The following is a 72089-nucleotide window of genomic DNA, read 5'->3' as shown; positions in this document are numbered from 1 at the left end:
CATAAGGAATTGCAGGTCCAAAGGGCTAAGAGTGTCCTCACTGAGCACATACAGTTTTGGTTCTGATCTCAGCTTCCCATTGTGTATGTGCCTGCAGGAAGAGTGTGGTGGTGAGTTCTAGATTCAGACATCAAGTCTAATTCAGAGGCTAGAAAAGAACTTCCCCTTTTACTCCAATAAAAAAGTTCCAAGGAAGAACTCCAGTTGGGGCCAGTTATTCCTCCCCCCTCCCTCCCTTTTGCCAATCATGACTGCAGGGATGGATGCTATGATTGGCTCAGTTTGGGTTTGCCCACCTCTGTGACTGTGACTTTGGTCTCTCCCGCCTGGTAGGGGTGGGTCTGAAGCAGATGGGTACCACGTAGACACAATCAGTAGCCACCACAGTCTTTTTCACTCCTAGTAAAGTGTATATAAAGTCTATATAAAGACCTGAACATTGGAGCACATCTTCCATTGTTCCAAGGAACTCAATGACTCAACAATTAGTCTTCATCCAATGTCAAAGACTGACACCAAGTTTATGAGATTCCTAGGGCTGCCTTAACACACACTACAATTTGTTGGCTGAAAACAACAGAATTGTACTGTTTCACAGTTTTGGAGGTCAGAAGTCAAGATGTCAGCAAGTTGCCTCCAACGGGGAATCTGTTCCATGCCTCTCTCTTGCCTTCTCCCGGTGGCTGGCACTCTTGGTGTTCTTGGCTTGAGACTGAAAGTCTCAGTCTCTGTCTCTGTCTTCACGTGGCCTTTTCCTCTGTGTCCCTGTCTCTCAAATATCCTTCCTCTCTGTCTTGGAAGCATGCTTGTTATTGGATTTAGGGCTCATCCCAATCCAGAATGATCTGCTCTTGAGATCCTTAAAGACACCTGCAAAGACCATATTTCCAAATAAGGTCACATTCATAGGTAGAGTTAGAACGTGGACACATCTTTTTGGGGACATTATTCAACCCAGTCCACTGAATGATATGATTATATCCCCAGAAAGCCAAGGTAGCTTTTTCTTCTCTGAGCGACCTGGTTCTCCAAATTCATAACCTATACCCATAGAGCATGAATCATTCATGACAAACACACTTTCTAAAAGTAAAGCTTTTGAACAGATGTGTGGATGGAGAAAATGAGCCCCAATTAAGCTCTCCTTTGTGACAAACCTCTCAGAAAAGCATTAACTCTAATCTTCAGTGAAAAGCATTGTAAAATCAAGATCGGATGGGAAGATGGTGTTTGAAATGGCCTGGGTTTCCTTTAATGGAATGAAGAGAGGTAGAATTTACTGTGATTATGATATGCTTTTAGCCACACAGGAGTCAGGGTCAGAGAATTAAGTGAAACCAAGAAAACTGTGGCCAACTGTGGTTTTGTCTTTGGGAGACTGAATTATCAAAAGGCAGGGAGATGGAAATGCTCTCTCCATTCACGATGAGAAATTTGTGTGAACTGGGCTCTCTCTGATCTTCAGAATAGTTTTCACTTTTCCATCTGCATTTTCAGTTTTATTCTTTTGTTGTTAGAGGATTGAGAAAAGGGTGAGAAATCATGCTTTGTTTAGTGCTGGTGATGAGAACTCTTTTTGGTGAGGTGAAGAAATTAGCACATAAGTTTATTTAAAAAGCAATAATAATGTTCTCCAGATCTTCAGGGCTTCTGCTACCTTGAGTCAGGGCTTGGCTCAAAGGTGGCTTCCTCACAGAGCTCTTCCCTCTGTCTGAAACATCCTCCCCACCACCCTCCACCCATGCCCTCCTACCGCCTAGTAACACTGTGGCTCTCAGTTTCCTGCTTTATTTTTATTTAAGGCCCTGGTGATGTATTATTGAAGATATATTAGGTATACGGATTTGGCTGACGTCGGTTTCCTTTCTAGATCATAAGGTCCAGGAAGGAACTCTTATCATCTTGTACACTCAGGACCTAGAACAGTGCCTGACACACAATGAGCCTTCAGTCCACATTGCTTGAATGGATGAACGAATACATGTGTGGATGCCATTGCTGTGTGCTGTGTGTACTGACTTGTTTAGTTCTCTGGTGAGAAGCACAGTGGTCTGGAAATTAAAGAGGCAGTATAAGCCACGTGTGAGAACAGCAACACTTGCTCTGCCTGGGTACACCCGGGCACTGGGCCTTTGTTTCCTTATCTGCAGTATGGCGTGACAGTGACACCTGCCTTGTAGGGTTGTTATTATGACAATTAGAGGACATTGCATTGGATGGGAACAGAACTTGGCACGTTGTAGGCACTCAATAAATATAAGCTGCTGTGGTGTCCTTTTCCAGATGAACGAGGTAACGTGAGCAAGAATAACAGTGTTGCTGGGCGGCAGAGGCAGAATCAGAACCCACATCCGACTTCCTCTAGAGGCTGAGTCAGGTCTTGGCCACGATGTTAATTTTCTCCATGTGTTTGAGGTAGATTTCAAAGACATGAGGCAGATATCACTGAAGTACTCTAGCAGCTGGAAGGATGGAGCATTCAATACCACAAATGGCACAGCTCCCAGCTGGTCACTACAAGGACACTGGTCAATATAGAGAAACAATATTGACCAACATGGGAAAATACTTCATGGCTGTGCAAATCAGAACCAGATGGCTTTCATTTTGACTTCTTCGACGTGGCAACACAACAGGAACAGGCCAATCTAGGCCAGTTTACCAACAAGCATGTTTCACAAGAACCACTCCAAAAGATGCGAGAACAGTTCAGTTCAAGCCGTGGTACTGCGCGACAAGAGGCAGAGGTCAACTGGATGACTTACAGCATGGCCAACACCACTCAGCCACAACTGTGGTAACCCCAGATTCCTGCCTTGCCTTTCGCACAACACCAGGGGAGCTGCCAAAGTCCTTCTTGATTATCTGCTTCTCAGTCCGTTTATCAGCAGAATCCAAGGCGAATCCTGAATACAGGCACACCGTTCTGTCTCCTCACCCTTACCTCACTCTCCTAGCTGTGTTTTGTCTCACCAACAATTATTTTATTTTTTTATTAGAACACAAACCAGTCACCTAGTTTTGAAATCTTGCTAGCCATGTGCTGGACAAAAGAGATGAGCTTTTGCATTTTTTCCACGGACAATGTATAATGCAATTGTGATTCGGAACTAAGCGTTCTGAGCCTCATACTGGTGCTGCACTATTAAATATCCTGGTCATCAGGCCTGAAGATGTTTGGAATATTGCCACCAAGGTCTTGAAATCCAAGCCAAGAGACTGGATCTTTTTCCTCCATTGACCTTCCTTTCTTAATGTGTGACTTCTAGAAATAATATCTATTGAAGATCATTGACCAGCTACTTTAGCTTTACCAGGAAGGGACAAGAATATTTTTCTTACATATTTATTTAGTTAATCACCAACAGTTCTGAAAATATCAAACTGAAAAATATACCACTTTGCTCTCATTGGTGACACAATTAAATAACTATCCTTCTACAAAGTAGTAATAAGAAGTCAATGTGTTTGTTTCCCGAGTGCTGATTTCCTGATATTCTGCACAAACCTTAATGGATTACCAAGCTGGTTTATTTTGATTTGATTTCTCTCTTTCTTTGGGGTTTCCAGAGAATACTCACATAGGTCTTTCTTTCTCCCTTTCTTTCTTTCTTTCTTTCTTTCTTTCTTTCTTTCTTTCTTTCTTTCTTTTCTTTCTGAAGTTTGTGCACTATAAAAAGAATCACTCATTCCTTTCTATCCTGGTTGTTCAGGATTAGTATCACACTCTAAAATACAGTGAAATTCCATGTCAATAAAACATCATTTTACATTTTCTCCTAGCTTATACCACTTTTCCACACGTATTGTATGTCCTATGTTACGCATATTTTAAATTACTACAATTTGCACTGTATTTAGAAAAATTTGTTTCAAATTAATCCAGTAAATTATCTATTACTCTGCTAGTACTGTATTAATATGTGCTGTGCCTTAAGAATATAGCAGACAGAAGTTCTCATGTAAATTCCTATACCTTCAAGAGATACAGAGCCCTCTTCCAGAAAGAACATAATCAGGGCCTCCTACACCAAGTGTTAAGTGCTTAACATCTTTAAAGAGACCTCCTGGGCTTCTGACCAAACCAATGGTGAGCACTGAGCTAGGAGAAACTTCTCTGTAAGAAAGCCTTGTGGTTGCCAGGAATGAGAAAATCTATTGACTATTGCATTCTGCTCTTTTGATATGTTTTGTTATTGTTGAAAGCAAAGTGCAGGAAGCTGCCATTTATTAATTTCCTTCAATCTCCTTCCCAGGGTCTGTAGCATGTTCTCACTGGCCAAGAGATTGCTGATTCAAGCAAATCTTTTGTGGGCTGGATTATGTGAGAAAGAAGGTGTCCATTTTTGAGTCCCTGGAAGGAAAAAGAGACTCAATTTTTAAGGGAATTAAGAGGAGACAAAGTGAAAAATAATTTCTCTCAAAAAAAAAATAAATAAAAGGTTTGCTATATCCACATTACTTCAGAATTTTAAGACAACTTTCCAGATTGTTTATTAAGAATTAACTCTCTGAGTGCCTGGGTGGGTCAGTCAGTTAAGTGTCCAACTCTGATTTCATCTCAGATCATGATCTCAGAAGTCGTAAGTTTGAGCCCTGAGTGGGGCTCTGCACTCAGTGTGGAGTCTGCTTAGGATTCTCTCTCTCCCTCTGCCCCTTCCCCTGCTCTCTATCTCTTTCACTCTCTCTCTTTCTCTAAAATAAATAAAGTCTTAAAAAAAGTATTAACTCTCTCCAACCAATATAAAATTGCTGTGATAAGAACTAAGGCATTTCCTATCTAAGATATTTACCTTTTAATAGCTGAATCTGGGTGACCTCAAAACTTTCAAGACCATAGATTATGTCTCTCTAGTGCAGTGTTTCTCAATCTTGGTATAATTGGCTTTTGGGACTGGAAGATTCTTTGTTGAGGGGGAATGTCCTGTGCACTGTAAGGATGTATAACACATCCCTGGTTTCTACCATTAGATGCCAATAGCATTTCTGCCTCTTCATTTGTGACAGTAAAATGTCTCTTAAACATTTCCAGTGTCTCCTGGGTGGGGGTGGGGTAGCAATAAGCACCCCAATTGAGAACCACTGCTCTAAGTGCAAGAAAGCAAGAGTCATAATCTACAACTTACATCCTAATTCCCATGGGCTGGCTGTAGTTATCCGGAGGACTAAGTTGAGAAGATTCAGAGGGCTCATCTAATATCTTGGTCACTTAGCAAGGTCTTCCATGGGGAGAGATGCCATGTTAGGGTTCTCTGGAGAAACAGAGCCAGTAGGATTTCTGTCTATATATCTACATTATATCTATGTCGATCTATAGCTATCATCTAGAAATATAGAGAAAGAAAGAGAGAGATTAATTTTAAGAGATTGGCTCACGTGATTATGGGAGCTAGCAAGTCCAAAATCTGCAGGGTGGGCTAGCAGGCTGGGGACCCAGGGAAGAGTTGGGGTTAAGTCCAGATGCCATCTGTCTTTGGCAGGATTCCTTCTTGATCAGGGAGGTCAGTCTTTGTTCTATTAAGGCCTTCAACTGATTGGATGAATAATGTTTGACCAAATATCTGGGTACCATGGGCCTAGCCCAGCTGACACATAAAATTTACCATCACAGGTGCTCGCTGCTCTTTATAGGGAAAGCACTTTAGACTGGACCTTTGATTATATCATGCCTCACCTGCGTATGCGGTCAACACCAGCTATATCCAGTGGGTGGGTCCAGGAGGACAGGCATCAGCCTGCACAACCCAGGGGTAGCACGCAGTGCTTTTGCTGCTCTAGTCAGATCAGCATGTCTGACCTGACAAAGGGAAGAAGTCCGAAGACGGCAATAAACTGTAACACACACATTAGAAGAGAAGAGAAGGAATACCAGCTAAAAAGATGAAAGTAAATGTATCCTAGGCTGGGCATTGGGAATAGAATTTTAAAATGGAAAGATTAGGGGCACCTGGGTGACTCGGTTGGTCAAACAGCTGACTCTTGATTTCAGCTCAGGTCGTGATCTCAGGGTCATGAGATCGAGCCCCACGTTGGGTTCCGCGCTCAGTGGGTCATACGCTTGAGGTTCATTCTCTCTCCATCTCTCTCTGCCCCTCCCCGTACTCGTGCTCTCACTCTCTCTCTAAAGTAAATAAATAAATCTTAAAAAAAACTGAAAAAAATAAAAAAAAAAACAAAATGGAAAGAGTAAATATGCTGCAACAGATAAATCTCACTGACAGGAGCTTGAGTGAAAGAAGCCAGGAACAAAAGCTATATACCAGAATATTCCATTTCTATCAAATAATAATAAAAAGCAGGCAGAATCCATCTATGATGTTAGAATGCAGGATGGCAGCTGCCCACATAGGTTTTGGGGTTTCTGTGTACTCTCCTGTTGAGCTCAGTGCTGGATACACAAGTGGGTTCTGCTTGGAAAATTCATCAAGCTATATTTATTCTGTATACACTTATCTGAAGGTATATTATATATGAATAAAAATCTAAATGTAAAAGGCACAAGTAACAAGGAAATGCAGGTGGGAAGGAGAGGAGAGAGGATGGAGGCAGAAACAATGATTATGCTGTCAAATCACAGGCGCCACACAGTTTTATCTGCTCTACAATATTTTAATACTAATTATGCTAGTATTATAGACTTACTATTTTTAATTACGGAAGTAAAGAGACCTTTAAAAAGACTGACAATACCCATTTTTGACAACCAATTAGGTAACAGGACCTCAGGACCCAGGAGGTCCTGAACAACGAAAGCTGTGGCTTTCAAAGCCATTAGCACACCAAACGCCCGTTCTAGGATAGGTGAATAAATGTCCCACAGAATTCCAGAAGAACTCAGTTAAGCTAGATAGATTTCCTTTCAGGTGGAAAAGTGGGAATACTTCAACACAAACAGAGGCACTATGCTAGCAAGAATAAAAAGTGTGCTGGGCTCTTCAACAGTCTTCAGAACGACCATGTTGACTCCCTCCTGGGGCTGACCAGATGACCTCAAAGGTCTTTCCTGCTCATCATGTTTGATAATTTCTGTATTCATCACATTGTGTGAAATATCCGCTCAAATCATTACTATAATACACTTTTATGAGTTAGTACTTTTCTTCCATTCTTAGCTTCTCCTTTAACAAGGGAAACCGAGACCTCAATGCTCATAAGCAAATCACTGTTTTGTTTGGTCTGAAGTCAGATGGGAGGCCTCCAAGGATAACTCCCTTTTAGCATTTTCCAATTAGAAAGTGCTGCACACTGCACTAAGAAACCATGTTCTTTCCCACTTTCCATTTACTTTTATTGCCATTATTTATCTGAGAGGATCATATTTCAAGAAAGACTTTTTCCCTAACCAAAGGGAAAAAATACATTTCTTTATAAAGGAGAGGAAAAAAAAAGTCCAGCGAACCCAGACCCAGTAGAATGTCTATCATTTTCAAGGCATGACATTTTTTAAGGAGTTTTGAAAAAGAGGATATTAAGAACAGTGGTAGCTTATAAAAGCAGCTTGCTGGATAAAGAGCTATTTGGAAAGGCTTTTTAAAAGTGCATTATTTACCCAGTGGAGCTGTCAGGTTACCATGTTTACTCAAGGGAAGGAAGATTTTCTTTCTTTCTTTTTTTTTTTTTAATCTGGCCTACGCTTTTCTTAAAACAGGCTATTGACCGGAATCAATGCAGAGTGGCCTAAAAGACACAGAACGGCCAGGCCTCGCTGGTACCTAAATAGTCAGCACAAGGTCATGCCTTCCCTCGGTATTGGAAGCTATTTTTGAGTGGCTTATATGGAATGTGAATTGCTAGAGGCCCAAAGTATAGATAAGACACATTTAGGGATGAGAAAACCACTCCAAAAAGCCCCCTGAACTCATCAGGTTTGCCCCCAACACTTAAAGAAACATAAACACATTTTGCATGTCCAGTGTGATACACTTTTATTAATAAAGCTATTTATAATTGCATTTTTTATGTCTGTGACTGATGGTTCATATGATTTAAGCAAAATTGAATGAGAAATATAATTGATTTGTCCTCTTCTTTCTCAGCTGGGCAGATTGATGCTATAGTCTGTGATTTGCTCTTTTGTCAGAAGTGTCCAGAAACGGTTCCAGAGGACTCAGTGCAAATCTGGGCCCTATTCCTTAATGGAAGCAGCAGTTAGTTCCTAGTGCAGGATAAGCTCAAGCATGGATAGGCTGCTATAACTAACATGCCCCCAGTCTCAGTGGCTTCACACCACAGAGATTTACTTCTTACTCAAGCCAAGTGCGCCATGACTTTGGGAAGCTCCTCCTGGTAGCAACCTGGCAGTCCAGACTGCCTCCTTCCTGGGGCTTGACCATGTCAACTCAAGGCTTTTTTCACAGCTAGCACAGCAAGGCCAGCAGCGAGACCTAGCACTCTGCTGGTAACCGCTTGAGCAGAACTAGCTACATGAGTCCAACCAAATGGAAGTGTCCGGAAAGTGGAATTGCCCTGTGCCTGGAAGGGCAGGAGGGCCAGATAGAGAAGCCCCAGACATTTTGTCACAGTGGGAAAAAGGAAGCAATCTAATTATTCACCTTTTGGATAGGAAATTGCATGTGGGTGCGTGTGTGTGTGTGTGTGTGTGTGTGTGTGTGTTTGGGGGGTGTTGTGTGACAATGGTAGTTATTCTTCTTTTCTGAAAATGAATTTTAAGTGACTTTTTTTTTTTTAATATTTTACTTATTTATTTGACACAGAGAGAGACAGCCAGCGAGAGAGGGAACACAAGCAGGGGGAGTGGGAGAGGAAGAAGCACCTCCCAGCAGACTTGATCTCAGGACCCTGGGATCACACCCTGAGCCAAAGGCAGATGCTTAATGGCTGCGCCACCCAGGCACCCCGAATTTTAAGTGGTCTTGAGCCTAGATAATGTATACATGGTTGACCATGAGAAAGTGTGGGTTATGCTACCAGAACATAGAAAGTTGTCAATTTAGTTGATTATATTCTTATTATTTCAGTTGATTCATTGAATAGGAGGTTTGTAAAGATATTTAAAGCTAAAACTTTTTAAATGAAAAAAAAACACTTTATATAGGTAGAGAAAAACAACATCTGATAAGGCTTTTCTATACAATTCTACAACTGGTTCTCAACCAAGGACGACTTGCTCCCCAGGGAACTTTTGTCAATGTCTAAAGACAGTTTTTGCTTTCACAGCTGTTGGGGGGAGGCATTACTGACATCTAGGGGGTGCAGGCCAAGGATTGTGCTAACCATCTTACGATTCACAGGAGAACCCTAACAACAGAGAATAATCTGACCCAAAACATCAAGTGTTAAGATCGAGGACCCTTAACCTTAGGCTCCAGGTTGCGACTTTAGTGGTCTCATTATAAACATGTTCTTCCTGATTCAAGTTTTTCCATTTACAGCAGATAACATATTTTCATATCTTGTATATTTAAAGATTAATAAGTAAGAAATTGCATGGGGTAATTGGGTAAAGAAAGACATTGTGGCACTTGGGTGGCTCAGTTGGCCAAGAATCTGTCTTCGGCTCAGATCATGATCCCGGGGTCCTGGGATTGAGCCCCATGTTGGGCTCCCTGCTCAGCAGGCAGTCTGCTTCTCCCTCTCCCTCTGCCCCTCCCCCTGCTCGTGCTCTCTTTCTCTCTCTCTCTCTCCTCTCTCTACCGCAAATAAATAAATAAAATCTTAAAAAAAATAATAAAAGAAATTACAGCCATTGAATGACTATGGGTCACGGAGGCAGAATTCCCATACACCTAAAACATCACAAACACTGAGAGGTACTTCGTAATGTCACTTATTCATTCAACAGACTTGCAGACGTTCCCTGAGCACCTGTCATGCTGCAGGCACCATGGTAAGCACCAGCTGTGTGGAGATGAGCAAGGCAGAGAAATCACACCCAGGGACCAAGCCTGAAGCGAATGCATAAACGTGTGTATCCTGTGCGCACACACACACACATACATGAAAACCAACAGATACTGTTTGAATCAAAGAACGGGTAAACAGATAGATCTCAGTCTGAGGAGGTAAGGAGCAATGTTTCAGGCACGGAGACATGCGCAGGGCAGGGAGGAGAGGCAGATCATAAGGAATGGCACCACTTGCAGGTGGAATGGACTCAGACTGCTGCTTCACGGAAGAGGGGGGAAGTAAGGACGAAGGGAATGACTCAAAAGTGTGAGGTTCAGAGAGGAGGGAAGAGAACACAGAGAGCTAAGAGGATCACACAGGCTCTGACAAGCGGGGTGACCTGTCCGGAGTTAGATCATAGGTCCCAGGAGCTCAAGTAAACTGTGACTGGCTTCAGGCTGGGGGCTCCCTGATGTCCCTCTACCCTCCCCACTCCACTAAGTGCACAGCAGGAATTTGAGTCTAGCTTTGTAACACGCAAGGATGTGGCTCACGCCGAGGAAAAGGTATTCATTTAAATCTACTTTAATTCGAGAGCAAAATCTTTCATAAAAATGTTAGGAAGTTGTTTGCGAAACTTAACTAGACACAGTATTTTGCTGTCACAGCCTCACGAATGGGCAAAGCAAGACCGTCACATTTTGTTTTGATTTTCTGGGATAAAATTCACATTATATAAGTTCACCCTATTAAAGTATCCGGTTCGGCGGTGTTTAGGAGATGTTCAAAGTTGTGCAACCATCACAACTGTCTAACTCCAAAATCTTTTTATTGCAGAAAGAAACCCCATACCTGTTAGCAGTCACACTCCATTCTCCCCTCCCCTCAGCCCCTGAAAACTGTTTAAAATCTATTTTCTGTCTCTTCAGATTTGCCTCCTTTGGACATTTCATGTAAATGCAATCATGCAATGTGTGGTCCTCTGTGACTGGCTTCTTTTACTTGGCATAATGTTTTCAAGTTCATCCATACCGTAGCGTGGGTCACTGTTCCATTCCTTTTGTTGTCAAATACTATTCCTGTCTGTATGTGTATCACTGTTACGGACTGGTTGTTTCCCCCCAAATTCATGTGCTGAAGTTCTAACTCCCCGGCTACCTTAGAATATAGTCATATTTGGAGATAAGGTCTTTAGGGAGATAATTGAGTTAAAAGGAGTTTTTTATGTTGAGCCTGAATCCAATATGAATGGTGTCCTGATAAGAAGAGGAAATTTGGACACAGACATGTGCACACACAGAGGAAAGACCACGTGGGGACACAGGGAGAAAATGGTCATTCTGCAGGCCAAGGAGAAAGGCCTCAGAAAAAAATCATATCTGCCAACACCTTGGTCTTGGCCTCCAGGATTGTGAGAAAATAAATTTCTGTTGTTTTTCCACAGAAAATAAATTTCTGTGGAATTTTGTTATGACAGCCCTAGCAAACTCATTGAACGACCACATTTTGTTAATCCATTCATCGACTGATGGACATTTGGGGATCAAATGCTTTTTTAAGGCACATTCCATCTGGCTCTGACATGCCAGATCCATTTCAGTGTGTCTTCAGGGCTCTGGAAGCTCCATCGAGCCCATCTGTGGGAGCTCGTAGGGTGTAAGTCAGCATGGCGGACTGGTTTCTCGTCTTGGTTTCTCCAAGATGGAGACTCACAGGCACACATACTATACTGTGATTTTAGGGCCCTGGAAATGCTCATTTGCGCAAAAGTATTTCTCTCACTGCTTTGGCAAGGTGCTACTTACATGCTTGTCTAGCTGTATTGACTCCGGAGGAAGGTTCTGGTAAAGAGTAACACCTGAGATGTGCATGGGTTTGTATAAAGTCTCCATGAAAATATATGCTCTCACCTGCAACAGGACTGTGCTGTGTGGACACCTGGTCTCTCCCCAGCACAGATTACAGTCAAGTCCATTACCATATGGGAAAGCTGGCCACGCTCTGCCAACTGGGATAATACAGAGGATTAACTGATCTTGGCGGAGGTTATGATCCACGGAGGCAGAGACTCAGGCTCAAGGCAACTGAAAGGGTACAGAAGGCTCTGTGTGGACTAGGGCAGCCAGGGCAGCCCAGACTAGTGAGGAATGCAGAGCAAGAAAGAGCAAAATACCGCACAATTACCTATAGCTTTATAACCTGCTTTTGCACATTTACTGACTTCATCTCCACACGTGCAAGAATATAGCTATGTATGAACGTAAGTAGTGAAGTGCATTATGCCTGCTCTCAATTTCAAGAGAGAGAGAGGATGAACAGGCATTACTGCAGATTGTAAAGGAATGTTCCCCTCTGCCCTTGACCTGAGGCAAAAACCAAATTCCCCGAGCTTCACCATGGATGATGACAGCTGCCTATTTTCTTCATGTGGTTCATTTTCTCCTATTAGGAAACCCTCGGGGCGGCTGAGTGAGGGAGAAAGTGGAAAGTAGGAGACGTTCTTTGCCTATTGGCATACAGTCGGGGCTGAGGGTCATGAGGAGGGTGAAAGGTGATGGGCAACAGGTAAAGAGACGCATCGCACCGTTGACGCTTTCTGTGTGAGGGTGCAAATCATACATGTATAGCTGATATTACGCTTCTACCCCAGCCAACCTTTTATGAGATCTTGGATACTCAGGGCTGTTTGTGTAATTGCTTCTTGTAAATGAGCTCCTACCCTGCAACGCTTTACAGTAAACCACTTTCCTTTGCCATCTGGTATCCAGTTGTTTTAACCGGGTTTCCAGGATTTGCATCAGTCATTTCCAAGAACCTTTTTAACCTTCACGAAATGGAATAATTGAAGTCTATCCTTTCAACTTCACATTCGCTTGAGAAAGCCTCTGAAATCAAGGAATGGAGAAGGCTGAAGGACGGGCTGAGATGATCACCAAAGGGCTCAGCTCTTCTCCCTCTGAGATGGTCAGAAATGCTGCCTTTGAGATGAGGGCAACCCAAGGCTGGATGGGTTCTCACCTCTGCTGCGGGCTCATCCAGACAAAAAAGCTCTCTCGTGATGGGGAGACGGAGAGGTTAGTGAGCTGGGAAAAGGAGCGCGCTTCCCTTGACCCCATCTAGAAATCCTCTCTTGGTAGCAATTGGTGTGTCTCTGCCCCTGCTTCTCCATCACTCACCCTTTCCCCTCCTGCTTCAACTGAGCTCCCTGCCTTGCCCAGACGGAGAGAGAAACGAAGAGAAATCCGAACGTGTGCACCTTGCTACTTCTCTTCGGCAATTCCTGTTCCACTGAATAGTGCAGGGGCGGGAGCCTGGAGCCCTGAGTAAGATGGGGGCGGGTTACCCACATTCTCCAAGCAGCCAGAATAGAAAACCTTCTGTTGCAGGTAAGTCTATAGTTCAAAGCATTTTCTATTCCGCTACCTGCTCACCTCGTATCGTCCCCATTTCTAGTCCCAATCACAGTAGATGCAGAGAAGCCTCCAGAGGCCAAGTAAAGGGAAGCTTTAATTACAAAGAAACTTCCCACCTTTCCTGAGAAAGACTTTCCAACCTGCCTGTTACTTACATCGTAATCCCACAACGACCGGCTAGCCCCTTGAACAGTAGCACGAGTTCGTTTCTGACTCCAACGAACCACATTTTGCTTGGGTCATTCTGAGTATTTTCTGATTAATAATTCTCGTGGCCCCCAAATAACTGAATCTGGAAGCTTTTTTTTTTTAATGTATCAAAATGTTTTGAGAGTTTCAAATGCTTTCCTAAGGAAAAGTTCCCACTCTCATTTCTCTTCCTGTCTTTCACATTCTGGCTTCTGATTGTTGAGAACTCAGGGTTTTGGGGGAAAGCATGGAATACGTTCATGAGAAAGAGCTCAATCTATGGAATCTGAATAAAACTGGATGCTTACAGCCCATCTCAAGGAGGGTACGCACCCAAAAGAGACAAATATGCAACCCCACAGGAGAAGTGACCAGTAATGCAGTTCTTGCTCTGTCCTTGTTTGGGAAATAGGGGATTATCGTCATATCATCCAACCAATCTTCCTGGACATGCACACGCTCTTCTCTCTAAAGCCCCGCTCTCCATAACGTTGGCTTCCCTTACTGTCCGCTCCCTGTACGGGTTCCCTGACCTCTACCCTCTCTGCCTCTTCAGTAGTTCTCCCACCTCCCTACCCCCCTCGACAGAACTTGGCGAGATCTGCAGCAGTCCCCTCCCCACTTCCCACGACAGAGGTCTGGTGGCGGGTCCAGCAGACCCAGGATCCTACTCCTTAGAAGGCTGGGGTAGGATTAGTGATGTGGGTACTTGCAGCGGAATATTCTCCAGTTCAGTGGAGGCAAGCAGCCCCTGCCCACTTGGAGGAGGATGCAGCTCAGTGAGCTGTTTTCAGGACCTCAGGGCAGTTTACAGGTTCCTTATAGTCATCTCCTTACAGATTCGAGACTTCAGTTCAGAGCTGCCCTGTATGTAAGTTGCTCAGTACCTGATGGGCCCCTTGTTAACTGCATGGTATTAGGTGAGGGAAGAGGACAGGCTTCCTAGAAAATCTACGTTTTCCCTTTCCTTCTTCATTGTATCCATTTTCCTGGCTTCTTTAAGCCACATGAGAAAATATATCTTTGCACCCAAAAAGAAATCTCGGGATGCAAAATATTGATAGGTTTGAGCAAGAGTTTTTATTGTGTTGTTTTCTGTTAATGAAATTAAGCAATGCTTCATTTGCAATGTTTCCTAATAGCGTCCCCTAAACCGGCAAGCAGAGACTGCGTTTTTAAGTTTGGACACCTGGCTACCCAGGGGCGGGGCCCTCCTGCGCGTTAAACCCTGCAGGATTTTATGCTAAGGAAACTGTGGGGTTCAGGGAGAAAGCAGGTCCTATCATCAAAGCCAACATGCAGAAGATCCACACGGGAAGAGCGGGTCCCCTTAGGGAGTCTGCGCTTCAAGCCAACGTTCTCTGCTTTGGGTATTGAATTTCACCCAGATGAGCTTCTGAACCCTAGGACTCCTCGGAGATGTTGACGGCGAAGTTCTGGAGGAAGGGGTTGTGGCCGTCATCGGCTCTCCAAGGAGGCTCTCCAAGAACTCCTGCACTGAAGAGCTTCGTTCGTTCTCAGTTTGACGTGTGCGCTCAGAGATGGCATCCGAGAGCAACAGGATCAGCAGCGCGGACGGCAAAGCCTGGTTTAGAGCAACTGTTCTGTCGAAGGCGTGTCGGGATTCCAGTATATTCATCCGGCACCTTTACCGGGAGGGATGTCTTTCTTCGGTCAGGCACCAAATGTGCTCCAGCCACTGGCTTTATAGGAGGAAACGGCTTCTGTGGGGGAGCTTGGCGGCTCGCCTGCTGGGCACCTTCCCGTGTTTGCCTGGGTGTGAGTCCCCTTTAAGGAGGGACTGGATCCATCATGAATCGCAGCCTGTGCTCAGCCCATGTCCAGTGTAAGCAGAGCAGGCCTGGCTTTTGACTGCGTGGTGTTCCAAGTCCACGTTTTGCTGAGAAATATTAAGTGTAACCAAATATTACAGGGAACACACTGTTCCTGCTCTATTTCCAGGGCATCTGATCAATGGGAAAAATGAGACGTAGAAATAAACAGAAAGGACAGAGCATGGAGCAGGCAACCGGGCTCAAAGGAAAACTGAGTAAAGCGGAGGAAATGATTTTCAGAGTAAATACAGATAAGTGGGGCGATGCTATACAGAGAAGAAACGTCTGTCTGTCCTGCTCTGGGTCCAGGTTAAGCCAGGGAGTGTTGTGGGGCCGTGCAGCGCATTTTCCTCTAGGACTGAGCATTTTCCTCAGTAAGCCCAGCTGTCAGAGGCGATGCCAGGAACCGGCGAGACGCAATGCAGTTGGGCAAGGAGGTCGAACGCCCAGGAGAAAGCAACCCAGTAGCATGGGAGCTGACGGACTGCGGCCAGCAGGCCAGGCAGCCTTGGGGCCCTGGCTTCGTGGGGGCAGTGGATCCTATCTTTGAGGCACATGTGGAGAAGATCCACCAAGAGAATTGGGAGCCCTTGGGGACTCTGTCCTTTAAGCCAGCGGTGTCCCCCTCGGGAGCCTCCCCTACATCAGCTCCTGGCACACGGGGACAGTACGTGATACAGGCTGCTCGCGAAGTCCCAGTGCCTGCTCTGTAGACCTTCGTGGTTCTCCTTTGTTGTGAGGCCATCTGTTCCTTGCGGGGTGTGCAGCAACGCCCTGGCCTCTCATCACGAGATGCCCGGAGCACCTCCCCACAAACTCTGACAAACCAAACATATCTTCAGATGTTGCCAGAGAGCTTCTGGGGGACACAAGCCCTCCATGGGTGAGCACCATGCAAGCCGCCAGACCTAGAAAGTCTTTGTAGCCTGTCTGGGATTGCACAAGAAATCGATGCCAAGCCAGACCTGGAACCTGTACACTCAGACCTTTGAAGGCATCCCAGGCTTTGCCATGAGTGGATCGTCTGTCCGAGCAGAACAGCGCAGAGAGCTCCATCCTGGGTTCGAGCTTGGGCTCCTTGCTTGACTTACTATCTATGTGAGCCTGGCCACCTTCCCCTATTTTTTTCCCGTGTCTTTATCTGTAGAACAGCTTTGAGGAGAACAATGTACCTCAAATGGGGTCGGGCATGGCCAACAAGATCAACCAAGCCAAGTGTGCAGGTTCTCGCAACGGCTGGTCTGCGCCTTCTCTACCTTCCACTGTGTGTTCTAGCTAATAAACTGCTTTGAGTGTCCTTTGCTTCGGTGGTCCCCTCTCCTTGGAATCCCCTTCCACCAACTTCTTCATGTGACCCACTCCTTCCTGTGCATTGAGCCACAGTTTAAATGTCATCCCCACAAAGCAGGTTACGGGTACCCCTGCTGTGACCCCAGAGCAGCCCCCAGAGCCCTGGGTTGACCATATTCAATGTGTTGAAATGTCTGTGTTTGTGTCTGTCTTTCTAACCAGACCTTCTATGAGCAAGTAGGTCAGGGAGCCTGTATAATGAATGTATACAGCCCCATGGCACTGGGGGAAGGGGTTGCACTTTGCTAGGCAGACATGGGAATGGTGGGGAGCCTGCTGGCTGGAGACAGCCTTGTGAAGAGAACTGGTTGAGCTGTGGGAGAGCAAGGAAAATGGAAGTCAACTGGAAGGCATGAGCGCCATGCTACCCCCCTACAGGGGCCTCCATGACACTTTTGTACTCAGTTTACCAGCCAACGGGAGGCTCTCCTATGGCTTTGGGAGGGTGCGGTTGTGGTGGCTCGATCAAAACTCAGCCATGAGCAGATTCACCTCGCAGCGGTGTGCGGTATAAATTGGATTAGACAAGGTCTGGAGGCAAGGAAAGATTAGTTAACAACTTAAGTAACTGCAGGAGAGAGGTAACGGGGGCCAAAAGTCTAAACACAGCTGTAAAGCATCTTCAGATTAGTAAGTGTTACTTTTAAGAGAAGGGTAACAAATGATGGGCCACTGATTGTTTCCGGAGATGAAAGAGAGGAGGAGCCCTCAGAAGCCCTGTGAGTATTTTGGTGTGTGAGAAGATGGTTCTGCCAGTGAGGATTATTGCATGGGGAAGGGGAATGTCAAAGAAACTTCTGGAGTTCTCGGGAGATCTTTACATGATCGATATGGCCCTTCCCAGCGAGGGGTGGTTCGGTGCCCTGACGGAAGTTGGAATGAAGCCAGTGGGGAGGGGGGGATGCGAAAGCTGGTAGAGATCAGACCTAAGCTCCTGTGTCTTTATTCTGGGAACTGGAACGACTTCTCACAGTTTGAATTAGAAATCTCAGATAATGTCTCTGATCAGTTAGGTCTTATCTTTAGGGAGAATTATCGAAGGTAGCAACCTCTACAACGGGTGGGGGGTAGTAATTGAGGGCTGAGTGGAGAACAAACAATACCAGAGCTAAAGCGCCTTGAAGATTTCGGAGAGAAGAGGGTGTAAACACCTGCTTGCGTAGGTCCCCGCAGCTCTGAGACTTGTACTCATCCTGGAGGTAAGGGCCCATCTCGCCTCCTTCTGGACCCCATTTAGAAAGTCTAGCTCAGGCTGTAAGTGGGGTGTCCTTAGTCCTAGCCACATTTTCATCTTTGAGTCTCGTATGAATATTTGTAAAATCAAAGAATGAATTCAAAGTCACCTTACCTGGTCCGGTGTCGGAAGCCTGGGCCCAAGCCTGGGATCAGAGCCTGCTGCGGGTAGCTCGCTGCTGCTCAGAAGGGACAGAGAGGCCTCCACCCCAGACATGGCCTCTGACATTCACATCAAATAAGGAGAGCTGGTGAGTAGCTAACAAGAGAACACAAAAGCCGGTCTCAACTCCAAAGTCAGCGCTTACTGTGCTCTCCTCCCCGAGTGCAGCTGTGGTCTGGCCAACTAGGAGCCTTGTGTGATCTCCGCGGAGTCTGGCAGGAGAAAGCAAATGAGCCGCTGGCCTGGGCTGGGCCCTTTGCCCTCACCTGGGCTTTCAGAAAGGGAGCTGGTGTCCTGAATTATTCATGCCTGCCTAAGTAAAGGGCTGCAGAAAATAGGAGGAACCCCCTCCCCTCCCATCAGCACAAGGAACAGAGGAGGAGGGAAGTACTTCTTGCAGGGATGGTAGCGAATTTAAACAGAGTGCTCATACAAGAGTTGGGTCAAGGGCAGGCCTCACACAGAGCCTCCTCTCCAGCTTACTGCATAGAGACCTCATTCTGTTTCCGAAATTAAGACTGTGATAACGAACTGCAAGGTACCACAAATTAAGACACTCTGAGCTAACACCAAAACAGACACAGTGCTAATGTTTGCAAATGAAACACCTACAAAAAAGCCATTTAAGAGACAAAAGAAAGAAGGAAAGAAACAGCCCATGTTTTCCGTATCTGGCCTGATTCAATGAGCGAAGGAAGGGGGTTCTCTGCCAGGATCCCTGCCAAATAGAAGAAGGGTGTAGGACATGGGAAGGATGAAAGAAGGGGTAGAGAGAAGGAATGGTATGACTCCAGTGATGGCTGGCGACAGGTCAGATGGGAAACGCTTGATTGTGTTTGCCCTTACGGTTGCTGCCAGGGGGCCATGGGCCAGGGTAGGCAGTGAAAACGTGGTGCTCCCATCACAGGCATGGTGAGGCCACTTCTCAGTGGGGTCCCTAACTACAGATTGAGCTGCCACCAAGGGGCTTCTCCCTGCCACCAAGGGGCTACTCAGAAGGTCCCATGCTCCTATGAATCTTTGTGCGTTGAACCGACGTGTCCAGAGAGCCTACTGCGTGCTGGGCTCAAGCCGTCCTGCCTGTGCTAGATGAATAAACCGTGTTTAAGGAGTTCACAGTTGAATCATAGGAGCAATTGAGAATATATGACTGTTGGCTTAAGCACCTCCATTTACTTTGAGTAACGGGAGTTAATTGAACACATTTCGCGCTTCCCCACAGCCCTTACCAAGCCTTTGGAGGTTTGAGAACATTGTTGCTGCCAAATGCAGCCCACCAGGGACAGATACTATGTGTAAAAGAATAGTTTTGCATCCTCTGCATAGAGTTGTTTAGGAAATGACATTGAAAGAAGGGAGCTTATGAAATAAAAATAAGATGTTAAATGCCGAGAAAGATCTACTCGGCAAGGACACGATAGTCTGTTCCTTTGACAGATACTACAGCACACTCACATCTAAGATACTGGGTGAGGTGCTAACTCTTGAAATAAGGTACAGGAAAGTGTGGAAGGGGTACCCAGCTCATCCAGTACTTTCTCAGGCAGCATGGAAGATCAAACTAAAAATCAGAATACAACACAGCGTGCTGAACACTGCATGTGCAAGTGGTCCAGATAATTTGTGCTGGAACTTTTCCAAGCCATAAAGGGTAAATCCACAGAGGGGAAAGATGAGTCTGAGGTCCTGAAAGGTCGTTGAAATTTCCAAAGCAGAAATGGAAGGGAAGCGCATCCCGGGCTGAGGAGGGAAGGTGAGGGTGGGGTGGGAAGCAGAGCAGGGAGGAGTCTGCACAGCCTTGGGAATGTTTAGTCCCATCTGGCTGTCCCTCAGCAGGTGTGTCCTCTTCTCTCTGGGCTGCTGCTCCCAGGGTGGTCCAACCACCACCTTCCTATCTTCCTGCTGGATGGCCCTGGAGGTTCTTTGCTGCTGCCTGCTCACCCCCGGAACCCAGTCTCCATGGAGTGGCCGGAGTGGTCTTATCTGAGCATAACTTAGATCATGTCATGCACCCTTAAAAAAGAGGCCCGCATACTTCTCACAATCCTAACTTCCCCCTCTCTCCTGTCTGCTGATTCCGCCCTTGTCTCAGTGGGTTTCTTTCTGCTCTTTGCACTGACCACGTTCGTGCCCCCGTGAAAAGTTGCAGACTCAATTTGCCAGGAATGGCCTTCCCCTGACCCTTTGAATATGGGTTTCTTCTCATTTATCCACCCACCTACTACTTACTGAGTGCTCTTCTGTACCACCACTGGGGCAGATAATGGGGATACGGATTCAGGGAAGTTTCTGGAATGCCACCTCCTCAGAGGAAGCTTTGGCCCCTCTCCATGGAGAGGTGCATCCTTGCTCTTCCCACGCTGTTTGTTTCCTTCATGATATTTCTCACCAGCTGTAATTATTGGGTGCCTTTATTTGTTTGCATGATTGTTGTCTTCCCTGGTAGAAAGTGAGCCCCGTAAAGACAGGCATAATGTCTTATTTTTTGTCCTCAGCCCTAGCAGAGCACTGGGCACATCGAAGGCCCTCAATAAATATATGTTTAATGAATGGATGAGTAATGAGACATGAAGTCTGGGGAGGTTGATGAGGACCCTATTTTGGAGAGGGAAACCTTAGGGAAACCTCAACTATAGTCATTTATACACTCAGCTCCCTCTACATGCTTACGGACACAGACGAGAATAAGGTGGAGAAGAGACCTGGTATCCTGGGGCTTACATTTTAGACCAGTGTTGTCCGGTAGAACTTTCTGGTGATGATAGAAGTGCTCTGTATCTGCTCTGTCCAGTATGGTAGCCTGCATATCACCATCGAACACTTGAACTGTGGTTGGTGAGACTAAGGACCTGAACCTTCTGTTCCATTTCGTTTTATTAATTTAAATTTAAACTGCCATGTGCAGCTAGCTAGTGGCTGCCATATTGCACAGCAGAATTCTAAGTGACCACACAGCTGCCTGACAAGGTGTACTTCTGAGTCTTTCATTTAAAAAAATAGCCGAAGTCTTAGTTTTACTAAGTCTTACTTTGTCTTATTACTGGCTCTTATTAATCTTATTAACAGTGTCAGTGATAGGGCAGTGTAAGTAATTGATTCAAGTCTTTTGGACAAATGGTAACTCTTTTAGGCTTTGCTTCTGACACTTCCCCTCTCCCCTGACCCCGTTAGCCAGCCCAATCCTCCTCTCGGGTGGCATCTGGGCACAGAAGGTAGCCTCCGTGTCCTCATGGCCACACTGAGGTGAGGGCCTCGCACCTGGATATGGGTTTTTCTTTTCTTCTCTGGCTCCTCCTGACTTTTCGAACATGTCCTGATCCTACCCGGTCAGGAGATGGCCTGCTGACACTAGTCACTGAGGTCCACAGCTGCCAATGTCCAAGCATAGGCAAGACATATGACCGTTCTTGGAATCCCCTGGAAGTCACTGGCACTGCAGACCTGCTGCTCCTCAGCCCAGCACCCTGCTCTTGCCTTGCACTGTCCGCCTGACAGACTCACCCACAGGGAGCCATTGCCTTAACATGGCGGCCTCTCCTGAAACCCTCCCTGGGAACATAACGTACGTAATACAAGAACCAAGGAGGCTGGGCGCTCTGTCTCAGGTCTTAAACTTAAATTTTGGTGCTTCTCCTGCTTACTATCCTATGTTTAATCCTGCACAGGGTGATGGCACCGGCCTCTAGCTGACACAGGTTGGTTCATGCCCTGAGCAAGTTCCCGCTTACAACATGGTGGGTTCTAAGCACCATATATTCCTGCAAAAGTCTGAATTCTCAGGCTTCCACATCAGAGCGTCATCTCTCTCCTCTTCTCCTTTTGAGAAATGCTTCAGTGTTTGAACTGCTTGGCCAAGGTTAGGATACCTGCAGGGACCAATTCACATAGGACTCGGCAACTCTCAAGGGAAGGGCAGGCCTCACTTCTTGTGGAAGACCCACAGAGGCCATGTAGCCCATTCCCGATGGACGGGCCTCCCTGGCTGTGCTGGGGTGACCTTCCCTCTCTGTGTAGTTCCATGACTGCTCTGCAGGCACTGGCTGGACTTCCATGTGAGTTTTGGCTATGGGGGGCAACTAAGGTCCTAAAAAGACAATTTTCTAATAAGATTTGTTAACTGGTTTGTTTATGACCATCCACTGATTACCCTTGCAGGCCCTTGGCCCTGCCGGAATTTGCTTCCTAAAGCCCAAGAACTCCAAAGAGAGCAGGAATGGGTTTTCTATAACACGTTCCACAGACCCCAGTAACTGAAGGAAGAATGGATCAGGAGTGGGCCAGACAGCCAAAGGCACACAGGGTTAGCTTCTGCAGGATCTCACATCGCTAAATGACCAGAGGCCAAGAGCATCGCACAGAGAGATGGAAGAGGCTGGGGCCCATAGCAGCAATCCCAGGAGGAGGGGGACTGGATCCGGGCATTTGGGGGGTGGGTACTCCATAACAAAGCTGAGCAGAGGGCCTCATCAACACATGTCCTGTCATCATAGAATCATGACCTCAGACTGCGAAGCACCCTAGGTTCCATCTAATCTACCCTGTCACCCTTCTCAGACGCTTGCTTCTGTGAGTCATCCGGGTAGATAAGATAACAAAATACCCTCCTAGAGAGTCGGCGGCAGATGCTGCCAATATGGCTGCTTCTGCTGAATTTCAAAATGTTGGGGGGTAGGCCACAGGAGAATTGTCGTTGCAAAGGCACTCCAATGGCATTCCAATGCTCTTCTTGATGTCTTTTCTTCTTTCAGTCCATCACCCCTTCCTCAGCACTGGGCAGTGAGTGTTTGCTCCTAACTGCATCCCAGGCAAAGGGCCACGGGCAGGCCTTCAGTCTGAAGCCCAAGACCCCAGCCATGCCTCATGTTGCCACATCTGCTCCCTCCCCGGAGCACTCTCACCACTGGGATGCAGCCAGAGCTCTAGGCTCCAGGAGAGAGAGCATAAGTGAGCTGGACCAGCTCTGATTCTCGGATATTCCTACTCACTGAGGCACTGCTGCTGCTGCTTACCATGCCCCCAGCTGGGCTTCTTTGGAAGGCCAGAAGAAGCAGAACTGGGGCTCTGCTTAGCCCAGACGTGATCCCTCCAATTCAACTTTTAGCAGCACAATCTCATGCAGAGGACACAAACAAACCAACAGCTATTTGTTCTTACACCATGCTAGCAACATTATGTAGCAAGAGTGGAGTGCACCTTCCTTAATTCTCTGGAACGCTTTGGAAGGAGTAGACTTCTACAGTGACTGTCAGGTTCTCAAGTCATCGAAATCAGGAACCGTACCCAGCCTTGCCCACACCCGCAGTGTCTGAGCCTCAGGTCTGTCATCTGTAAAAGCAGCATCGATACTATCTCCATCCTGGGGCTCAGGTCAGGACATGCACCCCTTGGTAGAGTGCTAAAAGGTGGGTGTTGTGACTAGTTTTGTTGGTAAGCTTGCCCCTGTTGGCACGCCAGGACTATCTGAAGGACGTAAAAGACATGGCCCAAGAATCCCCTTCTTTAGCACGCTTTATCACGAGGTTTTCAGAAAAGAAGCTGACAACAGTAAACACACAATGGACAACCCATACACAGAAATCTAGTTGCTGCCATTTCCTAAACCACTACACCCCCATTCCTGCGGCTGTCTTCTTCCACCTGCCCCTGTTTCCTGAAGTGGTGGAGCCATTTGGGTGCAGCTTTCTTTCTGGTTTCTGTGGCACGTGACACGTGTCCATGACTCTGACTTTCCCCCAGCCTCAGTCATGGCCAATACCTTTAGACCTTTGGAAATCCCTACTCCCTTTGGCCATGTCCTAGCTTCCTGATTTTATTCACATCTGCCCCTGGTCCTCCCAGCCTCAGTCTAAGAGAAGGCAGAGACCCTCAGTCACGTTTGGGAGACGCTATTCTTGTATATTCCCTCACTCAGTGTCACCTCCCTCCTCCTTGTCTCTTTCTGCATTTCAGAGAGGTACGCCTGGAGAAATGCCCTCAGAATCTCTCTTTCTCTCTCATCGGTTTGTGGTTCTTCCCTTTCTCTAGTGTTGCCCCCATCCTCCCTGCTTGTGATAAGCTAAGGATACCCTGCTGGATTCTATATTTCATGGCAACCATCTTATCCTTGCTATCATCCTCCGTTATCTGACCCCAGAAATTCAATGGAAATTACTCAATGAAAATGATAGTTAGTTTATGTGCCTGGAAAGGGAGTGCTGAGTGTGTTGAGAGTCAACAGCTCATACTCTTCTGAGAGATAAACAGCTTTTGCTGATTGGCCCCGGATGTGGCAAAGCAATTCAGCTGGAGAGCTGGAGGAGATTCCAACTGAGAGCTACAGTATAAAATAATTCAAACAGGGAGTTCCAGAGTAAACCCAGGGGATGTCCGCATGCCGAAGCTTAAAACATGGCAGAGTTGAGCATTAAGACGACGCTAGGGCATTGCAAACACTCTGCATGATTCCTGTTACCCAGAAGGAATGAGATGGGTGTCTAACAAACGGTTCTTGCTAAGTATCAAGGCCAGCAGGAAATTGCCAACATTTCAACCAGTCTGCCTCGTGCCTGAGTGAATTCAACAGTACATAGCTAAAATTTAATGAGAGATGATATAGTGATAAATTTTGCCTCGACTTAGAATTATTATGTCTTAATAACGAAGATCAAATTCCAAGGGACCAGACTTTCAAGTACAGTCTTAATTATTATAGATAACTAAGAAGAAGACTGTTTCGTTAAACATACATTTTTTTAAAAAATCGAGGGGCAAGTCATAAAAACAATGGACTAATCACAAAATAAGACGTGAAGCATTGGTCCCACCAATACTTATCCCAGTGAGTTATGTAAGAGTTCTGTTTAATCCCACTACTGTTCCTAGTGACACACCTAACAGTGTCCCTTCTAGGAGAACTGACTGGTGTGTGCAAAGTACCTTTCCCCTTAGCCATAGATGATTGGACCAGGCGGTAAATTTGGTCCAGCTTGGGCCAATCAACCTCTCTGAGAGTTGGCTAGGGCAACCCAAGGCGGCTGGCTCTGGACTAGGTACAAGGAGAAGCAGAGACAGTCAGTCCGTGGACAAAAAGAAACGAAGGGTATACAGAAATGTGATTGCATGCACTCCCAGAGAGATGGAAGGAGTAACTTGTGTTGATAGCTTTATAGTTCATGGTTTCAGTCTCTTACAAAACCTAACTATACCTCCGTCCTGGGATTCTTGAGATACTTCCACGTGCTTCCAATTATATTGCCTGAATCTTTGCTAATTCAAGTGAGTTTTTGTTCCTTCCAGAAAAAAAATGAGGATGAAATGTCCCTTTAAGATTCCCCTTTAATGGCTGTATTAGTTAGGGTGTCACTTGCCGTTCTAAGAAACAATCCCTAACATCTCAGGGGATTTCACATATAATTCACATAATAAAAATATATTCTTTGCCCACAACAGACGTGGATGCTCAGTGAGTGGCCTTCCACTTGGTCACCCAGGGGCTCCTGCCCCTTCATCTTGTGGTTCACCATCTCTTAGGGGCTCCTCTAAGGATATTTGATCCTCGTTAGGATATTTGCTTCCAGCTGGCAGGCCAAGAAGGAGAGAGTTGTGCAGAATCGTGGAGAAGTTGTTATGGTCAGGCCCACAAAGAGCTTGTATCACTTTTGCCTGGAAGCCAGTCACAGGGTCACACTTAGCCACATGGGATGCAGAAAAAGGAATATTTTAGATATAATGAAAAGAATAATAATTTTAAAAATAACAACAACAATAATAATTATAATAGCTATTGGTTTTTGAGAATTTCCATTTGCTGGGCACTGTGTTTAGTAGTTTTTATCTTACTTTTATCATTGTAATAAAGGTTCAGAGCAGTTAAGCTACTGGCCCAAGCACACACCTTTATATGACTAGTAGTTGGAATCCAGAGCCCAAGGTCATTACCACTGAACAGGACCAAACTCAGAAGTTAACTGTATGTGCGAGGCAAGAAGCCCAGGCTAGTTCCCTTTAGAATAAGAGACCACATCCGAAGGGGGCCTTGCTGACAGCCAGAGCCAACCACCAGGCATGTGAATGAAGCCATATTGGGCCATCAGACTCCACCAAGCTGCTAGTTGACTGTTGCCACATGGCTGAGCCCAGGGGAGACAGGCAGAAGAGCTTACTGGCTGAGTCCTGCTCAAATGGCCAACTTACAGAATTGTGAGCCAATAAATGTTGTTTTCAGTCTTTAAATATATATATGTATAAATCATATGTATATGTTCATTATTTTATTATAGTAATTATTTTATTATATTTATAATACATAACTTATTACATATTGGTAACATATATTATACAGGATATATATACCATATATTAGTAATATTAAGTAATATATAATAAATTATTATACATAATGCTATGCATTATATATCTCACACTTCCTACGTTTTACAAACATTTATTGATGCTTCACTTCCTTAAAGCATTTAGTCCAAATGTTTTGACTTGGCATATAAAATCCTTTTCATTCAAGTCCCAAGGTACATTGCTCTCTGGGGGCAGCTGTCCAGATTGAGACCTCTTCTTCAATCAGGCAACAGGATATCTAACCCCACCCATATGCAAATGCAGATGCTTTGGCTAAACTTTTGTCACTAAAAGATCCAAGGTTTCAAAAATGAGTCATTTGACCATCTCTTAAATTTCAACAACTCTTGTATTCTGTAGGGGAGCTAATGCCTCTCCCCAAAAAAAAAAATATATACAACTCAAATAAACCCATAGTTGATCTCTAACTTAAAAACTGTGAGTGCAGGTAATGTTTTGAGACATATATGCATTTGTTCATTTTTAAGCTAAAGGCAGTAATTTTCTTTAATCTTTAAAAACAGATGAAAGGAGGGGCGTCTGGGTGGCTCAGTCAGTTAAGCATCTGCCTTCGGCTCAGGTCATGATCCCAGGGTCCTGGGATTGAGTCCTGCATCAGGCTCCCTGCTCGGCAGATAGTCAGTCTGCTTCTCCCTCTCTCTCTGCTCCTACCCCCACTAGTGCTCTCTCTCTCTTATTCTCTCACTCTCTCAAATAAATAAATTTTAAGATTTTATTTATTAATTTGACAGAGACAGAGACAGTGAGAGAGGGAATACAAGCAGGGGGAGTGAGAGAGGGAGAAGCAGGCGTCCTGCTAAGCAGGGAGCCCGATGCGGGGCTCGATCCCAGGACCCTGGAATCATGACCTGAGCTGAAGGCAGATGCTTAACGACTGAGCCACCTAGGCACCCCTCAAATAAATAAATAAAATCTTAAAAAGAAAAAGCAGATGAAAGGAAATGATAGAATCTAGGGCTGGTAGCACATTGTACCAACAGAAGGGAAAGAAGGGCTAGAAAAACAAGGGATGAGGGCCACGTAAAAGAGACAGAGGCATCAACCTGAATGAGTTTCGCGTGGCCAAAGCTGGAACAATTTGAGCAAAAAATGAATCACATGGAATTAGATTATAATCCAGAGTATAAAGTAAATATCCGTGAGTCCATACTTGTATAAATAAATAATTGAATAAGCAAATTTTATTTAAGATTTTAGTTATTTGGCAGAGAGAGAAAGAGAGAATGTGAGCAAGGGGAAGAGCAGAGGGAGAGGGATAAGCCGACTCAGTTCTGAGTGCAGAGCATTGCACAACACTGAGATCATGACCCCGGCGACAATCAAGAGTCCCATGCTCAACCGAGTGAACCATCCAGGTGCCCTGGTTAAGTAAATTTTTAAAAATTAGGAGGGGGAGACAGATCTTCCTTAAAGAATTCCAAATCCTTTACATACACATTCCCCCTCCAGGGGCTGGAATCTAATTGCCCCCTAATTGCTCCTGAGTGTGGACTAAGCTTAGTGAATTGTTTCTAAAAAGTAGATTATGGAAAGGTGGAGAGAAGGGACTTCATAGTGGAGAAATCTGCAAACCTCACTGTGGTCAGGGGATCAAAGTGAATATGACCATGGGAAGTCAGACTGACAGCAGGTATCTCAGACATGGTACAGTGAGAAGGGCCCTTCATCTCTGATATTCTTCCCAAAGACCCATGAAGCCAGTCTGACTGTAAGAAAAACATCAGACAAACCAAGCACTGGGAAGTCCTACAAAACACCTGACCAGTAGTCCTTAAAAGTGTCAAGGTCATGAACAATAAAGAATACTTGAGAAAGTAACAGACCAGAAGAGACTAAGGAAAGATGATGACCAAATGTAATGTGAGGAAGGATCCTGGAACAGAAAGAGGACATTGGGGGAAGACTGGTGAGATCTGACTAAAATGTAAGGTTCAGTTCATAGGAATGTACCAATGTTGGGTTCTTAATTGTACCAAATGTATGATGGTTTGTAAGATATTCACTGTGGGGGAAACTTGGGTGAGGGATATATATATATATAATTCTCTCTACTATCTTTGCAACTTTTCTGTAAATCTAAAACTATTCTAAAATAAAACATTTATTTATTTTTTACAAAAGCAGGCTCTCATGGTCATTAACAAGCAGAGTGGGCCCTTTAAATGCTGTGGGATAATCTAAATTGACATAGTTTAATGGTTTCTGATTCTGTTACTCTCTGCCTGTCATTGCATATGGTGAATGATGAATTATTCCGTTATTGGGCCATTTGTGCAATTGCATAACTTGAAATTATTTGCAATATCACTTTGAAAGCACTTATATTTGAGTGATCTGTGCTTGAAATTAATATTTATAGCTTCTGCAAATCTTCATGTTGCATATAAAAGGATTCTGCTGGATTTTTTTTTAGCTGGTTTGTTTCCTTCTAAATGAGACGGTAAATATTTCCAGCTTTCACCTAGCATGACCTGAGAATATGTACAGAAAAAAATGTAATTTAAAAGATAAATGAAACCTAACTGTATGTTCATGGATTATTTATTTTTTTAACACAATGGTCCATTTTATTTAAGAGTAAGATCATGATATATGATCTATGTGTTTTTTGATATTGATAAATACTTCGCTTTAATGGTTTGTAGAACAATGCATTGAAAATCCATGATAACATGATTATGAACACAGCACGTTGAATCTCTCTTTTCTGGCTGTTTTTAAAAACTTGGCCCCGTAAATTAAAGTTCACAGATCTTCAGCTTTACAGATAATTGTTAATGTGCTTATTAAGTAATCACATGAAGTGATGACAATGGTTTTCTTATCTTTAATACGGGACTTTGAAACAAAATATAAAGCCTCTACAGGGTTATTTCTTGGATTTGGGGATTCTTCAAGATCTGACTGGGTTGATAGGATGGGGAGTAATAATCAGTACTGCCTGAATATAATCATCTCCCAGATTTTCAGATCTAGAGAAACCTGTGTCAATTTACCAAGATAGAATGTTAAACTAAGCTTATTCCTGCTTTACTCTCAGTGTATTAGTCAGGTTGGCAAGAGAAACAGAACTAATAGCTGTGTGTGTATACAGAAAGGGATTTATTATAAGGAATTGGCCCATGTGATTATGAATGCTGGAGAGTGCAAGATCAGGAGAGGCCAGCAGCCTGGAGAGCCAGGAGAGCCAATGTTCCAGATTGAGTCCAAAGGCAGTTTGCTGTACAAACAGGAATAAACAATATTGCAGATAAGCTCCGAAGGCTGTGTGCTAGAGAATTCACTCTCGCTCTGGGGAAGCTGGTCTTGGTCTATTCAGGCCTTCACCTGATTTGATGGGCCCACCCACATTAAGAAGTTCAAACTTCTATCACTCTATCAATTTAAATGTTATAGTCTTCAAGATATCCTCACAAAAGGACCCACAATAACGCTTAATCAAATATCTGGGCACTCTGTGGCCCAGCCAAGTTGACACATAAAATGAACCATCTCACTCAGGATCCCTTTATAAATTTGGAGTAATAAGACAAAGGACTACTGTGTGCTCGGACCTGTACTGGATCAGCTCTGTTCCAAGAAATACTCACTTCAACATCCCGAGATAGGTTTATTATCTTATTTCATAGATGAGTAAACAGAAGCTCAGGGTTACTTGCCCATAACCACACACCTGAGAATTGGTTGAGCTCTGATTTGGACCCAGACTTATCTGTTTCCAAAGTCCACACTATTTCTTGTTGGATGAATTGCTCTCACTTGTGCTTCTTACTGGCCCATGTGTCTTAGATCCCAAAAAATGCCCAGAGTCTCAACCAGGATCCTTGGTTTCCTTTACCTCCTATGAACTGCCCAGCTTGGGAGTGAGTGGGGAAGTAGGACAATCTGCCAGAGAAATCCTGACCTTTACCCAGCCCAGGGGAGAGCACTAGTCTTTGATCAAGATCATTCTCTTCCCATAAAGAATGGCTTTACAATGATCTCAGTATCTCAGTTGTCAAGGCTTTTCCTTGTTGTTGTTACATATTTATTTTTATTTATGTTTCATTCAGTTCTATTGGACGTTAATTGTTATGGGTTCTCTATTAAATGCTGGGGATCCAAATTATCTTCAAATAATTCCTTACCTGTAAATGCACATGAATTGTATTTGTTAGAATGGAAAATCCAGCCATTGTAGCTTAAAAAAAACCCTGAACAAATTTTTAACCACCAGCATGTTAGTTAGGATGACCACTGCTAATGGCCACACAGAAAACCCCCAAATCCTACTGGCTTAATGCAAAAAGTTCACGTCCTGTCGTTCAAAGTCAACAGGGATCATTAATAGCTCATTAATAGATCATTAATAGACTTAGGGATCCAGGCTCCTGTCAGCTTGTATACCGGCATCTCCCCCCTGTGGCTTTGTGGTGGCAGAATAAGGGTCCCAAAAGATGTCTATACCCTAATCTCAGAAACTACACATATTACCTTATACAGCAAAATGGATTTGGTAGATGTGATTGAAGATACAGGCACTGAGATGAGATTACCTGGATTGTCTGGGTGGACCCGATCTAATCACATGAATCCTTAAGAGGATTTGTCTCCTAGCTGAATCAGAGGGAAATGTGACCACAGGAGAAGGGTAAGGAGACAGGTGTGGAAAGCACTTGACCTGCCATGGCTAGCTTTAAAGATGGAGGAAGGGATCACAAGCCAAGGAATGCAGGAGTCCTGTGGAAGCTGAAAAACTCAAGCAAACAGAGTCTCCCCTGGGACCTCCTGAAGGAATTCAGCCCTGTCAGCACCTTGATTTTGGCTCAGCGAGACCTATGTTGGACTTCTGAGCTCCTGAATTGTAAAATCAGTTTGTATTAAGAGACCAAGTTTGTGATAAATTGTTAGAGCGACAGTAGAAAGGTAATACAGCTTCTGTGTTTCTTTGGCAGGGAAATTAGGGATGGAGGAAGCAGATAGAATTTTCGGTTCCGCAGAACACAAGGGCTCACCTTTCTTTTTGCCAAACCTTGAAGAACTCAGCCACTTCAAGTGAAGGTGGGCTCCTGGGAAATATGGAGGGACCATGGATATTTGGAGAGCACCAACAGTTTTTGCCAAAAGCCCCTGACATCATTTTTGGCACACGACAGACACTCATTAATACCGAGTAGAAAAGTCAACAGCTATACAATGAACTGATCTCAATTGCCTAAAGGTGCCCAGAGGAGCTTATCTGGTTTAGAGACAGCATCACATAGCAGGTGGACAACTCCTCTTTGGAGTTGCGTTTCTTTCTTCTACCCCGGGTCTGGAGTAACTACGGAAGAAATGCATAATTCTCAAACATACTGTTTTCGTACCCCAAATATTTCCCACCCTCTTTAGCCAAATGCAAGCTATCCATTATTCAAACACTGTAATTTAGGTAAATGATGATTTTGAAGCGTGATTATTTGAAGCATCTGTGTATCTATGTTGCTAGTTAGACCTGGTCTGATAGAGAGCCGATAATTGGTTATACAATTGAATTTCCTTGAAATTGACTTTGCATTCAGTAAAATGGGAAAATGAAAATGTAATTGCCTTAATGGATTAGATTAAAGAAGTCCATTTGAAAGTTTCGGGGGGGGGTGGGTATAAAAATCCACTTTGGAGAAACATCTCCCAGCATCTCGGAGGTACTTGGTTAATACAACTCCTATAGCCTTTCATCCGCTGGAACTAAAGGTTCTAGATCGATTTATTCAAGCATCTACAAGTTGCAATTTGCTGTTATTCATTTCTTTTTAAAAAAGTTTTAGGTAAATTTTTATTTTTAAAATTTATTTATTTATTTATTTATTACTTATTTTCAGAGGTGGAATTTAGTGATTCATTAGTTTCATATAACACCCAGTGCTCATTACATCACGCGCCTTCCTTAATTCCCGTCACCCAGTTACCTTTTCCCCCCACCTACCCCCTTCCAGACACCCTCAGTTTCTTTCCCATAGTTAAGAGTCTCTTGTGGTTTGCTGTTATTCATTTCAAAAACATTGAGTGACAAAAAAGCAGTATATATTAGCAAGTTAAAATTAATTATTTCTTTTGTGTTTTAAATTGGTAAGCTTCACATTTTTCAGCTTTCTATCTCAAAAGTTTTATTACATCCTTTAATATTTCTCTTCACTTAACTCTATCAACTTTTTGTGTCTGTGCTGGAAGTTGGCCAATGCAATATCTGATTTGTGTTCATTTCGTAGAATCAGTTCCTGTTATATTTTGAAATATTGATTTGTTCACTGTTCCAAATTTAAAATCTGTAATGTACCAGTTTGTCTCTGGTGCTTAAACATGTCCTGGGATATTTGCTAAAGATAAAAATAAGATCCTGTCATTAAGTGAAATTTAGTAACAGATCAGGTTTTTTGGAACCCGAAGCTTAAATTGCTAAAGGCATCATTATTATTGCATAGTCTGGGCAGGAGCGTCTTGCCAACATCAGAATGGGCCTAAGAATGGAGGGTACCATCCTCTGAGCCACATTTAAAACTCTGTGTTTGAGTTCATTTATTCTCAGCAAAAGCCAACTTCCTGTTTTTAAAAAAAATGGAATTGAGAGACTCGGAAGTCTTATGAATATCAAGTACCTTGCTGACAAAACAGCGTTTTTGTAAAGTGAAAATGAATCATAAATGCGTGGATTTTTGTTAAGGATAAATGAAAATAAGAATCTAAGGGAAGAAATATTTTGTGAAAAGTTTCAGGGATTTAATCAAACGCTCGGAGATTCGTTTGATGAAGACCACAATTCACCCCTCCCATAATTTTATTCGGATTTTGCTTGTAATTGGAGTGGGTTGGCCTGGCCTGCAAGTTAATCCTCCAGTTTCAAAGTGATTAAAACCGTGCACCAGGGCAGATGCTTAAACAAAACCAGGCTCTGTTACAAGTAACCGTTATTCGCATGTGCACCATTAACTCCATGCGCATAATATGAAAAGTTTTGGCCACAGTTAAATACATTCCCATTGCTGCATTTTTCTCCCCAGAAGGGGAATTGCATTAAGTATACAGGGCATAACATTTATATGGACATGATTAAATCTATTTGCCTATTTAAAATACTGTTAAAAATAAACTAAAATAAAATACTGCTGATAACAGACATGTTGCTACCCTGAGCACGTTCTTGCCACTTCCTTTCTTCACTAATTCATCTGTTCCATCAATCCACAAAAATATAGGGAGCATTTGTTGTGTGCACAACCCCGGTCCACAAAATAATACTCACATGGTTCTAAAGGGAGCATTTTTTTCCCCCGTGTCTTCCTTGTGAGTCTTATGGCGGATTAAGATGGACAAAAATTCTCTAACCCGTCTCCTTGTTATGTTCCCCAAACCTCAAATCTGGGTGGGCTCCTGTGACTTGCTTGGCCAAAAGAGGGTGGGGAAAGTGTCATGGTGCAACTTCTCACGCAAGGTCAACAAAAGCCTTGGTCTTCCAGAAAACTCCCTTGGTCTTCCAGAAAGCTCATAGAATCCTGAGTCACCGTACAAGAAGTCCCAGTTGTACACAGATGGAGGTGCCATACCTGCTGTGAGGAAGCCAAGCCACAAGGAGAGGCTGTGGACTTGTCACATTTTGAGAGGCCAAGGAACACCAAGGAACCAGGTGTGTGAGTGAAGAAGCTGTCCTCGGAGGCTCCTCTTGCTCCAGTCAACCTACAGCTGATGCCACTAGAGCAGAGACAGATCACCAAGTCAAGACCTTCCAGAATTCTTGACTCCCAAAATTGTGAAGAAAATAAAAGTGTTGTTTTAAGCTGCTAAACCATGGGATAATTCATGGCACAGCGATAGACAGAGGAAACAAGGCTATGAAAGCAGATTACTAAAATATTAAGGACTTGCTAGCAAGAAGGAAATCATTTTCCTCAGAATTTTTTTAAAAAGTCAGGAAGAGCTATAGTACATTTATTTTCTGAGTGCAAGCAGCTGGAACGTTTTATACCATGAGGCCATCCTTCAAAACTCTGGATCTTCTATGAAGTCAGTTTTTCATTACGGATAAATCTAGAAATCCCCCCACCTTGTTTTTCTTCTAAACACTTGATCCATACTTATTAGATTCCAGGTACTACGTCAGTGCCTGGAGACTCATCAGTGGAAAAAAAATCCCAGTTCCTGCCTTGAAGGAACCAGCAGATGAAGAAAGAAGACAAATATTCAAAATGGGCGTTGTGGTCCAACACAGTGAGAGCAAGTGTAATGGCGTACAGAGGATGTTAGGGGCCCCAGAGGAAAGAACAGGAGGGTGTATAGATGAAGATGTAGGTCAAGGTACAGATGTAAATGTAGGTACAGCTACATCCGGGGCTCTTTTAATATGAAACAATAATACATGTCCAAATTGTATATTTTCATATTGTATACACATACTCAAGTATGTGAGCGCGTATACGGATGTTCTGGCAATCATTCCCTCAAAAACGTCTCTTTGACGTTACATGTTATTATTTAAATATACTAATGTTTAATTCTTAGTTATTCTTTTACGTTTTTAGATTGTAACATAATAGTGAATGTTTAATAATGAGGATGCCAATCATGTGCTTTTAAAAAATGTCTCAACTCAATACATATTTTCTGATAAAATGATGCGCAGAGCTTTTTTTCTGTAAGAAACTCTACCATATACCTTACTCCCAACCCACTGCATTTGCTCATGATTTTCTTTTCAGATTTAGAAAGGAATGGTAGATTTGTCAAGAAGGAAGAAGTAGGGGCGCCTGGGTGGCTCAGTCGTTAAGTGTCTGCCTTCTGCTCAGGGCGTGATCCCAGGGTCCTGGGATGGAGTCCCGCATTGGGCTCCCTGCTCCGCTATGAGCCTGCTTCTTCCTCTCCCACTCCCCCTGCTTGTGTTCCCTCTCTCACTGGCTGTCTCTCTCTCTGTCAAATAAATAAATAAATAAAATCTCTAAAAAAAAAAAAAAGGGAGAAGTAATCACCTTCCACACTTGAGAAAAAACCCAGCATTCTTCTTCCATATTTTCGCTTTCAACTTGACTCTTGGAAAAGTTGAAAAGCATGACCCAGGAAAGCTACAATAGCTGCAGAGTATTCATAGAAACATAATAAAGACCGAGTCCTCTGCCCTTCCCACCCCATCTCTAGTATTTCCATATGTCAACTGTTCAATGGGTTGACCTCACTGCAGACTTTATTGCATATGGATTTAAGAAATATGTCTAATGAAATTTTCCTTTCTAACAGTATGTGGGAAGATTTCTAAATGATGTGAATGTTAAATTTCATTTGTTTGTAGTGCGTATTTTATTGTGCCAAAGACCGGAGATATGTTAAAACTGGGATTCATAAATGCTTTTCCAGCTGGTGAAATTGTAAGTTTCCAGAATCTTCTTCTAGTGCTTTCCCCCACAGCATTGTTCTTGTGAATAGACACACACACACACACACACACACACACACACAGATGTACAATTTTTTAAACGTGTAGGATAATTAAACCAAGTGGGAGCAAAGGGTTCAGAAATAGACAACAGGCAACCCAGAAAGAAGTTGAGATTTGGGTGAGGAAAGGAATTATGGAAGAGAAATGGCAGGGCTTGTCCCATTACCTGACCAAGTGCCTGAGCTTATTCTAGGGACTGACTCACGAGGAGTCACATGAAGGAGACAAACTCAAAAACTGAAGGAGACTGTGTTGTGTTCACCTCCCTATGGAATTTTTATGGCTCTTTAGGAATCCCTTCTGCGGCTACACTGGAAGATCTTCTGGACCCATCACTAAGTGATGGCAGTTAGTCATTCATTCCACAAGCATTTATTGAGAACCACCTGCTCAATGGGCAAAGTAGTGGAAGGTGAAGATCCTATCTCTCCCCCCACTGGTGAGATACCAGTGGCTAGCCTGGGCCACGTTCTCCAGTTCCAGGCATCTGAAAGCAGTCAGTGGACAAGTCAACTTGTCCCCAGTCCCCCTCTGAGGCCATTGCAATGCCCCAAATAGTATTGAAAAGGAGGCACATTGTATGGGTCAAGAGGATGACTAGGTTATCAGGGAAGGGTATGAAAAATAAATTCTATAATAAAAAAAAAAAAAAGAAGGCGCATCTTGGCTGATGGGTTAATATTTGCGGGCGATTATCATCGCTTAACTTGTCCACAGGGCTGCTTCCTTCACTTCTTTTTAACTACCTGGTTGTTGACATTTCCATTCTTTTTTCCCCTGGACTTGGCCCCCACTTGGTTGAGGAGTCTTGACTTTTCAGTCTAGTTTTGTTTTCCAAAGTCAGCCAGGAGGTAGAGACATTATTTATTCTTTCTTTTTCTCTCTTTGGTGAAGGCAAAAAGGAACTGAGAGTTGCCTTTTTGCCTGTCAATGAAATGTACTGACATTGTAGGAATAGTTATGGGAAATATTTTCCGGCAGGTCTTTTTTTTTTTCCTTATATCCTAATCCTGTTCTCTGCTCAGACATGGGGATTAGGAAAACAAACACTGCAAGTTCTGAGAAAATTGGGGGAGGATGTGTTCTCAGAACCTGCCTGGGTGGCTTTTACCAGGAGAGCATGGCAAGAAGACTCTCGTTCTTGGAGTCCAAAGTGACGGCGACAACCAAATCAGCAAGATTTGTATAATATTGTGTGGCCACTTAAAATAGTTAACTGGAAGACTTGAACTACAAATCTGCTTTTTACTTACTTAAATTACCTGATGAATAAATAGTTGGCAATTTTGCCTCTTTTGACGACACATAGATATATGGTCCCTGCATGAATTAAATATGATGATGAATTGTGCTAAATGTGTTTTTTATTGTTTTTAATTCAATAAAACTAAACTCCCTGGAATTTGTTATAGCTTGACCACCTTTCTCAAAATTGCTTATAATTCTTATTTACACAAGAATGAAATATTTGGCAATTGGAACAATAGCTCTTTCACAACCACATTGTTTCTTTTTTTTCCCCGTCCAGTTGCAGACATGGGAGAGATGTGAGTTTAAAAATATCAGTGGGCTTTGGCATGCATGCTTTGGTTGGCAGAGCAATTCCCCAGCTGCTACTATCCGGCAATTTGCTGTCATTTTCCATGCGTCTCTTGACGTTGGGATTAAAAGCTTGGTCATTCAGCACCATGGCCCTTCTTAACTTACGTGGCATCCCACAGACTGAAGATGTGGCTTCCCGTCACCTCCAGACGCTGCCATGGTGGGCCATACACATGCAACATTGCCCTGTGGAGAGGGAAGTTTTGGAGAGAACTTTCACGGGGACATGGGTCCTAGGAGGGGTGAGTTGAGGACCAGTGTGAGATATTTGTTGCGGGAAAGAAAACATCATCCCCCATTAGCATAACTCCTAGCTACTCCTACATAGAACATAAGAGTTAGGGGAAACTCAGAAAAGAACACAAGTAATGAATCATGGAACATTACATCAAAAACTAAGGATGTGCTTTATAGTGACTAACATAACGTAATAAAAATTACTATAAAAAATAAAAATAATTAAAAAAAGAATAACAAACTTTTATTTGAAAGGGTGTGAGTTTGTGTGTATGTGTGTGTGTGTGTGTGTGTGTGTGTGTAACAAAGAGGAGTATAACTGTGGTCATTGCCACCTGGAAGGGTTAATACGTAATAAATCACTCCTAAACTGAGTGTCTTAAAACAACAATGCTTATTATCTCAGAGTTTCCGTAACTTAGGAATCTGGGAGTGGCTTAGTTGGGTGCCTTTGGCTCAGGGTGTCCCGCCAGGCTATAATCAAGGCATCAGCTGGGTCTGCAGTCACCTGAAGGCTCAGCTAGGGGAGAATGCACTTACAAGCTCACTCACATGGTTGGTGGCAGGCCACCTTCAGTTCCTTCTCCATCTGGCATCTCACAAGATGGCAGTTGGCTTCCGTCAGAACGAGCCAGAAAGGGAGCACAAGATGCAAGCCACAGTCTTTTTGTAACCTACTCTCAGAGTGAACCCCTATCACTTTGGCTGTGTTCCATTCAGAAGAAGCAAGTCTCTAAGTCCAGCCCAGACCAAACAGAGAGAATTAGAGAAGATTGTGAGTGCCAGAAGGCAGAGCCGCTGGGGAGCCAATTCGGAAGCTGTCTTCCACATGAGTCAGTTTTCAAAAATTCATATATCATTACCTCCGAGATTGGTATAGTGTTTTTATCTTGCATTTATGGCCATTTATCAAAAAGTAATGAGAGATATAAAGGGAGAGAAAGCAAGAGGCTGGAAACTTACATCGTGACAAATCCCTGCAACAGGTGCTTGTATGATACCTAATCTCCACAAGAAGATTGAGAGGCGGGTCCCTATTACCACCATTTTCAAATAAGGAAACTGAGGCTCACAAAAACAGAATTTAGACATAGGGTTTTGTGGCACGATCCTATATTCCTACAAATATACATTAGAAACAAAACTATGATTTTCCCATTATATTTTTTTATCAGTTTCTATTCAATTTGATACTAGAATCGAGCATTAAAAAACTGATTTCATTTATTTTTTCAATTGTTAAAATAATACATGTTTACTTTGTAAAGTTACGAAACCATGGAGAATTAGAAGTATGGGGAAGGGCACACCATGTCATATCAAGTAAATGTGAGCGAACACTCTAGCATTGTCAGAGCAAGTTTCAGCCAGTAGCAGCAAGGCCAAAGTCGATCTCCATGGTTACAGAATCCACAGAAACAGGAATGCGGCAGATCTTACAAAGCTCAAGGGACCAGCCAGGTCTTGCTGATTGAGGAAGATTCTATTTAATAAATTTCTAGGTAGCATGGAGCAGTAGCACTGGTGAAGAAGATGTCAAGGTGATGGCCAATGGCTAAAGGTCAATGGCTCATTTTTTATAATTTGTTTGTTCCTACAATTTTTTGTGGAAAGTTTTGTATTAAAGGTTTGCAGCCTTGAACTGACAAGTTCGTAATTATATCAGTTGTATAGTTAGAAATCTTAAGGAAGACATGTTCTAGAAATGATTGACATGCTTAGATGGATGAATCAGAGACCTAAATTGAGGCACCTGGAGGGCAGGAACCACAGCATCTTATGTCTGATAATGGTCGACATTTGTTAGGAAAACCAACGTCTATTGAGAATCTAGTATGTGCCAGACACAATGCAAAGAACTTGACATACATCTGCTCATCAAATCCTCAATAAACTTAAGAGGGAAGTTATTATTAGTATGATTACTCCCACTTCACAGAGACGGACATCGGGAGGTGTAGAAAGGTCAGAAACCTGGGTCAGGTCACTGCATGCATTTCCGGGGCTGCTGCTCGGTGGCACAAACTGGGTATCATGGCACCATGAAGTGCCACCAACTGGGTGACTGAAAACACCAAGAATTTACTCTCTCACAGTTCTGGAGTTCAAATATCTGAAACCAAGTTGTCAGCCAGGCCATGCTCTCTCTGAGATTCTTGGTAGATCATTTGCTTGCCTCCTCCAAGCTTCTGGAAGTGGCCGTCAGTCCACAATGTTGCTTGCTGCTCCATATTCCATGTCTGCCTTGGTGGTCACATAGACTTCTCTACATGTCCCTCTGTTCATATGGCATCCTCCTCTATGTGTGTGTGTGTGTGTCCCCAGAGTTCCCTCTTCTTATAAGGATGTCCATCATATTGGATTAGGGGCCATCCTAAAGATTTTGTCTTGAGTACATCTACAAAGATCCCATCTTCAAATAAGGACAAATCCACAGGTATTGGGGGTAAAGACTTCAACTGATCTGTGATGGTTAATTTTACGTGTCAAGTTGAGTGGGCCACAGGGTACCCAGATCAAATGTTGTTTCTGGGTGTGTGTGAAGGTTTTTACAGATGAGATTAGCATTTGAATTGGTGGATTCCAGAAAGTAGATGGCCCTCCCCAGAGTGAGTGGGCATAATCCAATCAAGATCGGGGGAGAATTATTTGCCATGGCACTACTAAAGTATATAAGTATATAAATAACACCACCCAATCTGGAAACTACTGTGAATAGTTGTGGAGAGCCCAGACAAAAGACAAAAGTAACAAAGGGAGAGCTAAACTACCTTTTCCTGGATCAGATGGGAATGGGGATTTAGGGATGTGGAGGTTGGAGAAGAAAGGAACAGGAGAGAGGAAGAGTGTGGTGAAGAACATCCCCAAATACCCGAAGGACTTCTATGAACAAGAACCTAATATTTAATTTAAGTATTTAGAGTGTGATATAAAATACCCTTCAACTTCTCCTGAAGTAGTATCCGTTGTATACAAGGATGCTATATAACGGGTGTGTGTGTGTGTGTGTGTGTGTGTGTGAGAGAGAGAGAGAGAGAGAAGGAGAGAGAGAAAGAAAGAGAGCTAGAGGAGGAGAGAGAGAAGGGACTAAGGGCTAATAACCGCTAAGTCTTCTGTGTGGGTGCAGGTGTCACACGAGGAAGAGAGTGCACAGAATGGCAGGCAGACACACACCCCAAACTCTTTCAGCTGAGACAGGAGAAGGAGGCAGAGCAGACTGCGTGCCTTCACCACCTGTTCATGGGTCCACATTCCACCTCAGCCCTACTTCTCTCAAACCACCAGAGCTTGAAGAACTTGGGAATGGGCCTTTTTTCCTTTCCAGAAGTCGCAGGAAAGGAGGTTGAGCTAAACGTTGGGTCTTCAGCAACATGGGGACCCCAGGTGTCACCAGAGTTGATCACAAAAATGAATCTAGACACTTAGGTTTCAGCCAAAAAGACCCCAAAACAAACAAACAAACAAACAAACGACCATCTATATGAAGACGACCCTGTATATTAAGCCCAGGTGTGTGTGAACGTGGGGACAGGCACCCTCACGGGTTCACCTGGTTTGGAGTTTGTCAACAGTGATGGCCATGCAATCCTCCACACTAGATCCCAGAGACCAGCTAATCAGCCAATGACCATGTCTAGCACCTGCAGGCCAATACTGTTGTCTAGAACATTTCTTTCATTGCTTGGAACACCTACTAAAATGGTAGGGACCCCAAAACTCAGTTGATCGTGCTCAAACGGACAAGAAAGCCATTGAGTACGGACAGTGTTGACTTGGTACGTGTACCTGGACCATAATTGAAATGCATTCTATTCTGAAGTGTTTTTGTTGCTATCGGGGGGGCCCCACGTTCCCCTTAAGGAGCGCAGAGGAGGTGAGACCTTCCCAGTACAGCAGAGTGGTGGAGAGGTTGACCTTTGGTATAAAACAGACCTATCGATGACACTTCTTAGCTTCGGAACATTGTGCTGTTCATCTCACCAAGCTTCCAGATCTTCTTCTCTAAAACGGATTAAACAAACAAACAAAAAAAAGAAATACAGGTATTCAAGATTTCAAAATAAACATTTTTCAATAAAAAATTCAAAAAGATAGATGCACAAAAAATAAAATTTAAGTTAAAATTAATATCAAGGAACAGGGAAGACAAGGGTAAATAAAGATTTTCAACTCAAATTTAGTAAAACATTAAACAATAATTGTGTCTTTTCAAGGTTCTATACTATTTTTTTACTACCTATCTTGTTGTTTAAATGTAGATAAAATACTGAACTTGATCTATGAAAACTACACAAAATGTAGGCCTACTCACTGAATAAATACTTACTATGTACTTACAAAAAAAATAAAAATAAAAAATAAAACGGATTAAACAGTATTGTCTTTTAAGATTGTTGGGAGGAACTCATGAGATCGTATACATAATGTGCTTAAGACAATGTCTGGCATACAGAATTTATTTTTAAAAGATTGGTTGCAATTGTTAGCATCAATGACAAAAGCATTTTGAGGATATTATAATCATTTCAGAGCAGACACCTGTCCTCCAGGCAGAAATAATACTCAGTAGCCAGAACTTTCTGCCATTCACTTGTGATTTGTTTGTTTTCCCCTGATAAGTCTTGGTTGAGCTAAGGGAGAAAGGCCAGTGGGGAGTTTTCGGATGTGACATTCAAAGGTAAAAGTCACATCACGGTCCTCATTTTCTCGTTCTGATAATCACCCTCACCTCATCCAAACCAATCAGTGATAAAAATAATTTGAGCTTGGTTGGTGAAATGGAAACTTCTGGGGTTGCAGTTCACTTTTTACTGTAGCCGATTTGCCCCTGCTTTTTAGCACTGATAAGGAGATACAAACATAACCAGACGCTCGGTTGAGAGAGTGACAGACAATGGAGCCCAAATTCAAAACAAAACTAGATGCCCCATGCTGATACAGGGGCTCAGGGCCAGTGTCTGGCAGCATGACAGGAGAGGCTTAGAAAAAAAAGGAAGAAAATGAAAGGAGAACAGAGCCTGAGCCGTTTACCCCGTAGTAATTGGACACAAGGAAACCTACCACTGGCACCTGGCCTTTGAGGTAATTATCCTTCTCCCAGGAGCATAATAGCCCCATTGTTTGCCTAGAGAGTGGCGCAGGGGTGCAATCAGAAAGGGAGAGAAGTCAGGGGAAGAGCGGGAGAAGAGGGAAGGTGTGGTCTTTGATGTGCTTCCAGGCCAGGGCTGGGGATCTGCGCTGGGAGAAATCGGCATGGCCGTGATCTTTGTCTTCTCACCTGGGAAGACACTTTTAACGCTGCAGATCCTGGCCTTTATCTGCACAGAGCCCATTAAATCGACTCGGCCCAGCTGTCATCAGCTGGGGCTGGAAACCAAAGCACACACTTGGATTTGACTTTATTGACACTCCTCGCTAGCAAAAGCAAGATCGGAGAACTTCAGGCTGAGATAATTCACGTAGATCCAGCGGGAGTGTGATGTTTCTTACCATGGCTTATCAGATGTTTCCCAGACAAGTTCTTTCGGTACAAGTGAAACAATACTGAAGTTCAAGAACGCTTGTCAGTGTAAGGGGCCCCAGGACGCTGTGCTCAAAGGCTGTTCCACCAAGCAGCAGCCTTCACTCGCTCGCTGGTCCTGCGAGCATTCCAGTGAGCCTCTCCGGCACAGGAGTGCTCACGATGCCCTAACAGTGGACTTGAATGTCAAGAAACGTCTAGTCCAAGAGTGGAATCATGTGCCTACAACAACGCGACTGTCATGGAAATGGCACAGGCTCTCAAATAAATAAAAGTTAAGTGGGAGGAAACGATAAAGAAGATTTGATTTTTTTTTTCTTGGATGGGATGGGAAAAGATCAGACAAGTCATGATGAAGGAAGTTCCATTAGAAAGCAGCCTTGACATTGAGAAGGCCACTCGATGTGTTGAGCCCTGGGTGTTACACGCAACTGAGGAGATGCTGAACACTGCACCTGAAACTAAGGACACACCATATGTTGGCTAATTGGATGTAAATAAAAAAGGAAGAAGGGGGCCTTGAACGATGGGATGGGGTTTGAAATTCTGACTGAGACGTAAATGTCCCTAATGATAAAGATATACAAGTTGTGTTTGTTTTCCCTTACTCCTGCTATAATTCGAGATTTTATTTGTGTTATAATGGTACATTCCAAGTTTTGACTGTAGAACACAGAGTATGGAAATATTTAGAGGAGAGGGAAAAATTCCTTTTATTTACCCATTTGGGTGTTAGAGCTCATCGTCACAGAAAACAATATTTAAAATTACTTTTACATTTTAAAATGATTACCTATTTGTTATGCTATCAACTGCTCAGTAGCAAGCCCTGCATTAGGTATTGAGAGAGAGAATAATATGCAGATATGACAGAAAGCATTAGGGAATCGGTAGGTATCTAAAAAACTTAGGTGTTATTTTTGGTGCTCTTCAAAATTAGGTGCAAGAGAGAAAATCATTTTGCAATTATCATTTTCAAAGGCTGTAAGTGTTCTTCCTTTCCAAGCTGCTTTTGAGTTCTTTGTTACCTCTCCATGCTCTGTTTTAGGCGGTGTTCTAAATTCATTTCCCCCTGAACAGAGTCTTCTTCTCAGGCAGGTTTACTTGTACACCAATTAAATGTAAAAAGTAGAGTATCCTGTCCAGGCTGCAGAAATCCACATTACTTTTGTCTTAATTGTTTTGTATTCACATACAATTAAGTTCAATAGACATCGGTGCACCTATTAAAGCTCGCTTTAAAGTCATTATAATATAGCTTTTCAATTGCTTCTGTAATTTGAATGCAAGCTTTTATACTCGATCATGTATTAAATACACCCCTCTGGTTTCCTGGCTTTCGGCTACTTTGGCAGAACAGGTGGCCAGGAGCAAAGCCCAAATGCTGCCATTTTGGTGACCAATTGGTTACACAAAGAAATGAAATGACTACTCCCTGGCGAGTGAGATGTTATAATAAATACGGAAGTTGAATGAGTCCGTTTAACAGATCCTTTTCTAAAGTAAACTTTTAAATTGGAAATAATTTGAATTTTGCAAAAGTTTCAAAGACAGTTCAGAGAATTCTTATATACCTTTCACCTAGTTTCCACAATTATTCACATCTTATGCTACAATGGTGTATTTGTCACAACAAAGAAGTCAACAGTGGTTTATTACTGCCAGCTAAACTCCAGATCTCATGAGTTTTTTCTAAATGTCTTTTTTCTGTTCCAAGGTCCAATCCAGGACACCACACGTGTTTAGTCATGTCTCTCCAGTCTCCTCTGGTCTGTGACAGCTTCTCAGTTGTTCCTTGTTTATCGTGACCTTTGAAAGACTTAGGAGTATCCAGGTATCCTATGGAATGACCCCCAGTCCTGGTTTGTCTCTTGTTTTCTTCATGGGATTACAGGATTTTGGAAAGAATGGGTGAAGTGCTCCTCTCATCACATTCTATTAGGAGGGACGTGGTATCTACATGACATCATAGGCTTCTTAGCCTTCATCACTTGGTTAAAGTAGTGGTTCTTATGTTTCTTCATTGTAAAGGCAATATTTTCCCTTTCCATCTACCCTACCCTCAAGGTTGAAGGGAGAGGAGGGCAACTGAGCCTCACCTTGTGGAAGAGAAGGTATCTACATATATTACTTTAATTTTTTTCTGAAAATATTTGGTCCTTCTTATTTATTTATTCATTCATTCAATTATTTATTTATATCAGTGTGGACTCATGGATAACTTTGGGTTATAACTCAATGATATATTATTTGTTTTGTTGCTCAAACTCTAGTTTGCTCTAGTCCCTTGGGTATGCCACTATCCTGTATGTATGTATGTATGAAACTCTGTGTGTGTGTGTGTGTGTGTGTGTGTGTGTGTGTGTGTGTGTGTATACTTTACCTTTTGGTACTCCAAGGCACTCTAGGCATACCTTGCACGTTCCCTTCTTCAGCCCCCAAACTGACAATTTCCCTGAGGAGCTCTGACTAACAGATTCCTTTAGCCTATTAATGAAAAGAAAAACAAATTCTCTTTTCAAACTATGGTATCATCATTTGATAGGGACATTATTTTTAAACTTTCTAGAAGTTAAAGGACTTTCAAGAATTTGTGAACGTGAATTTGCATTTGCTGAGATACTATAAAATTTTATTAATTCCTGTTTTTCTTAGGCCATAATGATACAAAATATAAAATATTTCTTATCCTTTCAGGACTTCTTTAACAATAAATACTTCTAAAGAAGCTCTAAAGGAGTGCAAATGAGATATTTGATCACATTTCAGTTTTTATACAATTTCTCTTTAACGCATATACCTCAAAGGTTAATGCATCAGTCAGGATATGCCAAGTTATGCTGCAGTGACAGGAAACCCCAGATCCCAGTGGTTTAAGACAGCAGTGGTTTATTGCAGGATCCATGTCCACCTTGGGTGAGTAAGAGGCTCTGCTTCAAGGCATCCCCCAAAGGCTCCAGGTTGGACAAGTCTCTACTGTCTGGATTGAAATTTGTCATGTTGACGGAGGAAGAGGACATGCTTGTGACCAGAAGTGAAACAAGTTACTTCTCAAGTATCATTATCCAAAGCGAGACACCTAGCCATGCCCATCGTGCTGTGTGTCTTGAAGGAAGAGAACTAGAAATACCAACAGACAGCTCTAATGACTGCTGCACTTGGGCACGTGGGTACTGCTAGGTGACCCACCTCTTCCTAAGCTTTCCATACAAATAGGATCCACTGGACCTCCCATTCCGGAAGGAAGGGAGTCCTTTATCTTTCCCTAGTATTTCTAAAGCCGTCTAAGGGGCCCACATTTTCTTGGTTGTCACTTGTGACCTATCACTATAAACTACTTCTTCAACTCCAAAATCACGGTGTGCTTTTGAAATTATTCTACCACCAACACAATGGTCATTGAGAAGAGTACTGCTCAGAGAAAGCTGCACCGCTCTCATCAATTTACCCCAGGTATAGACACCGTCCACTACCCTAATTATGAAAAATAAATCTAGAACTGGATGAAGGTGACTATTAAGGTTTACTGAGAAACTTTGGCACGAACTTGATAGATGGTAAAATTAGATGTCCATCATTTTTAATTACCCACAATCTTTCCAGAGACAAACACAATCAACATGCTACCATATTTCCTTACTCTATTACCCTATTTCTTCCGTAGGTACCTATTTTAATAATATAACTTTGGATTCTGCCTTATCTCCTAACATTAAAATGTTCTATGTCATTACACAATTTTTAAGGATCTTGCTTTAACAATTCCATAATATTTTATCATATGGAGAGTCCACAATTTATTTAGGTCATTCCTATGGTGGACATATCCTTATACTGTGAACATCTATTTTTATACTGAAATAAAGTACTCTGTGATAGACAATTTTGTAAATACATATTTATGCATATCTCTGGTTAATCTCGTACCATAAATTCTTGGAAGAGGAGCTACTGAGTCAGAGGATTACCATTTTAGGCTCTTACTACTTACTGTTAAATTGTTTATCAAGGAGATTGATTTCAGTATATGTTCTCACCAGCAGAATGTGTGACTGGTCCTGATCAACATTGAATAATCTTGGGAGGATAGTTTTTAATTCTCATTTGAACAACAAACAAATCCTATCAGGAGAAATGAAAAAAAAAAAAAAAAAAAAAACAGAAATGGCCAAGGGTAGATTTTGAGTTAATGTAGTATCATCTCATATTTTAATTGAAGAGCAGTAGGACATCTGTGTGGCTGATGAATAGTTATGATAAATATTAAACAATACTTTGGTTATAACAGACCTAATGTGAAAATAGCAACCTTTATAAAGTCCTTGTGATCTCATTACCTGTCTCGTTACTGACATGCTGGTTTTAATAACTTGTTTCTCAAACATGAAAAGGCCTTATTTGTATGGTTTATTTGTTTTTAGAGGAAAACATGCTTTTGTGTAATTAAAAACTGAGAAAAGTTCCACAAAGGAACATAAGAACACCATAAATCAGTAATTTAAATCTGATACAAAGTCTTGGACTTGGAAAAATAATAAAGTTCAAGATAATGGAAATGTACTCATCAGTTTCTCAAAAAAATTAGTCCACATGAATGAACTAAAACCATTAGAATTAAGGTGGAAGAGTTAAATTTTACACTTTCTGTAAAGGACGAGATTTCCATGCATAATCGCCACCATGGAAATCATCTCTGAAAATTAATAATGATGATTTACTCTCTGTTTATAAGACTTGGAAACAATTTCAAGTTCCTATAAGGGTCATGATTCATAGGACAAGATTGAAACCAGAAGTAGGAGTGACTTATATGATTCCCACATACAGGCTAGATCCATAGATTTCTGCGGCTTACTTACAATGCCCTATAGCTTGTGTGAAAATCACCTACAAATACAAAGAAACACGTACATATACACATAGCTGTTAAAACAAAACTGGATAACATAATGTAACCGCAAAATCCACAGTTCCTAAAAACCAAGACAACTCCAATTATTTAACCACAGAAATACAGAATAATTTAACCACAGTATACAATGCATATAACCAGAAATATTAATTTAATATGCATATTCACAATAGTTGGTATCATAAAAAGGTGAGAATATTTCTTTTTAAAAAATATTTATTTATTTGAGAGAAAGAGTGTGTGTGAGCAGGGGGAGGGGTAGAGGGAGATTGAAAGGGAGAGAGAATCTCCAGCAGACTCCCCACACGAGTACAGAGCCACTACACGGGGCTCAATCTCATGACCCTGAGATCGTGATCGGAGATGAAACCAAGAGTCAGACTCTTAACCGGCTGAACCACCCAGGTGCCCACATGGTAACATTTCTTACCTTCCCAACCCAACTGTCTAAAAGATTACCTACTACATTGACCCCAGATTTGGCAGACCACATTATTTACTATAGTGGCATATGTCTGGCTACCTTGGTTCGTCCCTGTGCCTGTCCTTCTGTGATGTGACATTTTTTAAGCTACTTTCAAAAACTTTGAGGAGTCAATGCTTTTATTAAAATACAATAATTCAGTTAAGTACAATAGCAATGCCAAATAAATTTGTTTTACCATAAACATCTTATCCTGCCTAAAGGGAAATAGTTGGTGAGGAAAACATTAAAAAAGACAAATGGTACCAGTGCAGTGCGATCTCAGATTATCTCTGTGTCATTGTTTTGGTGTCTCAAAAACAGGTGAATATAGAAAGGGGGGGGTGACTTTCAAGCTGGTCATATTTGTGTTGAATGATAACTACATAACGTCTTCTAGCCAGTGTCATATCTTGTTTAGCTGCGTGCTTTTAACAGACGCTAGTTAAATGGCTGGCAAAGTGGACGGTGTGCCAGCGATCTATTGCTGGGGGGCAATTGTACCACAAACTTAATGGCTTTAAAACAACACACATTTATCATCACAGTTTTCTGTGAGCTACGAAGAACCTGGGCACAAGTTCCTGGTTCTTTGCGTCAGGTTCTCACAAGGTTTCCCTGGAGGTGTTGGCTGGGGCTGTGGTCTCATCTGAGGCTTGACTGGGGGAGGATCCACTTCCCAGCTCACATTGTTTTTGACAGAATTCAGTTCCTTGAGGTTGTGGGACTCAGGAGATTATTACATTGAAGGTGTCAGCTGGAGGTCCTTGCAAGCTGGAGACTGCCTTCAGCTCCTAGAGACTGCCCCTAGTTCCTTGCCATGTGGGGTTTTGCAACTTGGTTATTTGCTTCTTCATTTTTTTATGAAGATTTATTTATTTATTTGAGGGAGAGAGAGAGGGAGAGAGAGAGGAAGCAGGGGAGATGAGCAGAGGGATAGAAAGAATCCTCAAACAGACTCTCCATGAGCACAGAGCCTGATGCAGGGTTCAATCCCAGGACCCTGAGATCATGACCTGAGCTGAAATCAAGTCAGTCACTTAACCGACTGAACCACCCAGGCGCCTGGTTATTTGCTTCTTCAAAGCCAGCAAGGGAAAGAGAAACTCCAGCAAGATGGATGATACAGTTTCATGTAATGTAATCATATAATCACGTACATGTAATCCCATTCCCAAATGTTCTACCATCTTTAATGTATTCTGTTGGTATTAGCAACAAGTCACAGGTCCAGCCCACACTCAAAAGGAGGGGATCAAACTAGGATGTAAAAACCATGAGCCAGTAATCATGGGGGCCACCTGAAGAGTCTCCACTACAGCAGGGCATTCAGGTATAAAGTGATGACTTTCAACATGAATGCCTATAGACTTTTTGGAAAGGAAATTAAAATATATGTACCTTTCCAATGGCGCATTTTCGTTTGCTGTGTAAAGTGGCTAACAGTGTCCTTTTATTACGAATTTTGTATTTATAATCTACATATTTGTCACAACATTGGCCATGTAGAAATTAGAGACTGATTTTCCCAGGCTGTGGTCGCTTCTCTAGGAAATACCTGATGGTCTAACGCGATGTCAGTTATGAACTGTGATATCAATAGTAGGAGTAGCAGGAATAATGGTAACACGTAATAATAGTTTGCTTGTTGAATATCAACTGTATGTCAGGCACTGGGCCAAATATACATTCCTGCATATAAGCTCCATCCCGCAAGGACCGACACACACATGGGCTTGGGTTGACCATATGACTCTAACCCTCAGCCACACTCGATTGGCCCAGGGGGCCACTGTGTGTCTTCTCACAACACTGTGGAACTGCCTGGAAAGGGTGGGCTGCCTCCTCATATTTTCCCTGGACTTTTCAGCACAACAAAGGGAATATGGCACTTAATGAGAGCTGAGGCTTAAAAGCTACCCTGAGAGACATGACAAGTCAGGAAGCAGAACTTATAAGTAAAATGAAGAAACAGAAACTGAGGAAACAGAATGTCGTACTTATTTGTTCAACAAATATTGACCAAGTGTTTAAAAATGTGCCAGGCACTTTGCCGGATGTTAGGAGTTTAAAAGTAGACAAGATAGACAGGTCCTAGTCCTCACAGAGCTTAGTTCTATCAGGGAAGTTATAAATCAAGATCAAAAATTAAAATAGAACTATTGATGTCATCTGTGAAAGCAACATACCCACCTGCCCTATGACCCAGCAATTCCATATCTAGCTGTGTACCCAACAGCAGAGATGAGTTCTTATGACCACCAAAAGGTGTGCGCAGTTTTATTCATAATAGTCACAACCTGGAAATAGCCCAAATGTCCCCCCAAAATAGAATGAATAAATAAGCGTTTTTAAAAATCACCTAATGGACTATAATCATAAGAAAAAAGAACAAATTATTTCACACACAACAACATGATGAAGCTTAAAGTGTTCTGTTGAGTGAAAGGGACCACACCTAACAGAGTACATGCTGTGTGATTATATTTCTATGCGGCTCAAGAACAGGGAAAACCAACCAGTGACTGAGAGAAGGCAGAATAGCGACTGGCTCTGGAAATGGGAAGAAGGCATTGTGAGGATTGACTTGGAAAGAATATAGGGAAATCTGGAATTGTAGTAATGTTCTATTTCTTGATCTGTGTAGTAGTGACATAAGTAGGCTATACTTATCCATCAAGCTATACTTATCCACACTTAAAATTAGTGCACTTTACTGTATGTTATAATGCAATAAAAAGTGGAGCAGATAAAAATGATCACAAACTGCTTTCTGAAGGCAATACTATTAAGGCTGAAATGGGGAAACACCATGGAGCGATGGCCTGCTTTTGGTAGAGTGGTCAGCGTGGTCAGCATGGGTCTCTGTGCAGGTGTCGTTTGAAGGGGCTCGCCGTGGGGAGATCAGGTGGGAGAGCAGTCTGGGCAGAGGGCACTGCAAGTGCAAAGGCCTTGAGGCAAGAATGAGCTAAGCATGAAGAATACAGCTCAAAATGAATGTATCAACAGTGACCTGATATGAGATAGAGAAGCAGGCAGAGATGGGATCTCTCAGGGCCATGAAGGCTGCCATAAGGAATGTAGCTTTACCCTAAGTGCACGGGGAAAGCACTGTAGGACTTTCAGCAGGAAAGTGAAACGAGCTCATTTACAGTTCAAGAAATAGTCAGTCCAGGGGCGCCTGGGTGGCACAGCGGTTAAGCGTCTGCCTTCGGCTCAGGACGTGATCCTGGCATTGTGGGATCGAGCCCCACATTGGGCTCCTCTGCTGGGAGCCTGCTTCTTCCTCTCCCACTCCCCTTGCTTGTGTTCCCTCTCTCGCTAGCTGTCTCTATCTCTGTCGAATAAATAAATAAAATCTTAAAAAAAAAAAAAAAAGAAATAGTCAGTCTGAAAAATGAAGAGACCAGTGGTAAAAGGGTGAAAAATAAAGAGACCAAGAGTCGTGGGTTGTGGCAGGGACATGGAGATGGGGGGCCTGATAGAACATCAACAGAACTTGCCAGAAAATTGACGGTAGGTGATGGGTCTGGCTGGATTGGCTCTGTGACTGTGGCACCATCTTCTGAACGGTGGAAGACCAAGGAAGGATGGGGGTGGGGTAGGCAGGAAGCTGTAAAGCCACTTGGGACGTTTTCATTTCGAGACCTCTGGGCTCCAAGCGAAAGAAGAGTTGAAAGCATTAGCCTGGGGTTCCGCAGAGAGTCAGTGCCATTAAGATGATACGTTCATCCTTGGGGCTAGATGGGCTCACCCAGGGGTGTGTATCGGGGAGGAAGAGAGAAAAGGGAACCACGGAAGGGGAGGATGAGCTCGATCATGAAAGCATGAATGGTGTCATCTAAAAGGGGCCCAGAGCAAACCTCTTTGGGCGGAATCTGGGAAGGTCCTGGGATCTGACTCCCAATCTGAGACGCCCCCTCGTGGCTCTGGGTATAACCCCACCCACCCTCATCCTTCCCCATCCTTCTGAAAGTGCTGGTGTGAATACGCCTCTCGTTCTTACACTACAAGAGAATAACTTTCAAAAAACGCCTCACTCAAAGCTTCCACAGCTCCGAGGTATTAACGTGCCCATTTGACAGGTGAGAGAAGTTAGTTTAGAAGCGAAGCAATGTATCCTGTGTCAGAGAGCTATTAAATATCATGGCTTGCACTTGACATCAGGTGACTTCCAAAAGGGGTGTGCACCGAGCCGTAGAACGAAAGAAGCATCTGGTTACAGTTTATACTTTAAGTAAGGAAAGACTGTCCTCCCAAAATGGGATTACAAAAATCATTCTTGCATGGACACAGCTGGCCAAACAAAAAACCAACTTCTCAGGCTGTGCAGGCCACCTTCGCTCCGGTTTAGAAGGATCAAAAGGGGGGCGCCTGGGTGGCACAGCGGTTAAGCGTCTGCCTTCGGCTCAGGGCGTGATCCTGGCGTTCTGGGATCGAGCCCCACATCAGGCTCCTCCGCTGTGAGCCTGCTTCTTCCTCTCCCACTCCCCCTGCTTGTGTTCCCTCTCTCGCTGGCTGTCTCTATCTGTCAAATAAATAAATAAAATCTTAAAAAAAAAAAAAAAAGGATCAAAAGGACAAGAAAGTCCTTGAGTTTGGGCAGAAACAAAATCAGGCCTGGTTCCCGAGAGTTTTTAAAAATCACCTAATGGAATATATATAATCATAAGAAAAAAGAACAAATTATTTCACACACAACTACATGATGAAGCTTAAAGTGTTCCGTTGAGTGAAAAGGACCACACCTAACAGAGTACATGCTGTGTGATTTTATTTCTATGCGCCTCAAGAACAGGGAAACGGCAGAGCAACGGCCTGGCCTAAGGATGACAAGGAATGAACAGCAGAGTCCCCAGACCAGCCCTCCACCAAGGTGGTTCTGAGGGTCACCCCTGAAAGGCGTCTCTCCCGCTCCTTCCTGGGGACGAAACGGTGACTCATCTCAGCATCGGCCCCTTGCCCTAGAGAGATCGCTTTATGTAAATCTGGGTGGTGAACAGGACACAGTTCCTCTTGTGTATCCGATAACAATTCTCCAAGTCTTCCGTGAGCGTCATACATTCTCGAGTTGAGGAGCTCTGCGAGCTGTTTCGTCCGCCCTGAACTGAAGATAGTATTGTCAATGTGTGAGACCAGGCTGGGGGACAAAACCCAATAAGATATTCCCTAAAACGTGTGCTTTCTTAACGAGGCTTAATGCTGTCAAGTGCACTACATCTCACACACACACACACACACACACACACACGTTATGTGACACACTTTTTAGTGATTCTGATAAACGATGGGTTCCATTTTGTGAACTAGATTCTCCGTTTTGACCAAATCGACATCCGTACAGCAAGATTTAGGGGTGTTTCCCTTGATTATGTCTGATGCCCAATTCACATGAACTGCGTTTCCCTGTATTTTGAATTCTAAGAAAATCAAAACAAGAAAGGAGGTGCATTGTAACTTCCCTTTTTCCAGAACACGTCTCCTCTTTCCCATGTCACTGTTATTTCTCTTCCCCTTTCCCCCAGTACAGAATCGTCCTTTTCTCTCCACAGAGCCCTCCCTGGGCTACCCGCAGCCTGAGCTCCAGGCGTGGCTCTCCTGAGGCCGCCATAACGAAACGCCACAAACAACCAAAATGTATTCTCTCGTGGTTCTAGAGACCAGAAGTCCAAAATTCGGGGGATGGCAGGGCCGTGCTCGCTGGGAGGCTCTGAACCCCTCCTTGCCTCTTCCAGCTGCTGACGGTTGATGGCGATTCCTGGTGTTCTGTGTCCTACAGCTGCTTACTCCCATCTCTGTCCATGGGGTCACACGGAGTCCTCCCTGTGTCTGTGTCCAGAGCTTCCTCTTCTCATAAGACACAAGTCATACTTGGATGAGGGCCCACTTTAACGATGCTGTCTTAATTTGATTACATCTGTGAAGGCCCTATTTCCAAATAAGGTCTCGTTCGCAAGTACCAGGGGTTAGGGCTTCACCATATCATTCGGGGGACACAGTTTAACTCCTGACACCCTGTGCCACTTATGTTTTACTTGTAGTATGACTTCAAGTCCCAAATGAGTTCACGTCCCAAAGGAAATGTGGCTAACAATTTCCTTAGTAAGCCACATATTGAAGGCCTTATAAATAAAGTTCCCCCAAGGACAGTTCATCACAAGAATTACCTTTTCAAAATAAAATGTCAGTACTTTAAGAAACCTTAGCATTACCGTGCATGCTTACATGTACAAACACACAGTTCCTCTCTCTCTTTCTCTCCCCCCTCCCTTTCTGTCTCCCCCCATTATTTACTTCCTTTTTAGGGCTTTAATAATAAACTATAATACACATCTTGAATTATCATCCATTCAAGAAGAAATTTTATTCTGGTTTTGCTCTTTTCCATTTAAAATAAAACAAAGAAAGAAACTAAAATGTCAGGCCAATGAGATCAGCTTATTGTAACCCCTCCTTATTGTCCCTTCTGGCCTCCCTTTGAGCCCTCCCAATCTGAAGACCAGAAACTTTGTAGGATTCAGTATTTTGTTGGCAGAATGGTGTATTGATTAAGAGCGTGAGCTTTGAAGAAATTACAGTTGGGTTCTCACTGACTCATGATATGTTCTGGGTTCTGTGACTCAGCCCCCCAAAGGATGGTTGTAGAGATGATAGGAGGTGATACATGGAAAGTACTTAGCCCATGGCCCGAAGCCTAATAGCTGCTCAATTAACACTAGCTGGTTATCAAGCAACATATATGTGATGTGCTAATGGACCACTAGCCATAACTTTGGAAATACTATCTATAGGTGTTATAAAAGGAATTCTGTAATTATGTTTAAAATCTTTTTTTTTTTAAAAATGATGCCTTAAATTTTTTGAGTAGGAAAAGGTTTGGGAGCTTGTATTTAAAGAGTTTCTGGAAATGAGCACATTTGTTTGTTTGTTTGTTTGTTTTATAAGTCCTCAAAAGCTATAGACCTTGATTTGGGTAGGACAGTCTAGTTTATGACACACAAGCAGCTTTGATATTACTCTTACCACCAGGAGACTCCCCTTGGCCCAGAACGAGTGCAGGATTTGGAGGCAAACAGACGTGAATTTGCATGTGACGTTGGGCAATCACTGACCATTTCTAAGACTCAGTTTCCTCATCTTAAAACTAGAATTGTTAAGAGCTGAGAAGACTGGAGCTTCAATGCTATGACTCAGATTTTCAGAAAAATAGAATGTTCCTTATTTTCCATAACTGATCTCATTGTCTTTTGGAGCTTCCCTATTCCCCCATGAAAGGGGAAGAAGAAAACTCAAACTGGTCAGTATGATTTATCCTAGTCTCTTCAGGTTTAAAACACTCTCTTTCAGATTAACTAAGTTATTTCTGAATAACTTCAGTCAACTTGGGATTTCTCCCAGGCCCATCAAAACCCTCAGTGGACTTCCACCTCATCCAGGTACCAGGGTGCTTCAAAGTGGTGGATGCTGGGACCATATTGAGTCCATGGGCTGCCTCATGGGTCCTTTCTGGCCTACGAAAGAAGCCTGGCACACAAAGTCACACGCCGTAGGACTCCACTTATATGGAATGCCCAGAATGGGTAAATCCATAGAAAGAAAGTAAATTAGTGATTGATAGGGGTTAGGAGAAAGTAAATGGGGAGTGACTGCTAAGGGACATGGCATCTCTTTGGGAGGTGATGGACATGTTTTGGAACTCGATAGTGGTGATGTTTGCACAATTTCATGAATGTCTTAAATAGCACTGGATTGTATATTTTATAAGAGCAAATTTTTGATATGTGAATTTAACTCAATTTTTTAAAAATCACTCATGATCAGAGTTATACTTGCTTTCTTTTACTGTATTATTAGTTCTTGTGTGAATATTTTATTACACTTGGAGTTCACTTTCCATAGAAAAAAATCAGTTGCTCATATTTATGCGGGTTTATTTCTGGATTTTCTACGCTGTCACATTGATCTGTATGTCTGTCTCTCACTGTCCTGACACCGCACTACCTTAATTCCTGCAGCTGTGTAGTAAGCCTTACTTACCATCAAATACTGACCCCTCCCACTTTAATATCCTCTGTCAGGTTTAGCTATTGTAGGGCTTGTGCCCTCCCATGTAAATTTAAATTTCAGAATAAGTTTGTCTATATCTACAAAAACCTTGCTGGATTTTGATAGGAATGACATTAACTATCTAAATCCATTTGAGGAGAATTGACATCTTTACTATGTTGCGTCTTTTAATCCGTGGCCACAGTACGTCTCTCTATTAATTTAAGTATCATTTAATTTCTTTTATCAGCATTTTGCAACTTTCAGCTCAGATCCTATGCATGTTCTGTCAGATTTATAACTAAATATTTCATTTTCTTTGACATGACTGTAAATGGCACTGTTTTTTTTAAATTTCAATTTCCACGTGTTCATTTTTGGTATATAAAATACTCCGTTGGTTTTTGTATATTGATTATGTATCCAGCAACCTTGCTTAATTCACTTCTCAGTTCTGGGAGTTTTTCTTTCTTTGCTTTTCTTTTTTCTTTTATAGATTCCTTGAGCTCATCTGTGTAGACAGCCACATTACTTGCAAACAGGGACAGTTCTATTTCTTCCTTTCCAATCCACAGGCCTTTTCTTTATTTTCTTTGCCTTATTGCAGTAACTAGAACTTCCAGTACTACGCGAAATCAGAGTGGTGAGAACAGACATCCTTACGTTGTTCCCAACATTAGAGAGAAAGCATTCAGTCTTTCACTATTCAATATGATATTATGCAGGAGCCATTTTTAATCAGATCTTAGGCAACAGCATGTTGCTCCCATGCCATGCTGAATATCAGGCTTTTCTCAGGAAGTTTATGTTTTTCTGGAACATGGCCTTAGAAGTAAAAAGAAGGCACCTTCCTTGGGGGAAATTCCCTCAAATTTTTCTGATTGTTTCAAACACCACGTTCCTACCTCATGTCTCCATCCTGAGAAGCAGGAGGACGTGGGCCCACTTACCAGTTATTTTCTCTCTCCTCTTTGTTCCCCACAGAAGAGACCAGAAGACCTTCCCTCCTTCCTGAAAACTCTAAGGAATGGGGCTTCTTTTACCTCACACCTTTCTGATCACTGGAGGGCAGCAGGCTTCAAAGTGTGATATGTAGATGCCTCAGGGCTCTGAGACCCTTTTGGAGGGGGGGTCCATGAAGAGTTACATTATCTTCATAAATACTAAGATATTGTTTCTCTTTTAAAAAAATATATAGACATTTTCATTAATGTGGCAAAAACAGTTGTGGATAAAATTGCTGACATTTCAACAACAATCAAGTCAGTGGCACCAAACTCCACTTAGTGTTCATTGTATTCTTTACCACCATCTGCTCAGTACAAAGAAAAAGTCAACTTAATTTAACAGTGACCTTGATGAAGCAATACACATTTTGCTTTATTAATGCTAATCCTTGAGTACACATGTTTTTAATATTTTATGTAACAAGACAGGAAGTACGTATAAAACACTTCTGCTACTTCCTGGACCACAGTGGTTGTCCCAAGGGCCAGCAACAAACTGTGAGCATCCTGAACGAGCCTCTTCTTCATGAGACACCACTTTCACTTGAAAGACTGACAGATAAATGATGGCCCTTCAGACTCGAGTATTTGGAAGACATTTTCTCAAAAATGAACAGGTGAGACTGTCAGTCAAGAAAAACAACTGAGAATATTTGTTGCCAATGATTTCATTGGAGCTTTCAAGGGAACATTCGAATTTTAGAAATCTTGTATCCACTACTATGTACTTGTTTCTCATTACTTTAATACATTTCTGCTGGGGATGGGTAATCTTAACAAATGACTTTACATTTTTAATTAATTTATTTTTTAAAAAGGATTGAAGTTTTTAAAGCAATCTCTACACTCAATATTGGGCTGGAATTGATAACACCAAGAGTAAGACTCACATGCTCTACTGACTAAGCCAGCCAGGCGCCCCCAGCAAATGCGATTTTTTAGTATTAAGTAAGGAAACGTGTCCATATTTGGAAGATCTGCATAACTTAGGCAACTAATATTTTTCAAATGACCAATGCACAATGTTACAAAAATAGACATGAGTCAAATGAGTAAAATATCTATTCAAAGTGCAAGATGGATTGATTAATTTTAATATAACAGAGAATGAAAAAAATTATTGATAGGGTTTCGGATTCCATACTGTAACCAAACTGTGAGAAACTGTAGAAGTCCACAATAATCTGAGATGGTTATTAACATACTCTTGACTTTTTAAGCTGTGTGTATAAGAACTAGGAAGATCAGGGGCGCCTGGGTGGCACAGCGGTTAAGCGTCTGCCTTCGGCTCAGGGCGTGATCCCGGCGTTCCGGGATCGAGTCCCACATCGGGCTCCTCGGCTAGGAGCCTGCTTCTTCCTCTCCCACTCCCCCTGCTTGTGTTCCCTCTCTCGCTGGCTGTCTCTGTCTCTGTCGAATAAATAAATAAAATCTTAAAAAAAAAAAAAAAAAGAACTAGGAAGATCAGTAGGGGAAGAAAGGGATAAAGAAAGGGGGGTAATCAGAAGGGGGAATGAACCATGAGATACTATGGACTCTGAGAAACAAACTGAGGGCCTCAGAGGGGAGGGGGGTGGGGGAATGGGATAGACTGGTGATGGTTAGTAAGCAGGGCACGTATTGCACGGTGCACTGGGTGTTACATGCAACTAGTGAATCATCGAACTTTACATCAGAAACCAGGGATGTACTGTATGGTGACTAACATAATATAATAAAAAAAAAACATTAAAAAATAAGTAAATAAATAAATAAATAAATAAATAAATAAATAAATAAACCGTGTGTATATGTGAGGCTGCATTTTCTTCATATTCTTCAGTCAAAACAATGTATTGAAACAGACTGAATGCAGAAGATATGAAAATTTAACTGTCTTGTATTAAACTAGACATTAACAGGATTGGCAAAAATGTAAAAAAAAATCACTTTTTGTTTTGGACAATATAATTATTTTCATAACAATATTTATGTTAACATGTAATGGGTTTAATATGTTATTTTTAAATGAATTAATAAACATTCTTAAAAGTCTCAATTTTAATTTACAAATATGATTACTATTGACACAGCTGACATAACAAACCCCTTTTTGGAGGTTGCACTGATTTTCAACAGTAAAAAGGGGTTCTGAGACCAGGAGTTTTAAGAACCTACTGGTCATTCTCATTCCAGCCACATTTCTCATTTCTTTGAAAGGGAAGATCTGAGTATTTATCAAATTCTCTTCGTTCTCCACAAGCCTTGCTTCAAGACTGTTGTCTCACCCCAGCTCAACAAACTTAGTTTGCTTCACAACGCGGAACAAAATTGTCTTTGTTTTAGGTAGTATCTGCCTTCACCTAAAGTAATAGATGTCTGATTCACTCTGGAGGGAAGCTTCAGGGAAAACTGATTTGCAAAGAATAATAATAAAAAAAAAAAAGGACATTGCTTTACTATATCAAAAATACGATTCTGGTTACGTGAGTATTAAATGGGGTTTGTATCTTTAGTAACTGGCAGGGTACCTTGTAGAGGGTAGCTATTCAATTCTTGCACATCCACTCTCCAGGCTTCTTTCCCCAAACAAGATACAGCTCTAAATCCGAGCGAGCAAAACGTCATTGAAGTTTTCCCAGCGCACAATTTTATGCACTAAAAGTGGCATTTCCTGAATCACTTCTGGAGAAATAGTGGTTAAGTAATGAAACATACAAGGTACTTAGCAGGTGAAGTACTAGCTAAGAACACAAACGTCGTGAGAATGCAAACACTATTTTATAGGCCTCAGAACAATTGTTCTCAACTTTGGTTATGCATTGACGACATCTAGGGAGCTTTTAAAAAGTGCCAGTACCTGGGCTCTCCTCCAAGACGTTCTGCTTTAAGTGGCCTAAGGTGTGGTCTGAACATCAGTATTCCTAAAATTTCCCTGCTGGGATTTAACGGGCAGCCAAAGTGCAGAAACAGGGACCCAAACTTTAGGGCTTCAAATAGGCTCCCCGATACTTATGTATTTGTTCGTTTGTTCAGTGCATTTACTGAGCACCTACTATGTTTCCAGTACTCACCAAGGTGCTAGGATATAGCAATAAACAAAACAAAGCATCAGCTCTCATGAGACTAATGTTCTAATAAAGGACAGACAGAAACTATGTACATAAACACATAAGCAACATTATGTCACTGGTGGTAAGAGCTCTGAAGAGAAGTAAAGCCAGGGAAGGGAACAAAGAGAGTACGTGGGTGAGCTTTTAAAGATAGGACCATTCAGAAGTCCTCTCTGACAAAGTGGCCTGAAGACACCGAAAAAACTGAAGGAAGCAAGGAAGAGATCCGTGCGGCTACCTGAGGAGGGCCGTGCCAGGCAGAAGAAGAGAAAGTTCTGAGCTCTGAGGTGGGGGAATGCTTGGTACACTCCAGGTATGAGAAGGAAGCATGCCTGGAACAGTGGTTGGGAGCAAAGCAGAGGAGCTGGGCCCAGAGAGGCCTTGGTAAGGACTTCGCATCTCATTTCAAATGAGGCACTAGGGCGCCAGGGAGTTCTAAGCAGAGTGGTGACACTTTCTGATAAATGCTTTAAAAGGTCACTTGGAAAGAGATCGTCGGAAGCAGCAGGTGAGGGCGGAAGCAAGGAGATGAGTTAAGAGACTCCTAAAGCATTCCAGGTGAGATAGGATGGGACGTGAGCCAACATGGGAGGGCAATGACGAGATGGGGTAACTGGGTGATGGACATTGGGGAGGGTATGTGTTATAATGAGCACTGGGTGCTATATAAGACTGATGAATCACAGATCTGTACCCCTGAAACAAATAATACATTATATATTGGAGGGGCAGTCCAACATGCAGTGCTGGGGGCAGCTGGCAGCGTCAGATTTGGGAGTGAGGCATGGTGGAAAGTTGAGGATGATCCGAAGGCTTTCTGCCAGAGCACACATCTGGTCCTTGCAACAATTCCATAAGGTGGTTGAAAAAGCACGTTCTGCAATTGACGAATGAGAAACGGAGGCCGGACGGAGGCTAAGTGGATAGAAACGATAGAAGATAGCTACACCCGCTCACCCCCTGCCAGCTCGTTGGGCTGCAGGTCCGGTACTCCTACTTTGTCCAGTTGTGAGACTGCAGTGATGTAGAAAAGTAAATCCCACTTTCATGAAGTCTATCGTCTAGCTGTGGGGTCAGGGCCTAGAGGTAAATACTGTTGTAACTGACATGGGGTTAACTACCCTCTCACGATCTGAGATGATCCCAGGTGAGCTGGGAGAGCTGGGGTAAGAAGAATCTAGGACAAGGCAGTGTCAATGAAATGGCTTCAGTGAAAAGCATCATTACTCAAAGCGTAAAGCTAGAACCTGAGACACGTACGCATCAGGTCCAGACTTCAAGGATAAATCTCTTTGGTTGGACCAGAGGGTTTCGAATGTGTGTAGGGGAAGGTAGGGATAGGGAAGTCAAGGAGTTGAACATGAGGTTGAAAAGATCATTTGGGACCAGATTATAGGAAGCATTAAATGCCCACCTAACAGGGAGTGAGCCCATAGCCTCTTACTAGAGATAGTAGAGATTAGAAAAATAGGAATGTGATTTCAAGGTGATCGTTAAGCTTATTAGGAAAGCAATGATAAAATCTTCAGGAAAACAGGTCAAGAATATAGCTCTAATTTAATAACAAGCTGGATTAATCAGCTAGTCCTTAGAAGAAGTTTCATAATCCCGAGAGCCTTTGAACTTGATGGGTAATTATTGTCAATAAGAACAGACATCCTTTTGAAATTATAAGCCATTAAAAGAAGGTGCAAAAGCAGTTGAGTGGCTTTCATTTGTACAAAACAGCAAAACAGCTTCAGGCCAAATGTGTGTCTGACTGGGGAGAGGCTGGAAGCTGAGCTGTATTTGCCCACCCGGCTCCAGAACATTTTCATTTGTTTTGTGGGTGTAGCCAAGACGGGAACAACTGGGAAAATATTTGAATGGCAAAACTCTCTCAATAAAGCCTGACTGGTTTGGGGAGTTTGGAGGGTGTGTTCTCAATATAAATTGGGGGTATTTAGTTAGGTCTTCAATTCATCATAACATCACCTAGAGTATTGAGCAAAGAGAATGAACCAGGAAAACGATCTAGACTTTCCAGGGTGTTTTTTGTCCCAAGAGAGAACAATATTTTAAAATCAAAACTGTGTACTACTTAAGAAAACTGCAGCCACCCTGAATATGCTTAAAAGAGAAAAAGTATGAAACTGATTCTCCTTGGGCTTTTAAAATATATGAATCTACTTGATACCTTTTCTGTTGCGTTAGAGGAATAGTCACCATGAGTAATATGGTTTAGAATTGGAACTGTCGTTAACAGTTTAGACATGTTGGGAGACAAAGAAGATGAGTTCAATGGGGTAAAGAGTTGGTGTGGAGTGAAAAAGAACCGGTCCAACAATTTTGACACCTGCCTTTTCCAATACGCTTGGGTAATACGATTGCATGTTAAATGTGTGTACATCTTCAGCTATCCAAGGGGAGGCTTAAAGTAAAAAAACAAAAACAAAATCAAAAATAAAAACACGAAATCAAAGAGGTAGGGTGAGAAACCTCAGAAAAACAAAACAAAAACAGGAGAAAAGAAAAAATTACCATCGAACTAAATAAGCATAAGATGGAGCAGAAATATCGAGACGTCGGGGTGTGAGATGAGGTGGGGGATCGGTTTCCAATTGCCAAAGAGGATTGGTTACAACCTCCTGGTGAATCCAAACTCCAGGTAAAAGGGAAGCTGCAGGAGTGCTTGGACCCAAGTGTGATGTGTGGGATGGGAGTGGGTGGCTTTGCTCTTTGCCTCCGTGTACGTGGCATGGCGCTTCCAGATGGTTTTGAGGAAGAATGACCGATCCAACGATGTGTTTGTCCTCTACAAACACCTTCCATCTGGGGTGGTCAGAGAAAAACAGACTAAATTGTAGCCTGGGTGGAGGAGGAAGTGTAAGCAGGAAGGGGAGGGAGGTACAGACCCACCCCACTCATCTTGTGGCTGCTGTGGAATCTGGAAAGATTTTTAGTTGTGGAAGGACTCCACCACTCACTTGTGAGGTGACTGTGGGCAAACAACTACATCCTCCTTTCCCTTTAGCCACGTTTCTAAATGTGAGTGATTATTACCTCACGCTTCTCTGTGTTTCGCTTTGTTTTATTTTATTGGCATAGAAGTGTGAAAGCTTTATGCAAGGGAGTGTGAGTTAATCCTATTCAAAATCAAAGCCCCACACATGTGGGAGGTACTGTGATTATTTTTATTGGTGGTGGTTTGGGCGGGGAGAAGTGAGGATGGGCCATAAATCATCCCCGGGACCGGTTTGCCTTTCCTCATGCCTGTACCCCGGCAGTGGTGAGGGGGCAAATGGTTTTTGTCCTCTGATTTTCACTGTGAAGGTCCAGGGGGTGAAGGATGCTAGGGAGATGGAAATCTCCTCAGAACATTTCTAGGTGAGCTGCCCGTCATCTGGCCCTCTGACCTAGCCACCAGGACTTAAAAATCATTATTGTTAATGTTCAATGGAGAAAGTGGTCTACGTCTTCTGCGTCTCAATCACAAATTGCTGTGATACTTCCTATTCTTAAAACTCACAGTGTTATAATAATATGAGAGACTTCACGTTGTTTCTTTGCATTTCTGACAGAACCAAATGATAACTTTACATAAACTGCACATAAAGGATTTTGCTTTGACATAAGGAATAGTTTCTTGGTGTTTTGGTTGAAGACCCTACAGTGGGTTCCTAAGAAAGGTGGCTTATCTGTTCAGAAAATATAGAAAAAAGAGGGCAAACTTCTGCTTAATGTTAAGAAGACAGATTCTATTTCACTTATGCTAGTTTATTATGTTTGGTTTGTCAATCAGTATAATAAACACTTTTTTTTCCGACAGAAATGATACAACATTAAATTGCATCCTTACTAGAATATCACCGGGTTCACACTGCAAAGCAGAGGAGGTCACAGTCCATATTTATGGTACGGCGGAAGACACAGGCCACACAAAATGGTTTTGAGATCACCAGAACTCCATGTGCCTTGGCTGAATGATGAAATCCAGCCTGCTCTTCACTAGTCAACATTTGCAAAAGAAGAATTTGCACAAAGGCATCAAGTAGGCTAATAGCTTCCCTAAAAGCTTCCATAGATTGTCACAAATACCTCAAACTCTTGTGTCAGAATTCCTATTCCTTATCATAACCCATAGTAGTAAGACACACAATAATTTTGGGCATAATACATTTCTCTCTATAAAAGGGCATTACCTAATTTATATTCTGAGGAGGCAACTGGTCATGAGGGATAACAACTTTTTTAAAAAATTGAAATTATCCTCTTGGCCTCATATGTCCTCAAGCATTATATGATAGAAACTGTGATGATTAACTTTATATGTTAATTTGAAGTGTATTTTTGGATGAGATTAACACTTAAATTGGTGAACTTTGAATAAAGCAGATTATTTCCATGTGGGTGGGCCTCATCCAATCAGTAGAAGGCTTGGGTAGAACAGAAAGTTCAGCCTACCTGAGCAGGAGGAAATTCTTCAGCCCAATGCTTTCAGATTTCATCTGCGTTATTGACTGTCCTGGATCTCCAGCCTGCTGGCCTTCAGACTAGTACCTGGGGGCACTAACTGCTTTCAGGAAGCAGGACAATCTCCTTCTGGTCACAATGAGGCCGTCTGGACTCCCAAAGTTTTGTCAACTCTGATACCCACTGTGTGTCCTGGGGTGACCCGTTCACCTTTCTTGGGGTTATCATCCATGGAATGGGGTGAATAGCATTACCTGTCATCTCAGTGCTCATAACGTGAGCATTTAGTAGGCCAAGCTCGTAAAGTGCTTTGAAGACGTGAAGGTTGCACCATGCTGTTTTATTGTTACATCTTATACTTGATTATATTCCTCCTCAAAGATCTCTGTGGGGATTGATGCACTCTTTGTGTTTTAGTGGCTGATTTCTGTGGTAGATTTTATATCTCAATAAAAAGACTATATAATGTTTTAAATTGTTTGAGATGTTTTTCCTACGCATCAAAGCCATGACTTCTAAAACCTCTAAACCAGTTTCTTTTGCTTTCTCTTACAGGTTAATGTGGGTAGTCAGGGTCAAAGACAATAGGAAGGAGCAGTAGCAGGCCATTTAAAATAGAATTTACAGGAGCCAAGATACCACCCCTAGTTCAGAGAAGCTGTGCAGTAGCCCACAGAGCCTTCTGGACGAACTGAATGTGAAGGATGTCTGTCTCTTCACTCTGCTGCAGGAGATAATAATTCAAGGTGACAGGTCTTTTTCAGCTATCCTTGGCCCTTCAGTGTTTTCTGAATTATGAAGAATATTGTTCTTTCTGGAACCTGAGGCATAATTGAGAAATATAAAAGGGCATAGATCCAAGACCTTTAAACCTACGTGCCAAAATTATTCATTCTTCCAAATATAGTCTAACAATCTGAATATGTATTTGGCAACCTTTGTTTCCCAGGTACGTATGAATTCTTGTATCTTCTTTCAAAGGGTGCCAGTAAAAAGAAGACAAGCTAAGTGGGTGCTCCTCTTTATGATGATGAACAAGGGAGGGGTATGAAAATATTTGCCAAACCCTTCCCAGGTTCCCACATCCCCAGGGGCAAGAATCAATGAAATTTGGGATCAGACAGTCCCAGAGAGTCTCCCTAATCTTAAACATTAGCCAGAGCCCAACCTGTACTTCAAAGCGCTCATGATCTGTCTATTATTATCTGACATTGTAAATTCAAATTCTTTGTCTTCCTGATGCTGGAAAATTTGTCAAAAGAAAGCCTTACTGGGTTCAACAAGCAAACATCAATAAGAATATTAATCATAAAATCATGCCTCTGGACATTGATTTGGCTTCAGGTGAAGATAGAATGCCATCTGAGAGGATTTGTTTCTACGTTGAATTATTTCAAAATGATGGTAATTGCCCAGCCTCTTATTTGACACCAGGAACTCGTTCCATTTAAAGAAAACATGCAGAAGGCATAATGTCAGATTTTTAAATGACATAGAATCAAACAGGAAAGTTACTCTGGTAGATGTTAGAATCTGGATTTTGGAGTATCTCCATTGGCCATGACAGTGGGATAATCCCAATGAGAGGAAATCTACCAAGAATCACTAGGAAAGTCTGCATTGAGGTTCAGAAAATGAACCACAGAGATATAAAATGGAATGACCTATTTAAATGGAAATTCCTTTGGTAGCGGGATCTGGTGGATTTCAAAATCAGTTCAGGTCAGTGTGACTAGGTTGGCCAAAAATTAATGTATCACGTATTACATTGCAAGGTTTATAGTGTTAATATCAGCAGATATGATATAACTGATTCACGTGTTTTTCCATTTAGCAGTCGGTGGTGTATAAAGAATGGAGGAGATTGGGGAATCAGTAAGTGCTCAATCTTCATTTAGCTTAAGTCAATAGTGCTATTGTAGGAATTCAGGATCTGTGTTCCAAATTTTCACTTTTTTTCAAGAGAATCTAGAAATTTGGATTTTAATAGGTATAAATTCTAATTTTACAAGCACCCTGAAATTAAAAAAAAAAAAAAAGGCTGTATCTAGCCAACAGGCCTCCCATTTTTACCTTTGTGTTAGACATATTGTCTAAATCTTAGGAAAGAGGTGTAGGGTGGAGACAGAGGTTAAGACTTTGTCATTTTATAAGTCATCTTACAGGTGGCAGTTGAATCAATGAAAGTGAATCACTGGGGTGTGTATATAAAAGAGGAAGGTAAAGTCTTATGTGTGCTTTATTTTGGGCTAACTATATATTTTTTTGGAATTGATTTTAATTTATCTGTTGACTTTTTAGCTACACTTCTTTGCATTGCTTTTATAATTGTTGCTCTAAATACTACTATTCACATTCTTAAATTTTCAGTATGCTTAGAGTTCACATCCTACCACTTCATAGAAATATACAAGCTCTCTTATTTATAGGTTCATTCATCTAGAGTTGTCATATGTATCATTACCTCCATGCTTTATAAATCTCATAATACAAGGGCATCATTTTTTTTTAAATATTAGTCTTTATTTACCCAAATCCTTACTATTTGGAATGTTCTTCATTCTCTTCTAAAGATTCAGTTTGCATCTAGTATGATTCCCATCAGTCTAAGAACTTCTCAAAGTACATCTTATAGTGTAGATATGCTGACAATAAATTATCTTAGTTTTCATTTATCTTAAAATGTCTTTTTTTGCCTTCATTCTTGAAGATTATTTTCATTAGATATAGAATGCTAACTTCAAAGTTCTTTTTTCTTTTATCACTTTAATGATATTGATCCATTGCCATCTGGCTTCATGGTTTTTGATGAGAAGCTGGCAGTTACTTATATTGTTGTTCCTCTGTATATAATGTGTTACTTTTCTCTAGCAGCTTTAAGAATTTTTTTTGTTATCTTTGATTTTTTTTTTTAGATTAACTATGAGGGGTGTCATTATGGTTTTCTCTGGATCGTGATTGAGTTTATGGAGTGTCTTGAATCTGTGAATGCCTTTTACCAAATTGGGGAAAATTTCAGGTATTACTAATTTAAATATTATTTGTGCCCTATTCTCCCCCTCTTCTCTTTGTAGGACTCAAATTATATCTATGTTAGGACTTCTGATATTGTCCCACAGTCCAATCTGTTTCCTACCTATCCTTCAGACTTTGTATTCATTTACCTTCAACTTCGCTGGCTTTTTCTTATGTTGTTTCCCAGTTGCAAAGCCCATCCAGTTCATTTTTTATTTCAGATATTGTACTTTTCAGTTCTATGTCTTCTATTTCATTATTGTTTTTAGTTAGCACTTGTTCATTTATTGCACATGTTTTCTTGGTATTTTGGATCGTGCTTAAAATATTTATTTTAAAATCTGCTAATTCTGATGTCTGGATCATTTGGAGATCAGATTTCACTAAGTCATTTTTCTTGGATTTGTGTCATATTTTCTTGTTTCTTTGTATGTTCGGTAATTTGCCTCGTATGTCTAGTGCTCCTGGACACTATGAATACTGTGTTGTAGAGGCACTGGATTCTGCTATATTCCTTCAAAGAGTATCGAGTGTTTGGATTTAAGCAAGGAGTAAACTTGATCAAAATTCCAGTTTTGTCATTCTTGTGGTCGGCAGCAGCTGAAATCAATGTTCCCTTCCCTTAACGTCAGCTTCACGGTTTAGAGTCTGCCCTGTGCACAGATATTTCAAGAGTCACTCAGAGATTTGGGCAGAGTTTATACACAAAACTTTGTATGTATTTCTCTGGCTATATTCTCTTTTTCAGTCTCTCCAAGATGTGACTTCTGGCTCTTCATGTCTGTAAGACTACTGCTTCATATTCAAATTTAGTTGCCCAGTGTGGCCAAACCAGGACCTGCTGTCTGCCAAAAAACTGTAAAAAGCAGAAAACTTATTAGTGCTCTTTCCTCCTAAGTATTGTTTGCCTCCCCATCTCTGCCTGCCCTTGGTCTCTCTCCGGTGCCTTCCGTAACTGATTTTTTGTATTTTGTCCAGAGTTTATAGTTGTTGCCTGTGATATGGTATGTCTGACAGGAGCTACTCTGCCATTACCAGAAGCAGAAATTCAGACAATTCCAGCAGAATGTGAAGTTTAGGGCAAACCCTCAATTCAGGACCATGAGGCAAGTTGACCACAACTGGGCTAACTACTCACAATGGTCTAGGATTCCTTCTCTCTAGAGACTACCAGAAGCACTGTGACATGCAACTAATCTTCTCAACTAAATTGGTAAACACAAGCAACCAGCTTTCTAACTGAGACCCCCCCCACCTTCAGAGTTTTTCACCCCAAATCCACTTTCTATACTGAAGTGAAAGTGATCTATACAAAAAAGAGAGAGAGAGAGAGAGAGAGAGAGATCATATCATATCACTTCTCTACTTAAGAAATCTTCCATGGCTCCTGATTTGCCTGATAGAGAAGAACACGAACTTCTTAGCAGAGCTTATAAGATCATGTGAAACTTTTAATCTGAACATTCTGCCTCCTTTATAGTTTCTCACCCCTTTCTTTTTTTTTTTTTTAAAGATTTTTATTTATTGATTTGACAGAGACAGCCAGCGAGAGAGGGAACACAAGCAGGGGGAGTGGGAGAGGAAGAAGCAGGCTCCTAGCAGAGGAGCCTGACGTGGGGCTCGATCCCAGAACGCAGGGATCACACTGAGCCAAAGGCAGACGCTTAACGACTGCGCCACCCAGGCGCCCCTTACCCCTTTCTACCCCTACTCCTACAAGTACATTGTGCTCTTGGCACAGTCAGGTCCCAATATTTACCTGCATGTTTAGAGCTCCTGTATTTGTGGTTAATATCACCTTACCTTGCATTATTTTTCTCTGATCCATTTGACATTATATGTTACAATTATATGATAGACTTGTTATAATATATTAGAGACATTATTTTATAAGGTCTATTTGGCATTGTAACACAGATCTTATTTTTTGTTATAATATATTAGAGGCATTATTTTATAAGGTCTATTTGGCATTATAACACAGATCTTATATTTTTCATCATTACCACATGTCTTCCACATTGGAATGTAGGCATCATGAGGTCAGAGACTTGATTTAGTTCGCAATGTTATCCCCTCCATTCAGAAGGGCCTGTTTCATGATAGTCACTTCAATAAATACTTGCTGGATAAATATTGCTCTTGTTGGCTGGAATTCCCTTTCAGTCCCTTCCCAAGTTGGTGTTGCAAAGGCATACTGAGAACCCAACTCAATTGTTATGTTCCCTCTGGAATCTTCTGTCTACATTTGTCACTCATATAGAATGAATCATTAAGTCTTCTTCCATTTTTCTATAAGATGGGTATCATCTTCTCTGTTTACCTTGGCACCTTTGTATTCAAGTAAGCTCACTCATGAGTTGACTTGGAATCTCCTCCATTGCCCATACTCACCACATGAGTTTGAGTTTTCTTTAGAGTGGCTGCCTTTCTCGTTTGGCTTCCCATGTAAAGGAAAGCTCTTTTGTACTCCTTAAGCCCATAGATAAGGTCTAAGACAGACCTGATCATACCAAACTCTGGATACATCACACTTGTTAGGTATAGCAGTTGATAATAGTTCATTAAGTATTCATACAGTCTTAGATATGAATTGGGAAATATTATTTTTAAAAAACTGTTAATTCGTTTTAGGGTCCCAAATCAAAGCATTCTTTTGGATTTATAATTTTCTAATATTTGCAAGTCTCCTCAGGATGAAAACCTCAGGCTTATTTATTTATTTTTTTGTGGTCAAATCCCAATCGGTGACTTTGAGATCAATTAAGTATTCTCACTCATTTAATAAATAAGTTCTCTTCAACCCAAATGTACAATGAATTGGAGTAAATCACATAGTGGGAAGTAAATTAACTCAAAGTACCAATGGTCACGGAGTAACATTTCTATGTTTACCACTCAGGAAAAATTTTTATAAGTGCTGAAATTGTGTCGAAAACTGTAAATCCATAGTTACATTATAATCATCATAAAACAAGTTAAGAACTAACCTGTTTGCTGTCTCTTCAGAAATCACCTTTTAAAAAACAAAAATAATGGGGTAGGGGGAAAATTTTAAAAGTGAAAGAACCTGATTTTTACCCTATTCATCTTTTTTTTTTAATCTCTTGCTAAGCCTCTGAAACCTGTACTGCTGTTCGTTTACTGCCCACACGACGGTAGATACATAATCCCAAGAGAACAAGTGCACAGTCATCTCCTCCGTGACTCTGGTGACACAAGAGTGCTAAAAAATGTATACATGTGTTTATGCACATAACAATGTACACATAAATCACGGACTTCCCCTGAAATGAAACTGAGGTCATGTGAACATATTTCAGCCTTTAACTTAGACACTTAGGCTGCATGCCCAGCTATGACACAGAGCCCGTGTTTATAAAGTCAATTTAATTTCAGTTGTTGGTATCAGTTACCATCATTCCAGATTTAAAACCACCAGCCCGGAGTCTTTCTCTGAGTTCTCGCAGACCCTAGTAGCTGTACCAGGCACTTGGCACTTTTATGCACACTCCTTCATATTGTTCCTGGACGATCTATTTAAATGGGCCTTTTCTCTTCATTTTATTACAAATTCTTGAATCCAAGGATCATGTCTGATATTTCTCAGAATCCTCGTTAATGTCTAGTCCAGAAGCCTGTTCTAGCAAACGCTCCAAAAAAGTTGTTGATCGATTCAAAATGGATTTTCAGTTTTATGAAAAATATTTTTAGAGTAGAGGAAACATTCACTTTTGTCTTTGGAAAACAGGATGGATATGTTTAAAAACAAGTGGAGATGAGGTGCCATCTTAGGGGCTACACATTTCCACATCGGCCCCTAATCTCAATACAAAATCCCAACCCAACTTCACGAGAAAAATAATAAAAGACAAAGAGAATAAGACAAACCAGGTTTAGTATTTCTTCTTCAAATTTGTTT

Source organism: Ursus arctos, unplaced genomic scaffold (genome assembly GCF_023065955.2).
Source record: "Ursus arctos isolate Adak ecotype North America unplaced genomic scaffold, UrsArc2.0 scaffold_4, whole genome shotgun sequence".
In the NCBI taxonomy this organism is placed as follows: domain Eukaryota; kingdom Metazoa; phylum Chordata; class Mammalia; order Carnivora; family Ursidae; genus Ursus; species Ursus arctos.
The sequence above is the reverse complement of the archived record's forward strand: the minus strand, read 5'-3'. Positions refer to the sequence as shown.